Source organism: Malus domestica, chromosome 13 (genome assembly GCF_042453785.1).
Source record: "Malus domestica chromosome 13, GDT2T_hap1".
Taxonomy (NCBI): domain Eukaryota; kingdom Viridiplantae; phylum Streptophyta; class Magnoliopsida; order Rosales; family Rosaceae; genus Malus; species Malus domestica.
Window position 1 is genome coordinate 23,464,598 of NC_091673.1, and position 66,450 is coordinate 23,531,047.

The window sequence follows — 66,450 nt, forward strand, 5'->3', positions numbered from 1 at the left end:
TGTTTATTACATATATGAAAGATGAGATTGAAAGCTTGTGTGGCTCAATTTAGAAAGTGTTAAATCGAACAAGTTACATGATAGTGTTGAAAGAGAATGGATTCGAATGTGACTCATTCATACTCGATACAAAAAGAGATGTAATGATGAAAAAAGATAACAATCTCATTCCTACACATGATTGTATTATTCATGGTTTGTCATTCCTACACAACTTTGGGTTGTGTGATGATTGAATGTTATCTCGATAGAGGTGCGGTGAGATTCGAAATTGAATAATCATTCCTATACATATTAATGAGGTGTATGGTGGTTAAATTATGAAATATGTGGCAATTGGACCCTTGTGATTAATCGGAATTGACGAAGGGTGAGTGGTGAGTCACAACTCGAAGAGAATGATGAAATGATTTTGACAGTTGATCCAATATTTATAAGAAAGTCATGTGTGGACATAGCACTACTTTTACATTTAATCATTTGATGTTATTTATATTCACATATGTCTTATTATTATATTCACACGAGCTTTGCATCTTATTTGGGTTTTGCTTTGCCTGGTACTGAAGGATTATTTTGTGAAAACATGTTCATTTGAGCAACATCATAAAGCATGCAATTAACAATTAAAGGCGGAATCATGCTTGCATGCACTCAAAAACAAAACATTACCCATGAAATTCAAAGCCTAGTAGATTGGTGAACCAAGACTCAACTCAAATCAAAGTGAGTTGAGAAATATATACCTTTGTAGATTCCTCTTTGCATAAGCAAAGGCTAATCACCCAAAGAGAGGGCCTTCATTCCTTGCATCTAAGATCTATGGATTTTGGATGGAAGAATATGGTTCTCCAAGTTCCCAAAATTGAGAACCTTTAAGTATCCACACCAAGGTAAGATTGATGAAGAAAATGAGTGACCTTGGAGTAGTGGGATTGCTAGATACACCCTCCAAGGGGGCCGGCCTCTTTAGAGAGAAAGGAGAGCATTGTGTTCTCTCCAATTTCCTAAAAGAAAACCCTAAATGAATTTTGGCTATAAAGTCATATTTATACCTTTATTCATTGGAGTGGCAAACTTGTAATTAAAGCAAGTTCACTACCCTCCTCTAAATGGCCGGCCATAGGGTTTTGTTTGGGCTTTTTGGGCCTTTGTGAATTAAGTTGTCATACAACTTAAGTCAATGGGTTTGACGTTCAAAGCCCATTGGGCCTTAAGGTCCAAAACTATCCCGAGGTCTTTAACGAACTTATTCGTTTAATTAATTAACATATTAATTAATCCTTGCCATAAATAATTAAACCATTTAATTATTCTTACTCATCTCCATTGTTTCTTCAATCTCCACCTTACACGGTGTACGATCCATTAGGTTCCTTTTAGCGAGGCAGTGGGCGATTAAAACTCTTTAAAATCGATTGTGAATTGAAACTTACTTTCAATTCTCCCTTTAGTGTTTATACACGTTTAGGGCTTCCACAAACCAAGAGTGACACCTAGCAGCATATCATGGTTACCCAAGCTAATCAGAAGAGGTAGAGAACCTATTCAGTTTAGGATTACAAATGCAATACGGTCTTTCTCTAATACAATACTCTTGACCACATTGTTTGGTTTGATAGTTTATTCATGTCTAATATCCAATGTGATTCGTGTGCTTATATGATTACCTTGAATGTGATTTAGAACGACTTTTCTAAATCTCATTCATACTCTGGCCAAAGATTCTTAATCATATCATAGAGTATTCTCCCCCAAACAGTTTGAAGGTTAAAGATCCCTTGTTGCGCATTCACTTGCCTCCATAGCTAAGTGGCTTAACCCCAACTATGCCGTGGACACCCTCCTGATGGAGTGACTTTGACATAATCAAAGATCAAGTACTTAACCACAAGACAAACGTGATGCCTCAGGTCAAATGACTACTTTGCATTATCCCAACCATGAGTTCTCATGTGACATGAATATGAGAACTCTTCGTTGATCGTGTTCAGTGAACTCATTCTCTATTGAGCACCTACGTACTTGTCTTGATGTCACACACACCAATGACTCGAGACTAGTCACTCTCCCTGAGAGAAGACACAGCACGTACTGATCTTAACGGACTGTCAATGCCCAATTGGCAATCCTATGATCAGGAACGTTTAGGATGTGTCTATGAAAGAATGGTCTCATGAATCTAACTTCTTTAGATCGCATTCTCCCAATCACATATTCCTTGGACTTATCGTTTAAGCATATAACATTTATATGAGACGGCTCAAACAACAATATTTGCCCTTGATATTAAACTAGATTAGTTTAACATGTGAAATGTCCGTAAAGTATCATCATATGATTGGTTTTAGGGCACATTTCCAACAGGTACGCCATCCCCACGGTGTAGGATTGTTTTGCAGAGTAACGGGTAGCAGTTAGAGGAGAAAATTGCAGGCGATGTAGCTGATGTGGGCAACGCACTTAAGAGCAGCTATTGCCACCCTTTATTGAAAGTTATTTCCGCTGAAGCTCTGATTTATATTGTATGTATGAGTCTCAGTGACTCTATGTATTATATGTTGTACCGCTACTATCCTACCATCACATGCCAATTCCGAGTGTATCTGCATGACAGCTTACTTCTTGGAAAATAGACGTTTTTTTCTTCCATTGCCCATTATAAAGCTAGGGTTGAGTGGTTTACTTCTTCCTAGTGAACTGACTAAACCTACATAATGGCTGGCTACTTTTTCCACTTTTAGGGCTCATTTAGGATACCTTAACTAAAAATATATATCCAAAACAAGAAAAGAAAATTCATTCTTAGAGAACATCAAGCCTCCATATCCTCATTGGTTGGTTGTGCCAAAAAAAAAAGACACTGATTACAATAAAATCATGAAGATGTTTAAGAAAGTCCAAATAAATATCCCATGACTTGATGCTATCTAGCAAATTCCTTAATTTCACTCTTAGAATTCGAGAAAAAAGCACAGGTTAGTCACCAAACAGACCAAAAGAAAGGTAAAAAGTCAATTTCGTGCCTGTAATCATTCCTTTCTCTGGTAACAATCTAGTCTTCAGTCGATGGTAGTAAAGGAATGCTTTCTGTCTAATCAATGCAGACAAGCAAGTAGGAATCCTAATGCTTTCATCTCAGATTAAAAGCTATAGATTCTTATACGCTTGAATGGGAGGAGTTTTAGTTTCCTTTTTTTACTTTAGTATTCTCTTCATCTTGACTTAGGAACATGGATTTGAACTCCGACTTCTCTACTAGAATGGAATTTCAGAGTGCTTATCAATTGCATTTCTTCTCTATTGTATACCTGACTGACTTCTCGACCTTGTGTAAAAGAGATTAGTCTTCCTCGCCAATGAATGACTTGTTTTAAGCTAACCTTCCTTCTTCACCAATTAGTTACTTAATATTATATAAGTGGAGCACCTTATATTTACTTAAAATCTTGTCGGACTCGATCAATAACTATAGCACTAGCTAGTCTGCATCCTTAAATCATGACAATGGAGTGCCTGATGTGAGTCAAAGAAAGTGGTACAGTCACTACACGTTATTAGTTATCCCCATTGCATGCCAGCTTCTCTAACTAGAATTCATCCCAATCTTTTTGAAGGAAATGTCTGAGTGGTGAAGGCTGACAAATAAACTTTGAAAAGTACAATATTTCTCTGGTATCCCACCTTTATATGTCCCTAGTTGTTTGCAAGTGAATGAGAAACTGGTAACCCAAGTTGGAAGTCCTTAACAAGCAACGATCTTTACCTCATCACTAAATATAGATTCTATGGTGAGCGATATTCTTTACCAAAATCTAATTTGATGTTGACAGAATATTCCTCTTCTAGTGACAAAATATTTTGTCATTTGATAGAATATTCCATTGTCAAATACCACATCAGCCACTGGTGCAGCGGCGCATGTCGACCTCTAGCCAGCGCAGGGTTGCCCATACGGCAGCCCACGATGGCTGATATGGGTTTTCGGACCTTTATTTTGATAGTTTGAGCCTCATATTTCAATATTCTTTGTAATATTCGATTAACTTGCTAAGTTTGAGTTATTTTCACTTTAAGAACTTATTCCATGGATTACAAAGACCGCGCACGACAAGGCGGCTACGACCATACGGTGTGTGTGAGTGGGCTTTGCTTTCCAAATTAAATCATATGTATATGCTTTCAAAAATTGATTTTATGATATGCTTTTATTTCATGCTTTGCAAATATTTCATACTTTGTGAATCTTTCTTGGAAACTTTCACCATTGTGCTTTACTGTTAGTTTGGAAATACTTTAAGCGATACTGTGGTTTTGTAATACTTGTGATTTAAGAGGTTATCCATGGCATGTTTTGATGTTGTATATCTACTTATCATGTATGATTTCTTGGTGTTTCTTTATTTGTATTGTCTAGGCTAGGACCATCTTCATGTGTATGTTCACATGCACCATCATGTCCACTTTGGATCCATAATAGGTGTCAGCTTGTCCCTAGATTGCACTAGGCGACTAGGACTCTGTTTGGGCCCAGAATACTGGTTTGGGCCGAGGTTAAAATTATTCTCGGCCCATAAGCCTTACTCAAGGGTCATTATGAGCTATCCAGTTCATGGGCCGCATAGCCAGCCAAGGCTGGCCGAGTCCTATTAGGAAATAGAGTCCTCTAGTTAGATGGATGGGGTAGTTGAGTCCTGATACAATAAAGACCCTCAGCAGGATGAAGATGATAGAACTTGGAAATGAATATGGTTTGATAAGCGGTTGAGTTCAAAGTCCTGATGGAAGTAGGATTGGCTTAGATAAGTTTGGATCGGGGTAAGGAGTCATAATCCGAATATAATGTTAGCTTGATCGAAAAAAGGTGATGCTATAAATAGACGGGGGAGTGTACCACTCAAGCCCCTCCAATTCAACACACAAACTGCCCTGCGTAAACTCTCGCTCTACGCGAAACCTCTCAACAACCTTGAGATTTTTATTTTCTTTTTCGCCAACACATCTTCAGTTTGGATAAACAGCACTGTGAAGGCAACCGGCGAACATCTTCAGTTTGGATAAACAACACTATCGCCATAGAATCAGCCGACCGCGAAGCACCTTCAGTTTGGATAAACAGCACTGCGTCAAGGCCGACTGGTTATCTATCCAAGTCTCGGTCGAGAAGGGTATTCGAATCCTTATTGGCAGAGATCATCACACGAACCTTCTCGGTGAAATGAGGTGTTACGAATCACCAGACTCGGGGCGTTGAATGTCGAGTTATTTTATGATTGGATACTCACAAGTTGGATTTAGAGTTCGGCATTCTGGCGGCCAAACCACATTTACGATTAAAACATAGATCTGCTTTGAATACTTGTGTCTATATAGTCTAGTGTTCTTATACTCTTACAAATATAAACGCCATGACCGAATCCGACGCCGACGATTTATGAACTTCGTAGAACTAGCAGCCTTGTCTTCAGGCTCTAGAACCCGAAGGCCGAGAGTGTTCCTTCCTCGGCCACAATCTCAAGATCAAGAAGTCAGCAGCGCACCCAACGCAACATCCACATATTTTACTCCTCGACCGAGCTCGACCGACGAGTTGGCACTCTCTGCATCAACCGAATGATGTAGTTAGCTCACTAGTTACTCGGTCTGCGCGCCACGTAAGCTTGGTAGTTTTTAGGGTCAACATTTTGGCACGCCCAGTGGGACACAGTGCTAAGCTACGAAGTTCATGACAACCCAAAACCCGGATCATGATAGCTTGTCATAAGCATAAAACCCTCTTGTTGCCGCCACACTTGAAGCCACAAATGCGACACGCCAAGAAAAACAAGTCAGCCTCGGCGGACAGGCTTAGGATGCAGAGGTCATTACCAGAGCAGCAAAGGGAATCTTTGTTGAAGGAATAATGGAAGATTGTGATGAGGATGGTGGCGAGGGTTCTGATCCACCGACTAGATATTTTCTTCATAGAAAACTTAAGGAGCAATCTCTGAATTTCAATCGAGAAGTGAAAAGCATACTTGAGGTAATACGCAGTAATGGTGAGTCACACAACAAATTGCTTGAACTATTAGTTAGCAAAGTTTACGAAGGTAAACCCGTTGATCGTCCCCGACAACCTCCATTTAAGAGTAATCTGTTATTAGCGATACAGGCTGAGACAGGATCTACTCGGCTCAGAGCGAACGACTTGGAAAAAAAATGGGGATCAAGCAGTATATCAAATGGATCCGACCAAAGAGAAGAAACGACATCCGTCGATATAATCGAAGTACAAAGAATGATCGATTCGGCCTTAAAAAAGGATCAAAGTTCCCGAAATTCATCCATCCATACCTAGCTTATGTAGAAAAGTTCGAATATCCTAAAGGCTTTAAGATCCCAGATTTCAACCTTTTTGCTAGAGAATCGTCCCTGTCCTCGTTAGAACATATGGCCCGGTTTACTGCGCAATGCGGAGATGTCAATAGCGACTTCCATAAACTACGACTATTCAACTTTTCATTTATAGGCTCGGCATTCGCATGGTACATCAACCTTCCACCTAATTCTATCCAAAGTTGGGAGGAACTGGTCGAGAAATTCTACAAGCAATTCTATCGATCAGGGATGGAAATGTCAGTTTCTTCATTGGCTAGGATGGCTTAAGCGTCTGATGAGTCACCAATTGATTACCTTACAAGGTTTAAATCGGCCAAGAATTGGTGCCGAGTCCCTCTACCCGAAGTCAAATTTGTTAGGCTTCCTTTGAATGGGCTAGATGTGGAGTACAAAAAGAAATTCCTAGGGGCAAACTTCTGAGATACGTACGAACTGGCCCAACACGTCGAGCAATATGATCATTTGCTCCAAGAGGAAAAGATCTCGAAGTCCTCATCCCGGGGAACGATTTATAAAAATCCCACAGTAAGCTATGCATCAACCGAAGGCGAGGATCCTCAATATGTTAGTGTGGACGCGGTAGAGATAGTGTTAGATAAACTGTACGTTTGCAAGGCATGGGCTCATATTAACTCCAAGGGTGCTAAAACCTGCTCGGTTGCTGAAGAGACGGTTAAAACATCAAAAGTTTACACTTTCAATATCACCAAGGCCAATGCAATCTTCAACCAATTACTAATGGCAAAGATCATCAAACTTCAGCCAAAACACAACATTCCTAAGTCTGAAGAGTTGAAAGGAAAGACGTATTGCAAATACCATAACTCAAATAAGCATACAACAAACAACTGCATTGTGTTTCGTGATGCTATTCAAAGTTGGATTGATAAAGGTAAATTAAAATTTCCTGAGAAAAAGATGATTGTCAACGTTGTTCTTTTTCCTTCGACAACAGTTGGCATGGTAGATGCTCATTTACCTAAAAACAAAGGGAAAGGGAAGGCCGAGTTTGTTCCAATACAACACGTCCCAAAGCAGATTTCTCGGGCGCGACTCATGATTGATCTATTTTCAAACGAGCCACTTATAAAGTTTTTGAGACCCGCCATAGTCAAATCCATGTCAAACAGCAGTACAGAGGAAGCTGAGGGACCAATGGTTTTGTGTAGTTGTTGTAAAGCATACGTCGTCCTAACCAAGCCAAAGGAGAAACTACCTCAGGCTCTAACATCACCACAACCATCCAAAGCAGCGACAACATCTCCAAAGAAACTCGGCAAATGCCAAAGCCAAAAGGTGTTCAATAAGCTCAGCCCTTACACACAAGCGGATGGCCCGCCCTCAGCTAGACAGCGTCTTAATTTCGACGAGCCATTTTATAATGAGGATTATTACTCACGTAACTCCAGCAGCTCGAGTTCATCGATGAAGCAGAAAACCTTCAAGCCACCTGAGCCACGCAACCAACGTTGGTATAGTTACAATTCTCCTACTGGCATGTATACTGCTTTATCCTAATCTCAGAAACATCGACGCCAACGCATAAATTGCATGGCTCAACGACAGGCAGCACAAGCTACTTCTGCTATCAAATGGCAACCTAAAGAAGCAGCATGTAGCAGAAATGATCAACAAACCCCAACAATCATGGCCAAATTACTTCAACGGAAAAATGTAATTGATTACAACTTTGAAACCACCATTGAAGAATCTAAAAAGCACATCAAACTCCTCCTTCGGCCCGGGGAGATGAAAGCTCGTTTTGAGCATTTCAAACAAGAAGCTGAAAGCAAGATTTCCCCATTACCCCAGCAAGAGCCGTTAAAAAGAGTCTAACGAAATTTACATCCTCCATTCCTCGGAAAATCATTGGAGTACATGCGAGAATTTCACAAGACACATTCTGCCAATGACTTGTACGGCTTACCCAAGGCGTCACAAGAAGCCCTCAACCCGACACACACTTGCCCTGATGCTAAACAAATTATTCAAAAAACTATCGACCCAGCAATGAAGGCCAGGTTCCAGCACATACGAGAAGCTCAGGTCCTTGGCTTAGAGGTCGACCCGTATACAGACATAGACACCACCAAGCTCCCTTTCTCTTTCGAAGACTTTAAGTACTTACGACATCATTTTGAAGACTTCTCAATCATGTAACGTGTTTGGATGCCTACCTAGACATAAGGGACGCTCAAATCGCCTATGAAGAACGAGCTCGTAAAGCACTGCAAGGATAAAACCAAGCCTCAGCAACGATCGAGCTCAAAGATGATAACCAGAATGAACCAGGTTCAGTTGACAGACCACAAAAGTAGGTACTCGATGAGGCAAGAGATGACCAGGTCGAGGAAGCCTCAATGCATAATACCGTACTCGATAACCCAGTAGACGATGACCAAGGCCCGATAGGCCTTTCAGTCCTCGACAATATGGAAATTATCATGGTTCATGTCCTACCGGCTAAATTTCAACCGACTACATCCCAACCAAATTTCTTGGATGGGGACATGGTTTCCGAAGAAGCAACACAAGTCGATTTCATCGCCACCGAAGAAGATGGGCAAGCGAGTAAAGACAACAAACTTAAAGCAACCCTGGTTGAACTGTTTCCCCGCTCTTCTTCTGTTAGTCTCCAACATCTGAAGCCGTTGTATGTTATGGCCCATATTGAAGGATACCCAATTTCTAAGGTGTTTGTTAATTGTGGGGCCATAGTCAACATCATGCCTATATCCATCATGAAGGCATTACGCTGCTCCAATAACCAACTCATACCGTCAGGAGTAACCATGAGCAGCTTCGTCGGCGATAAGTCTCAAACCAAAGGGGTGCTCCCGTTGAAGGTGAGCGTTGCAGGTCACAATCACATGACCGTATTTTTTATAGTTGACTCAAAGATCGAATATAATTCCTTGCTTGGTCGTGACTGGATCCATCAAATAAGTTGCATTCCTTCGTCACTATACCAAGTTCTCATCTTTTAGGACGGCAAATCGGTTATGGTCCACCCAGCAGATAATCAACCGTTCAAAACCAACATGATTCAGGCCCGCTATTATGACGATCACGTCGGCTATATTACCCTGCAGGGTTTTAATGAGGATGAACGATCGACTCGGATCTCAGTCCAGAAAGCTATCGAGGTAGGTGTCGAGACTGTACACCAAGATTCGATGAGAATCGGCTTGGCTAACTTAATTACCAACACTGATGACTGACGCCAAACGAGAAAGTCGTCGGGCCACGATTTCATCCACCATGGAACATCTGCTGGCTCATTAGTATGCTATTTCCAAGCATCCGCATTCAGGCATAAACTTAATCGAATTTTTGGCCGAGGGAGATAATGGCCCAGTATTATCGTTAGGTAAAGTTCAGGCCGCACCAGATTTTTATCGCCGAAGTCGATGTTCATAAAATCTCTTTTCGTTGCCCGGGGGCACTCGACACGTACGAATGGGTCGTCATGCCATTCAGCCTCAAGAACACCGGTGCCACATACCAACGAGCTATGAATAACATATTCCATGATTTGATCGGTACGGTCATAGAAGTATATATCGACAATGTGGTAGTCAAATCGAAGAACCGCCGAACGCATCTGGATGATCTTCGGTAAGCGTTACTTCGTATGCGCCAGCATAATCTCAAAATGAACCCGGCCAAGTGCGCCTTCTGGGTATTATTGTACATCATCGTGGCATCGAGGTGGATGAAAATAAAGATCGTGCAATCATTAGCACTTCACCTCCGACGACCAAGAAGTAACTTCAATCTCTACTCGGGAAGATAAATTATCTCCGCAGTTTCATAGCCAATTCGGCAGGCAAAATGAAAGCGTTCTCTACGCTTTTGAAACTTAAGGACTCAAATAGGTTTAAATGGCGTAAAGAACATCAGGCGACTTTTACGCAACTCAAGGTCTCCCTTACAACGCCACCGGTCCTCTTACTGCCTCGGCGCGGTAGGCCTCTTAAGCTATACATTTCGACGGTCAACAAGTCCATCGGTTGCCTCCTCGCACAAGACAATGATGTTGGGCATGAACAAGCTATTTTTTATCTCAGCCGGAATCTGAATTCGCTTGAGATCAATTATTCACCAATCGAGAAACTTTGCTTGGCTTTGTTTTTCGCCGCGTCAAAACTTCGACATTACATGCTCCCATCAGTTATGTAGGTCATCGCCCAGACAGATGTTATTCATTACATGCTTACTCGGCCTATAGTAAAAGGCCAAATTGGGAAATGGACAATGGCATTATCCGAGTTCAGTTTGCAGTACGTACCCCAAAAAGCCGTCAAAGGACAAGCTCTAGCTGATTTTTTGGCCTAACACCCCTCCCCATATGGTTTCAGGGGCAACGAAGTCGATATCGACATGGTTGAGACACAAGACAACTACTGGACGATGCACTTTGATGGTTCTAGTATCTCGGCCTCGGTTGGTGTAAGCATCATCATTCAATCCCCCGACCACTACCGTTTTTATTTCTCACTCAAGCTAGACTTCAATTGTATGAATAATCAAGCCGAGTATGAAGCTATTATCATCGACCTTCACGTCCTTCACGACTTAAGAGTAGCCCGCATCCTCATCCTTGGTGATTCAGAACTTATGATTAACTAACTAAACGTCATTTTTCGTTGCATGAGTTGTACTTTGGCGCCCTATCACATGGTTGCTAACTATTTGGCCGAGTCGTTTGAAGGAATTACATTTGAGCACATTTTGTGTGTTGCGAGCTAGGCCGGGCAATACCTATAGGACGACGATCTTACCCAGCCTTGGTTAATTAGCAAGTTCTCCAGCGCAAACACGTGATACGTACACGAGTGATGTCCTTACCATCGTTGTTAGAACGAGGAGATCCTATAAAAATGTGTGTTATCGAGACATTGCCAGACAATTGGAGAAGGTCGATTATACGATATCTAGAAAACCCCAGCGATAAACAAGACCGGAGGACAAGAGTCCATGCCATAAACTACATGCCATACCAAAATGAGTTATATCGAAAAGGTGAGGATGGTTTATTGTTATTGTGCCTCGGCCCACATGAGGCTGCTCAAGCAATCACCAAAGTACACGAAGGGATTTGTGGAGCTCACTAATCAGGGCGTAAGATGCGTTGGCTGCTTCGTCGACACGGCTATTTCTGGTAAAGCATGTTAAAGGATTGCATCGAATACGTACGAGGATGCATACAGTGTCAGATTTATGGACCTATACAGAAAGTCTTAGTCGAATTACTCTACTTGGTTACCAAACCATGGTCGTTCAGATGATGGGCAATGAACGTAATCGGAAAAATCACGTCGTCTTCTGAAGCAACAAAGCACGCGTGGATACTAGTGGCAACCGATTACTTCACTAAGTGGGTCGAAGCGAAATCATACGCCGAATTAACATCTAAAGAAGTTTGTAATTTCATAGAAGAAAGTATTATGACCAGATCCGACATGCTAGAAACGATCATAACTGACAATGGCACAATCTTTACAACCGACAGGTTTAAGGAGTATACGGCGAATCTAAATATTTGACTGGAGCAGTTTACGTCATGTTACCCATAGGCGAATGGGCAGGCCGAAGCAAGTAATAAGGTTTTGATCAGTATTCTTGAAAAAATGGTGAGAGAAAGGCCTGGTATGCGGCATTTGAAGCTAAATGAAGCATTATGGGCCTATCGAACTTCACTCCGATCAGCCACTAGAACGACTCCATACGTGTTGACTTATGGACACAACAAAATGTTGCCAGTCGAGTTAAGTATAAACTCATTATGAGTAATTAAACAAAGTAGTTTGTTCAGTGCCGAGTACAGTCAGGTCATGAGATAAAAGTTACAAGATTTAGAAGAAGCTCGGCTCCATGCTTATAACTTACTAGTGGCACAGAAGAAGATTGTCGAGCGAGCTTATAATCAGCGAGTCAGACAAAAAATGTTCGACGAAGTAGAATACGTTTGGCAAACCATGCTACCTGTGGGAATTAAAAACCCTAGGTTCAAAAAATGGTTGCTGAATTGGGAGGGACCGTTCATCATTCATAAAATTCTCAGCAAGGGGGCATACCACCTTAAAGATCAAACTGGTTTAATTCATAAGCTGCCAATCAACTCGAAATTTCTAAAGAAATATTATCCAATCACATGAGAGATGCGGGAATAGAGGTTCATTTCATTAATTCAACAAAAAGAGTGTACAAAAAGAGCTAGGCAACCATCTTATAGCTAAAATAATCCTAAGGAGAATAAGGGAGGAAAGCTTCAAGGACGGCCTTCAATTCTAACCACCTTACTTCATCCATTGTAATCTCAGCTTGCCGAATCCTCTTGTCCATCTTCAACTGCTCAACCCACTTCGCACCAGCAGCGTATTCGGTCAAACAAGTTTTGCTCGACTCGAAACCCTTTGCAAGCTCAAAAGCAACTGCCGACCTTCAATTTTGGAGTTCAGCAATCTGTCAGTCACGATCAGTGAATTCTTTTTTCTTTACCCTTATCACCTTGACCTTTGGACGAAAATTTTCCTGAGCGGCCAGTGCTACCTTGAGGTCATCCTCTACCTAAAAGGCTTTCGCAACGATACTGAAATAATCCTGGGTGCATTCTAGGAAAGAAGATAAACGAACGACGTTCTCGTTGCTCAGGAAACCGCCAGATGCGAGTTCATTTAGACATTCTCCCACAGAATCAAGCCCGTTACATTCCAAGACCTTTAAGGTCAAGAAAGATATAAGTTCTTGTAGCTTGACAAAAGCACTGGATTCGCTCACAGAAGTTAAAGGCTCGCCCGGGGTGGTCGAAGGCCCAGCCATTCCTTTAGCGCTGAAAAGAATGATGTCGAGCTTGACCTCCCATGAAGGCTACACAGGAAGAAATGAGTCAGAACAGGCTAAGTTGTAAAGAAGTAAGGAAAAGGAAAAATTTAGACTTGCCGAGAAGAGACTTCGGCTATGTCTGCTAGCTCATTACTCGAGCCCAGGGAGCTTAATGGCCGAGCCCAGTGTTTGAGACTCTTTTTTAATTCACACGATCGATGAACGTTATCTATGTTCGATGGCCACTGAGGTGGCCAAGAGATATAGATAAAGCCCTTCTACGCATAGAATTTTTTATGAAAAGAGAAAGTGGGCACCTAACATTTAATATTTTCCCTGTTTAGGATTCAAACAGAAGATTGACCAAAGGAAAACAATAAAGGTACTTACGAAGGCCGAACTAACTTCTGGGAGGGATGCCAAGGTCTTGATCCTACGGGTGAATCGGTGTTTCCACCGTCGCCTCAGGTTCAACATAAGGCTTTTTTCCACGATCGGCTGCAGTAGGATCAACCTAGTCAACCGCCTCGACCACAAGATGAGGATTAGTGGAAGGAGATTTGGTTGGTCGAGGGCGACTCACCAGTGAAATCTCATCGCTCTCGTCATCCTGAAATAAAATACTGTTAATACTTTTGAATTTCATGTGAAGAGTTACCAACATCATAATCTTACCTCTTCCAAGATGATCGCTTTTTGTTTTGGTTTTTTGGGGAGATTTTCCTCGACCAAATGGGTCATCTCTTCCAAGACAGGTGCAACGGTCGGCCCCGGAGATGCAGGCTTTTCGATAAGCGGAGCAACAATCGGTTCGAGCATGACTTCAAGGACGGGTCAAATTTGAAGTGCTTTGCCAATTGGAGATGGTCGTTTCTCCGTCAAAGCTTAGATGACAGGAGCAGGATGAGAGACACTAGGAGCGATCGCTGCCGTGGTTTGGCTGAAGATAACATGAATCTCCCGTTCTCCTTTCTTCGCCAATTTCTTAAAGCGTCTTATGGGTCGAAGAGCTTCACCTGCCGTTTCGACTTCCTGGCTAGGTCGGTTGCTCAACTTGGCTTGCAGGGCGATTTTAGTTTTCTTAAAAGAGGGGACCGACTTTTACCTGGCCGCAGTCGCGGTAATCACATATACTTGTTTCAGCACTTGATCGCCTGAGAAAGCTAAATCAAGTCAGCAAAGTTAAGTGTTTGAAGAATTAAGGTAGATAGACATGTACCTTGGGTTGTCTCTTTGGATTGTGGGGCTAGAGTTTTTTTAGATCAGTCGCCAAAGATTTTGTTGACGACGTCTTCGACAGAAGTGCCAAAGAAATCCCGAGTGTATTCTTCCCACTAGCCGCCAAAGGTGTCAGTGCCGAGAGATTCAGGAACAGTTCGTCGAAGGCGAAATTTTTTGCACCTCTCCTGAAATTCTTTCTCGATATCTCAGAATTCCCTCTCCGAAGAACCAGTGAGGCATCCTCGGCTAAAGAGAGAGCGGGAAGTAAGTAGAGGCACCGAGGAACCTTGAAGATAGCCGAGTTATCGAGTAGTGAAGTGAGGGTGGTAGACTTCCCAGCTTGCGCAACGAGCATCGCAACCTAGGTGAAGGTCACATGTTAACACGAACGACCCCCAGTTTTGACGAAGAACAGCATCTTCAGCTTCACTCCATGCTGATGTGGGAAGCCTGATTGAGGAGGGGTACTCTTGATGATGACATATTAAAAATTCATCATCAGAAATGAAGTTTAACCCGAAGAAGTATTTGAAAACTTCTTCGGCCCGATGAGGAGACGCTGGTCAAAAGGCCAACTGAGGGCCGAGTGCTTCAGTGGACTGGAAGCTAAGGATCTTTGGCCGAAGTGTGGCAAAATAAACTTGCAGCCAGAGTTAGAAAACCCAGAAAAGTCTATTCTGGTATGGGTTGATTGTGTTGACGATCGATTCGATCAGGCAGCGCAGAAGGTTGGCAAAGACGGCTGAACTGAGCACCAGGTTATAACCGCTAGCTAAGGCTTCAGCTACTAGCATGTTTTCAACAAAGCATTTATTCGACTTGGTACAACAAATGAACTTGTTGTACCAGTAAAATAGGAAGGCTTCGTGCTCTCCCTTCCACAGGCTCGCTTCCCCTCGACTAGCAAAATGGAGGATGAGGGTGTTGTAGTTAAAGAAGTTTTTGTGCAACTTCTGAACTTCTTCTTTTGAAGGCTCTTGACCTTCTTTGCTCAACGATTCGACAGCCCGTTCGTCAAATAATGCCTTGAGGTCAAGGTTGGACGAACACCCAAAAAGGACGGCGACAATTGGGAGGCCAAAAAGGGAAGTCCCAAGGATAGCTGAGACGTCGAGGATGGTGGGGCCGATAGGGCTTTAGGGAAGGATCTTGGTGTTGGTGGCCGAACACTAGAAGCTCAAGGCTGCCATAAGGAGTTCTCTGTCCATGGCAATCTCCATGGTCGAGAGTCTAATGGCATCATAAATACCAAGAGCCTTTTATTCCTGGCCAAAGAATTTTTCCATCCATTCGACCCAGGCCCCCCAGGATGCAATGTTTGAAGGCCAAGCTCCCTAGGGCTTTGTCAGGGCCCATTTCAACCAATTAAATCCTTGCAGCAAGGGTGCCAAGCAATAGGCCTTGAAGAGAGTGGTGATGGACGATGGCACTGCGTCCTTGAAAAGTGGCCCTAAGATTTGATGAGTGGCGCTCAAATCATTCTCGAAGCACAGTGTCTTGATGGCGCTCCAATCGATAAAGTATGAATGGAAATGATTCAGGTATTTATAGGCATTTTGGAAGGAAGGTCAGGCGTTTGATTTTCAAAAATTTAGGGTACAATCGACCAGGAAATTTGCTAACCATTATGGATATTCAAGAGAACCCAGGTGAAAAGATCGAGGTTTTCACGGTTCGAGGACACACGATTGCGTGTTGCGGCAGATTTAATGCAGAGGAGACATATCAACTAGTGCACGTTTTCGAGTGTCATCATTAAGGGCTGCTAGGTTAACAGATGATCAACACGTGGCAAGACGTGTAGGAGAATCGAGATCGTGAGATCATTTCTCATAAATGAGCATGGTGGTAGTTCTTATGATGGTTCAATGTTTGCTCTAAAGTGTCAAAGGTCGATTTCGCTTCTTCAAGGCCAAGGCTCGACCAAGGATTGTAGGTCGACGACCTCAAAAGCGAGGGGGTAATGTTTGGGCCCAGAATACTGGTTTGGGCCAAGGTTAGAATTATTCTTGGCCCAGAAGCCTTGCTTAGAGGTCATTATGAGCTATCCAGTTCATGGGCCGCATGGCCAGCCAAGGTTGGCAGAGTCCTATTAGGAAATGGAGTCCTCCAGTCAGATGGATGGGGTAGTTAAATCTTGATACAATAAAGAGTCTCGACAGGATGAAGATGCTGAAACTTGGAAATGAACGCGGTTTGATAAGGGGTTGAGTTTAAAGTCCTGATGGAAGTAAGACTGGCTAAGATAAGATTGGATCGAGGTAAGGAGTCATAATCTGAATATAATGTTAGCTTGATTGAAAGAGTATGATGCTATAAATAGAGGGGGGAGTGCACCACTCAAGCCCCTCCAATTCAACACACAAACTGCCCTATGCAAACTCTCGCTCTACGCGAAACCTCTCAACAACCTTGAGATTTTTATTTTCTTTTTCGCCAACACATCTTCAGTTTAGATAAATAGCACTGTGAAGGCAACTGGCGAACATCTTCAGTTTGGATAAACAGCACTGTTGCCGTAGAATCAGCCGATCTCAAAGCACCTTCAGTTTGGATAAACAGCATTGCGTCAAGGCCAACTAGTTATCTATCCAAGTCTCGGTCGAGAAGCGTTTTTGAATCCTTACTGGCAGAGGTAATCTCACGAACCTTCTCAGCGAAATGAGGTGTTACGAAGCACCAGACTCGGTGCGTTGAACACCAAGTTATTTTATGATTGGATACTCACAAGTTGGATTTAGAGTTTAGCATTCTGACGGCCGAACCACATTTACGATTAAAACATACATATGCTTTGAATACTTATGTCCATATAGTCTGGTGTTGATTCGACGTGCTTATACTCTTACGAATATCATCACCGTAACCAAATCCGACGCTGACAATTTGTGAATTTCGTAGAACTAGCAGCCTTGTCTTCAAGCTCTAGAACCCGAAGGCCGAGAGTGTTCCTTCCTCGGCTACAATCGCAAGATCGAGAAGTCAACAGCGCACCCAACGCAACATCAACATATTTTACTCCTCAACCGAGCTCAACCGACGAATTGGCACACCCCGCATCAACCGAAGGACGTAGTTAGCTCACTAGTTACTCGACCTACGCACCACGTAGGCTTGGTAGTTTTTAGGGTCAACAGACTTATATGTGAGCGCTTAACGCCAGTTTCATGTACGTAGTACTATAACGTAAACTTCATGCACCTAGCATGTTTCATGTCAAAATATCTCCGCACAAGCTTACGTGTCTGAATTATCTCATAAGCATAGTATATCATTACCTATTTATCTGATGATTTATAATTTACCTACTTTCTAGTTATACCTGATTTTCACTGATGCTATGGTACTTTGTTAATTTTATTATTAACGGATTCACAATGAGACACTTTGGATTTGTGATTTCCGTCCATTGGATCTTTCTTTTTTATTTGATATTGAAAATTTAACAGTTTCAATCGACTTCCTAGAATTATTTTTTTTACCTTACTGTTCGGTTTTTCATATTGTATGTAGTATGGCCTTGACAATTATACGGTTTTTACAGCGAGGGGTTGGTATGTTTGAAAGAGAAATTATTTTTACAAATCTTTATTTTTGTCCACTAATCCCCTTAGTTTTGCACCATTCCAGGATTTAGTAGGCTTTGGAACTCTTGACATCTAGGTATGGTGGCAGAATCCTCCCTCATCAATGTAGGGATTAGTCTCAATATCTTGTAATTATCATCTTCAGATGTGTTATATTAATTTATTTCCAATTTAGTTAATTAAATGCTCTAATGTCAGTTTGGAATCTCTAGTGTTCAGTACATGCTTTTATTTATGATTCATCACACTCTCTACGCACTCTACTCTAACTTTATCTTAAACTCTTACTTCAATTTATTATTGTACACTTCACCTTTACAAGTAATTCATCACACTCTCTATGCACTGTGTCAGTTTGGAATCTCTAGTGTTCAGTACATACTTTTATTTATGATTCATCACACTCTCTGCGCACTCTACTCTGACTTTAACTTAAACTCTTACTTTAATTTATTCTTTTACACTTCACCTTCACAAGTGAAAGGACCCAAGGTTGGAAATCTTTCCCATACCGATAATACCGAAAATTTTGGGATCCATACCAAACCGATCCCGAACCTTTCTGTACGGAAATCGGGATTACATATTCAATGGTTTGGGAATCCCGAACCGAACCGAAAAAATAGATATTTATTTTGGTTGCATTCATGTGGAATGTTGAATTTAAGTAGTTTCAAAGTAGATTATATTAGAAATAGAAGTATGAAATTAAGTAGTTGGGAACTTTGGAACATCAATTTGACATGATATTAATGAATTGGTATTTTAATTGGTATGAAATTTCAAATTGGCATAAGGTAAAATGCCTAAATTTCAATCTATATGAAATTGGGGAACGAAATTTTAAGCCAAAAATCCAAATTTTAGCCCACAACCCAAAAATCTCAAATTTCAGCCCAAAAACCCAAAATCCAATCCCGATCTATCCCAAAATACCGAAAACATTTCGGGAATCCTGAAAATTGAGAATACCAAAAATTCGGTTCAAATTCTCGTCCCGAAAATTTTCGATTTGGGATCTCATACCTAACCACGTTTTGCTTCCAACTTTTCCCCCTAAAATTTCAGTCCGCCGTCCGACCTTGAAATTGGAAAACGTGGCTGCCAACTTGTAAAAATCCCTTGAAAAGCTCTCGACCAAACTCAATATTTGAATATGTGAAAGATAAAAACCTAAAATTTGGATTCTGGAATGGAAAGTTTTCTCGGGCAAACCCGTCATTGAATGTAGTCTTTTTCTCTCCCCCAAACTTGTGAGTTTTGTGAAGAGTCTGTAACCGGATTTATGTTAAAAGTAAATAATTTTCTTCTTGCAACATTACTTTCTACATTTTCTTGAGAAGCTTTTAATCGAGTTTTTGAAACTTAGTGGTCATGACGCATAAACTTATTACTCGTTTGGATGTACTTTTAAAATGACTGAAAGTGCTTTTAGAGAAAATGTTTTTGGATTCCAAAAGCACTTTAAGTGTTTTTCCAGGACTTACTTGCATTTTTACTAAGGATTGGTTCTAAAAATATTTTCACCAAAAATGCTTTCAGTCATTTTAAAAGAACATGCAAACGAGCTCTTAGTGGTCATGACCCAAGAACTAGTTTCATGGTTTGAGAGAAGGAATCAAAAAGTATTACAGACTTTTGTTTTAGCAGAAGGAGAGATAGTGAGGAGAGTGAAGAAAGTTAAAGTTCTACTATAAATATTCATTGGCAATGTGGGGATCAACTCATTAATTATAAGCACATGCAAGGTTCCACATTTTCTCGATGTGGGATTAATACTCTCAACACGCCCCCTCACTTTTGGGAAATTTACAAGCCTAACACATAAACAACACAAACAGAGTGATGTGGACAATGTGTGGTCATTCGGCTTCACACATGAGACAACATGCTCTGATACCATGAAGAAAGCTGAGGTTCCACCATAAAATCAATTGATAGTATGGAGAGTAGCCAATTATTTATAAGCATATGCAAAGTCTATTTTTTCTCCGATATGAGATTAATACCGTTAACAAAGAGAAGATGAAGAAAAAAGAGAATACATTACTTTTAATTTTCAGTTGTAGATTTTTGTTTCTTTCTCTCTCATAAAATTAGTGTTTCAATGGGTACTTTCACGACCCGCTAGTATGATGCACAAATATCAGTTTCATGGTCTGAGGGTGAGAAATGGTTTGAGATTTTTACAGACTTTGCATTCACGTAAGGATGGAGATAGGGCAGGAAGAAAGAAAATCTTATTTTTAATTGTTATTACTCCTCTTAACAATTGTTATGTAATAGTCCCACGTTCCAAACTGACATACGCCGACTCGAATGTCCAGGTGAACACTTTAATCGAAGCATTGCCAATACCTGAAGAATGACGAAGTCATCAAGTAAAAGTGATGTATAAAAAAACGAATAAATTAAAGTAAGTACAAAAATAAAACAAAACTAGAGTGTGCAGTGAGTGAGATGAACCTTTAAATAAATGCATGTAATGGAAATTAGAGTATCTAAATATCTACAACGGAACAATGAAACATATTCAAAGATGTTAATTACAAAATTACTAAGAGTAGTCACTACTCTGATGAGGGAATATTATTCCACCATGCCTCAACGTCAAGAGCTCTAAATCTTACTAAATCCTGAAGAACGCAGAACAAAAAGGTATGAATGGGCAAAAATAAAGATTTCTAAAAATCATTTTTATTTCCAAGATAATATTCCCTCACTGTAAAAACCAGTATACTAAACAAAATCATATTACACTGTAAGTATGAAAAACAAAGGATGACAATCATTTATTTCAGAAGATGGGTAAACCTTGTAAAATTCTCAATATAAATCAACGTGAATAAATTCAGCAGTAGAAATAAAATAACCGAGAATATGACTTTAGCCCTTGGAACTCAATTTTCTCCACATAAAATCCGATGTAAATTTTTTCCTCAAATAAAACCCATTGACTAGACTCCACATAAGCAAATTCATTAATTATGTTTGACTTTACCCATTTAAAAATTTTTGGATGCCTAAAACACCCTTACTGAATGTTTAATGTACACAATTAATTCTATGCAAATTGTAAGGGAGAATTAATGATTTTACAAAAATAATATTTTGCATATAAATGTAGGGATTTGTTGGTTAGTTTGGCTCTCAAATTCTAATTTACCATTACAACGTGTGTGACAGCCCGTCCCTAATTTTAAGAATTTTTAAAGTTTTAATAAAGGATTTTACAAAAATGCCCTTTGAGGCACGCACATCATTCGAGGTTAATCGTTGTGTCGGGCCATCTAAGATTTGTTTTCTTGACATATCCTCGTAGTACTCGTCGTTACGGACGCGTGGGCGCAGACGGTTCGTGATTTGGAGTTATATCGAAGAAGTTATTAACGTTTGAAATTTGGAATTTTAAGGAATTATAATTTTAGTAAAATATAGAAATTCTTTTATTAAAATTTGGATGGCCCAGATTAAAGGATTTTGAAATGGATGGCTGGGATGAGAAAAATGAAAGTTTTGTGTGGGTGTGTGCGTGGGAAGAACCAGAAAACAGAAAAGAGGAAGAGAGATTGGGCAAAAACTGCCCAATCGGAGAAGAAGGAGAGAGAGCGAATCAGAGGCAGAGAGGGGAAGAAACTGACCAATCGGAACAGGGAAAGGAGGAAGGGAGAGAGGGTGAGAAGCGGAGGAAAAGAGGAAATGGGTTGGGGAGAACCCGTGGGTCGTTTCGACCCGGCGGTGCCCACGCCCAAATTCGATGGATTTCGTCCAAATTTCCGACGAATTGAGTCAAGGTACCACTCCTAATCATCATCTAGGCCTTCCCTCTTTACGTTTCACCCCAAGAATCATTGAATTTCGTTGTGATTTCGCGAAGAACACCCCTACGGGTGCCGCGACCCTTTTGTTTAAATTCTCCAAATTTTGAAATGTTTTCTTTCAATTACTAACACCTTTAGCATTCCTTTAGGACCTAGAACAAAGCCCAAGAGGTAATTGAGGCGTTGGAACAAGTTTGAAGGTCGAATTGGAAACACCCAAATTCTAGGGTTCTTCACGGTTTTGGTGAAATTGAAGCACTTCCAGGCCAAATTGGCCTTGGTCTCAGGTATGAAAGTTGTTCTACTCATTGAGATCTTCAAATCTGCAAATTTTGGTAATTTTTGGAAATAGTTGAATTTTCCGGCGAGCCGGGGGCGGCCAACCGCCACCCGCGGCGGCCCGCGCGGCGGCGCGTGGCCAATGGCCCGCCAATGTCATTATTAGCTTGTGATTAAGGTTCTAGGTTCTGTTTTGATAATTGATGGACGTAAATTGAATAATTGAACCTAAGTTGGTTACGATTCGTGGTTAGATGAAAATGTGAATTGACGATCCGACCGTTGGATCGTCATCAAACTTTGATACGTTGTAATACGTAATATTTGAGGATTATAGGAACTTACGGATTGGGAATCCGATTTACGGATCTTCTGGAATTGAAGTTGTAAGTTCATAAAATAGAATGTTAACCGTCACTTAGTTTTGGAAATTGACGAAGATCCGACCGTTGGATGGTAATGAAATTTTAGGATGTTGTCCTAGAGGTATATTGTGGACCTCTGGAAGTTACGGATTTGAAATCTGAATTGCAGATCATCCGGATCGAACTACGTAGTGACGTGTCTTATATAAGTTATGTATTCTATCGGCAGAATTTCTGAGGTTGGATTTGATTGTTGTTCTAGGCGCTAATCGTCATGACGCCTTGATGTATGGTGCTAGGGAGTTGTGGGCGAACTCCAGGTGAGTGGGCAGTTTTGTTTTCGTATTACCTATATACTATTGTTTTTCCCAGAAAAAATGCTTTTATGCGAAATTATGTTTTGAAAATGCCATGCATAGAATTATTTGGAAAATGTGAATTTCATATGAGTTATATGATTGATATATGATGCATACATGTTGCATGGTGCTGTGGAGGCACAGGTAAGTCAGGTGAGTTCGTTTATTCATTGAATTGTTGTTGTTGAGATGTTTGAGCTCATAATCTGCACCCTAGGTGTTAGTGCTTATATTATTCACCACACCGCACGCTCGCCTTGGATCCAAGTAGGTGGATGTCGTACAGACCATGTGAGGGTTCCGACATGCCAGTCGTACAGACCATTAGAGGGGTTCCGACTGGTGGGTGACCTTAGATATGCGCGCTGATGATATGATGAGAGAAGCACTAGAGCGTATTTTACACCTTTCATCGTATAGACTACCTTACGTAGTTCCGAGTGATGTGCAGAGTAGGGCCGTATAGGTCACTGTGGTGACTCCGGCTTAGTGAGATATTGAGCTATTGAATTAATCGTATAGGACCAACTGCAGGGTCTCCGATTGATTCCTTATTTCACCTGATTTATATTTTGATTTATGGCATGACATGTTTTTCTTGAAAAATGTTAAAGATTTGGGATTCAAGCTTTGAGATTTCATATGGTTATATATCTATATATATATATATATATATATATATATATATATATATTTCTGAAAAGTGTTAAAAGGTTTGAGATTTGAGCTTTTTGCTTATATATATGTTATATATATGCTATTTTCTGGGAAAGTATACAGGTTTTACGGTGAGGGGTTATAAATGTTTTAAATGAAAAGTCTTCGAAAAACTTTGTTTTACTGACCCACTCAATTTTGTTTTGCGCCCCTCCAGGTTCAAGTTAGCAGAGCTTTGGTGGCCACGAGGAATCCAACGGTGTTCTGACAGAATTCACAAAAGTAGGACTCACCCTCGGGTGTGTTATCTTAGTAATTGGAATTTTTTTTAAAGCTTCCGAACTGTGTAAATGGTTACGTCACTCTCACGTGACGGCCAGCACGCCCTCCTTCGGGACGGGGTGTGTCAGTTGGTATCAGAGCCTAGGTTGCAATTCTGGACATCTTGATAATTTCCTAGTGTCTTCTGTCAGAACTATACCACCTCGTAGCGAGCCACGTAGTTCGGATGAGCCTAATTTCCCTGATATAGTAGTTTGGGGGGAAACTATTGCCATTGTGATTCAGTCTATTATCTAAAGGGACCTTTTGAGACTGGTTATAAGTTAAATTTGAATCCCTTAGGGATATGAAGGACCTAAGGGAGCAGATTGATGGCTTAATCAATTGGGAAAAGGCGTTTCAGATTATGCAAGGTTAAGGGAATTTTCCTCCCGATAGGTAGGTCGAGATGATTACCTAGTTTTTGAGTGATGAATCTGCATTTTGATGGAGATAGGAATGTTATCCGACAATATCGGAAGGACAACTGTTTGGAAGTTGTTTAAAGAATTGTTTAAGAAAAGTTCATTCCCCCGGCATATTGTGATGGTAGTAAACAAGAAATTGCAAATGTGAGACGAGGAAAATGACGACGGATGAATATTATAGAAAGCTTACAGACTTGCCTTATTTCCATTCTGATGATGTTGTTAATTCGGTCGAGGTGTTATGTCGTTTTTGGCTGGATGATAAGAAGAAGTTGCGTTCTTTGGCGATCACTATCCATTGTACTTTTTACCAAGAGTTTACGGGATGCTGTTGGGCTTTGAAGACTTTGAGAATATGATCAGCGAGAGTAAAGAGGAATAAGAAAGGAATGAGAATCAGAATAAGACGATAAAGTTAAAGATTCGTCATATCAAAGACCTCGGAGGACTCAGAGCTTCAAAGGAAGTGAAATTAGAGCTAATTTTCCCAGCTTAAGTTTTACTGCCACTGGTCAGAGGCGAAGTGATAGATTTACTAGTGATCCCAGATTTCTGAGACAAGATGACTCTGGTAGAGGAAATGTATAATTGTGTCAAGCTAGATTGCTATGGGGAATCAGTTAATTTTTGTTGACCTGGATGACCAGAGGTTACTTTTGGGGGTAAGTAAAGTGGAGTGAGTTATGCCATTATTCCTGTTGAGAGAGCAAAGAAGATTGTTATCAAAAGGCTGCCAAGATATTGAGTTCATATGGTGCTAAATGATGTTGATCCTAATAGTATGGAAGATGTAAAGATGGTTAGACATTTTCTTGGTGTATTCCCAGATGCCTTACCTAGATTGCCGCCAGGCAGAGATGTGGGTTTTATTATTGAATTGTTTTTAGGTACAAATCCTATGTTAGAGATTGGTTCAGGTTGAGTTAAAAGTTCCATTCAACTTATTATATCACATTGGAAAAGCTCCGGGTTATTTGTGAGGAAGAAAATGGACATTAAGGCTAGGCATTGATATTATGTAATTGAATCGGGTAACGATTGAGAGCTGTTATCCATTGTTGTGTATTGATGATTATTTGATCAGCTCTGAGGCGCCTGGGTACTTTCTGAGATTGACTTGAGGTCTGAATGATATTAGTTGAAGATTAACAGTGGGGATGTTCATAAGACTGAATCCAGGACTCGTTATGGTCATTTCAAGTTGGGAGGCCATACGGAGTGACGAATGCACCTGCTACTTTTATGAGTTTGCTGAAGGAAGTATTCCAGTGATATCTGGACCGGGTTGTTATTGTTTGCCATTGACGAGATTGATAAGATTAGAGCAGTGCATGCTAGATATTTAAAGTTGGTGTTGCAAAGATTGAGGGAACGTTGATGTATGCTAAGTTTAGCAAATGCTAATGTTGGATAAATTAATTATATCTACTTAAGGTATTCAAATGGATTCTTAAAAGAGTAGCAACGATTGAGAATTTGGAACAATTGCGAACTGTGACTGAGGTTCAGAGTTTTCTCGGATTAGCAGGATATTATCGATAGTTCGTCCAAGATTTTAATTATTGCTTCGCCCTTGGCGAGATTGATGAGAAAAGAGGTTAAGTTTGAGTGGGATAAAAAAAAAAATTGTGAGTAGAGCTTCAGCAAGTAAAGTATTCCCTCACTCATGCATCTGTTTTCACACTCCCAGACGATAGTGGTAATTATGTGGTCTATAATAATACTTCTTTGAATGTACTTGGATGCGTGTTGATGCAACATGGTAGGATGATTGCCTATGCTTCAGGGCCATTGGGATCTCATAAGATGAATTACCCTAATTATAATTTGGAATTAGCAGCTATCATCTTTGCTTTGAGAATTTGGAGACATTGTCTTTATGGGAAGAAAAGTGCATGATTGTTACAAATCAAAAGAGTACCCAATATCTGTTTATTCAGAGGTATCTTAATCTTAGGCAACAAAGGTGGAATGAGTTGCTTAGTGATTATGATTGTGTGACGAGGGTGGTCAAGCTAATGTTGTGGCTGATGCATTTAGTAGGAAGACCCCAGTGAGAATTAATGCTTGGTACGCTTGCTATGTTCATCTTCTTGTGGATTTGAAATCTACTGGAGTAAAGTTGAGTATCAAAAATCGAGAAGAAGCCTTACTTGCTAATTTCTAAGTTGGACCCATTTGGTAGATCGTACTCGATACTCGAGCGTTTGACGAAGAAATTCAAGAATTTATTTAAAGCAAGGAATAACGGGAAAAAGAAGGACCTTAGAGTTAGAGAATCAGATGGCAAGCCTATGCAAAAGAACAAAGTGTTTATGCCTAATGGTGTGGAATTAAAGAAAGCAATTTTGACGATGTACATTATTCCACTTCTACAATGCATCCCAAAAGTACTAAGATTTATCATACCATTCGTTCATGTACTATTGACGGGTATGAAAAGAGGAATGGCGAAGTATGTTAGTAGGCGTATCATCAGTCATCAGGTTAAAGCAGAAAGAAATAAGTCTTTTGGAATAATGTAGTCATTTCCCATTCCACGGTGGAAATGGGAGAATATTACTATGGATTTCGTGGACAAGCTTCCTCGTATACAAAATAGTTAGGTTGGAATTTGAATAATAATTGATCGGCTGGTGACGTCAACGTATGTTACTTCAGTATGAGAACACCAACCTTTCCAGACAAGCGCAACATTTATTTGTTTGTTTTATGGAAAAAGAGATTTGGGATCTGTTAAACTTCTTGGGTATGTTGGTCCCTTCAGTTTGTTCCCTAGAGTAACGCCATAAGGCCGTGTAAAGCTATGTCTTGTGTTTCGAAATTGTTAGAATTGGGGACGGATAGTATTCAAGGCCCTGAGTTAGTGGATGAGACTATTCGGAATATTCAAGTAATTAAGTCTAACCTGGAAGTGGGCCAGGATCGGCTGAAGAGCTTAGCAGACAAACATGCCACTGACCGGATGTATATGTAGGTGATCGAATGATTTTGAAATTATCACCTTGGAAAAGTATGATTCGTTTTAAAAAAGAAAAACAAGTAAGTCCTAGATACGTCAGACCATCTGTGATCATTGAACGAGTCAGTGAAGTTACGTACGGGCTGAGTTGCCTCCAGAGCCGATGAAAGGGCATGATATGTTTTATGTTTCGATACTTCGACATTAAACCTCATATCCTTCACGAGTGATACCTTCTCAACCTTTGGAAGTCAATATGGATTTGACGTATGATGAGGAGCCAGTGCCTATCTTGTATTAGAAAGATGATGTACTGAGAAATAAGACTATGAGTTTGGTGAAAGTTTATGGAGGAATCTTTCAGTGGAAGAAGCTACTTAGAAATCAAAGAATCGAATGAGAGAGATGTGTTTCGGGCTGTTTCATGGATATTGATGGATTGTAAAGATTGTGTAAATTTCGAGGACGAAATTTCTGTAAGGTGGGTAGATTGTGACAGCCCGTCCCTAATTTTAAGAATTTTTAAAGTTTTAATAAAGGATTTTACAAAAATGCCCTTTGAGGCACGCACATCATTCGAGGTTAATCGTTGTGTCGGGCCATCTAAGATTTGTTTTCTTGACATATCCTCGTAGTACTCGTCGTTACGGACGCGTGGGCGCAGACGGTTCGTGATTTGGAGTTATATCGAAGAAGTTATTAACGTTTGAAATTTGGAATTTTAAGGAATTATAATTTTAGTAAAATATAGAAATTCTTTTATTAAAATTTGGATGGCCCAGATTAAAGGATTTTGAAATGGATGGCTGGGATGAGAAAAATGAAAGTTTTGTGTGGGTGTGTGCGTGGGAAGAACCAGAAAACAGAAAAGAGGAAGAGAGATTGGGCAAAAACTGCCCAATCGGAGAAGAAGGAGAGAGAGCGAATCAGAGGCAGAGAGGGGAAGAAACTGACCAATCGGAACAGGGAAAGGAGGAAGGGAGAGAGGGTGAGAAGCGGAGGAAAAGAGGAAATGGGTTGGGGAGAACCCGTGGGTCGTTTCGACCCGGCGGTGCCCACGCCCAAATTCGATGGATTTCGTCCAAATTTCCGACGAATTGAGTCAAGGTACCACTCCTAATCATCATCTAGGCCTTCCCTCTTTACGTTTCACCCCAAGAATCATTGAATTTCGTTGTGATTTCGCGAAGAACACCCCTACGGGTGCCGCGACCCTTTTGTTTAAATTCTCCAAATTTTGAAATGTTTTCTTTCAATTACTAACACCTTTAGCATTCCTTTAGGACCTAGAACAAAGCCCAAGAGGTAATTGAGGCGTTGGAACAAGTTTGAAGGTCGAATTGGAAACACCCAAATTCTAGGGTTCTTCACGGTTTTGGTGAAATTGAAGCACTTCCAGGCCAAATTGGCCTTGGTCTCAGGTATGAAAGTTGTTCTACTCATTGAGATCTTCAAATCTGCAAATTTTGGTAATTTTTGGAAATAGTTGAATTTTCCGGCGAGCCGGGGGCGGCCAACCGCCACCCGCGGCGGCCCGCGCGGCGGCGCGTGGCCAATGGCCCGCCAATGTCATTATTAGCTTGTGATTAAGGTTCTAGGTTCTGTTTTGATAATTGATGGACGTAAATTGAATAATTGAACCTAAGTTGGTTACGATTCGTGGTTAGATGAAAATGTGAATTGACGATCCGACCGTTGGATCGTCATCAAACTTTGATACGTTGTAATACGTAATATTTGAGGATTATAGGAACTTACGGATTGGGAATCCGATTTACAGATCTTCTGGAATTGAAGTTGTAAGTTCATAAAATAGAATGTTAACCGTCACTTAGTTTTGGAAATTGACGAAGATCCGACCGTTGGATGGTAATGAAATTTTAGGATGTTGTCCTAGAGGTATATTGTGGACCTCTGGAAGTTACGGATTTGAAATCTGAATTGCAGATCATCCGGATCGAACTACGTAGTGACGTGTCTTATATAAGTTATGTATTCTATCGACAGAATTTCTGAGGTTGGATTTGATTGTTGTTCTAGGCGCTAATCGTCATGACGCCTTGATGTACGGTGCTAGGGAGTTGTGGGCGAACTCCAGGTGAGTGGGCAGTTTTGTTTTCGTATTACCTATATACTATTGTTTTTCCCAGAAAAAATGCTTTTATGCGAAATTATGTTTTGAAAATGCCATGCATAGAATTATTTGGAAAATGTGAATTTCATATGAGTTATATGATTGATATATGATGCATACATGTTGCATGGTGCTGTGGAGGCACAGGTAAGTCAGGTGAGTTCGTTTATTCATTGAATTGTTGTTGTTGAGATGTTTGAGCTCATAATCTGCACCCTAGGTGTTAGTGCTTATATTATTCACCACACCGCACGCTCGCCTTGGATCCAAGTAGGTGGATGTCGTACAGACCATGTGAGGGTTCCGACATGCCAGTCGTACAGACCATTAGAGGGGTTCCGACTGGTGGGTGACCTTAGATATGCGCGCTGATGATATGATGAGAGAAGCACTAGAGCGTATTTTACACCTTTCATCGTATAGACTACCTTACGTAGTTCCGAGTGATGTGCAGAGTAGGGCCGTATAGGTCACTGTGGTGACTCCGGCTTAGTGAGATATTGAGCTATTGAATTAATCGTATAGGACCAACTGCAGGGTCTCCGATTGATTCCTTATTTCACCTGATTTATATTTTGATTTATGGCATGACATGTTTTTCTTGAAAAATGTTAAAGATTTGGGATTCAAGCTTTGAGATTTCATATGGTTATATATCTATATATATATATATATATATATATATATATATATATATTTCTGAAAAGTGTTAAAGGTTTGAGATTTGAGCTTTTTGCTTATATATATGTTATATATATGCTATTTTCTGGGAAAGTATACAGGTTTTACGGTGAGGGGTTATAAATGTTTTAAATGAAAAGTCTTCGAAAAACTTTGTTTTACTGACCCACTCAATTTTGTTTTGCGCCCCTCCAGGTTCAAGTTAGCAGAGCTTTGGTGGCCACGAGGAATCCAACGGTGTTCTGACAGAATTCACAAAAGTAGGACTCACCCTCGGGTGTGTTATCTTAGTAATTGGAATTTTTTTTAAAGCTTCCGAACTGTGTAAATGGTTACGTCACTCTCACGTGACGGCCAGCACGCCCTCCTTCGGGACGGGGTGTGTCAACGTGTCCATATTATATATAGGTAAATTATTGTACTCTTAAATATATATAAAAAAAATTTGTTGTTAAAGTAAAAATATATAAATTAAAGGAGATAAAAATTGCAGGTAAATTAATTTTAGGACAAATAAAAAGAAAAGAACCAACTATAGGTAAATTATTTACATATACAGTCTAGATATTTGATTCACATAAAAAATGTAGGTAAATCACGTGTGCATAATTTACCTACTATTATTGAAATTTACATACTTGCATAATTTACCTACTATTATATTAATTTACCTACTTGCATTATTTAGGAAAAATGCCAACAAAACATGAGAATATTATTTGCATATATCATAGGTAAATTGCAGTAAATTAATTTTAGGACAAAGAAAAAGAAAAGAACCAACTATAGGTAAATTGTTTAAATATACAGTCTAGATATTTGATTCACATAAAAAATGGGTAAATCACATGTGCATAATTTACCTACTATTATTGAAATTTACCTACTTGCATAATTTGTAACATCCCACATCGCCTAGGGGAGTGTATCCTATAAGCCTTATATGTATATTCCTATGTCTACCTAGCACGAGGCCTTTTGGGAGCTCACTGGCATCGGGTTCCATCCGAACTCCGAAGTTAAGCGAGTTCGCAGCAAGAGCAATCCTAAGATGAGTGACCCACTGGAAAGTTCTCATGTGAGTTCCCAGAAACAAAACCGTGAGGGCGTGATCGGGACCCAAAGCGAACAATATCGTGTTACGGCGAAGTCGAGCCCGGGATGTGGTGGGGGACCCCGGGCCGAGATGTGACAATTTGGTATCAGAGCCAATCCCTGGCCAGAAGTGTGCCAATGAGGACGTCGGGCCCCTAAGGGGGGTGGATTGTAATATCCCACATCGCCCAGGGGAGTGGATCCTGTAAGCCTTATATGTATATTCCCATCTCTACCAAGCACTTGGCCTTTTGAGAGCTTACTGGCTTCGAGTTCCATCGGAACTCCGAAGTTAAGTGAGTTCACAACGAGAGCAATCCTAGGATGAGTGACCCACTGGGAAGTTCTCGTGTGAGTTCCCAGAAACAAAACCGTGAGGGCGTGATCAAAGCCCAAAGCAGACAATATCATGCTATGGCGGAGTCGAGCCCAGGATGTGGTGGGGGCCCGGGCCGGGATGTGACATAATTTACCAACTATTATATTAATTTACCTACTTGCATAATTTAGGAAAAATGCCAACAAAACATGAGAATATTATTTGCATATATCATAGGTAAATTGCCAAAAGAAATATGAGAATATTTTGTTTATATACTGTAGGTAAATTACAGACTATAGGGCGATATTATTTATATAGGTAAAGTAGGGACGTTTAACTATTATATATAAGGAGAATAATTACACCGAATAATAATTTAGTCATTATTTAAAGTAATGCACTAGATTGTTGTAGAAATTAAAAATAAATAAATAGAAAAAACGTCAGGATGATTAATTAGATTTTAAGGCCCTTTCAAGTGTGGGTTGTGGCAAAAATTGTAAATAATTTGTATTAGTAGGTTACTTATATTCTTATGTGACAACTTATTTGACTTTTTGGTTTTTGTTGGATGTTTAATTATATGTGGGTTTATGTTTAGAAATCATGATTTTTCAGGACCAATATCTAATGAACCCTATAAATAACAAATCAAGAATATCTTGTTGTAAACTGCAATGAATACGAAATACTATGGCATCAGTGAAAAGCTGATATCCAAGTAGATAAATCACAAATCATAAATAAAATAGATGTGGTACGCTCATTTGATAATACATCCACATGAGCTCATGGAAAGACATTTTGACATGAGCAGGATAGGTGTATAAATTTATGCTCTAGTCTACATACACGTAAAGTTGACGCTCATCGCATCACATACTAGTCCTAGATGCCTAATGCAAACTAGTACACGCTGGTACATACAATGGATCTAATGTGAACATAACGGTGCATGTGATGAAACACGTGAAACTGGTCCTGGCCCCGAACAGTAATAAAGACACCTTGTAAGCATATGTAATGAGTGGATACATTATATGAAAACATGTCATGGATAATCTCTTAAATCACAAGTGTCGCAAAACATAGTATCGTATAAAGCATTGAAATTCTCAAAAGTAATGCACGGTAGTAAAAAAAAATTCATAATCTAAGTAAAAGCAAAGCATGATATAAAAGTATCACATAAAATCAATTTCGAAAACATATATAAATATAATTTAAAAGTAAAATCCCACTCACAGTTACGCCGAATGGTCATAGCCGTATTATCCTGCTTGCTTTCTGTAATCCTTGGGATGCCACTGCTAAGGTCAAATAACCCATACTTAGTAATTAAATTAGTCGAAAACTAAAAAGATTACTAAACAACCAGGCTCGAACTGTCATTTTGGCGTCCAAAAACCCATGTCCACTGCCGTGCGCCTCCATGGGTCGCTGCACATGCTGCCGTACGGCTCCATGACCCGCCACGCGCCTCCACGCGATCATGTTTAATCATGTATTATTTTTGTTTGGTTTATTCAATCTAATGGTCAAAAATAAAAATAAAAAAACTGAGAATTTAAAAAATATGTGTGAAAAGCAGTTGTCTTCTTTTAATGAGTCATCCAAACAGCGTTGGTATCTGACTTGTCTCAACTCAATGGCTAAGAACATTTTCAAGGGAGGTAGTGATTCGGTAGCAAAGTTAGAATTGCAATGCCACGTAGACAAACGCTATCTCCAACAGAGGTTGCAACCCACTTCACAGATTGAAGAATTATTAACTGACCCTGTATATTTACAACAATTTGCTACTTCTTCGACTTAGCAAATTAGGTCCCACAATATATTTATTCAAAATTATTGTTTAGTAAGGTGTTTGAAAATAAAATTTGATCCCATAAGATAAGATAAAGTTAAAATATAAATATTTTATAATGAAAGATAAAATTTGAATAGTTAATTGAAGAGTGAGTTGGAGTGATCAATTTTTAAAATAACATAAAATTATCAAATGAGTTAGCAAAGTACCCTTTTAAAGAAAAATATTTGCTGACCCCTTTGAGAATGCTCTAGGGTTCGTTGTTTTTAATTAAGTGTGGCTTTTTATCTCATGATAGGTTTTTTAATTGTTTTATGTATATCACAAATTATGGTAATATGTAGTACTTAATGCCAAAAACATGCATGAAATCTTAGGGCACAACCAATAAATTTTTCCAAATGAACGTGGATATCACATGTATTGGTTTTCACTATTAGATTTTTTAAAACTACGGTTTAGTGATATTCTTCTTCACTTGTAAGTGAGAGATCTTAGATTTAATTCTGACTAAAGGCGAATTTGAACTATATTATTATGGCTAGCCCAGTGTGAGGCTTAGTTCACTCCCCCACCCCCTTAGTGTAGATACTATCATTTGTTTAAAAATAAAATAAATAAATGTACAGATTGAAATAACAAATTAATTGACCATGAACAAGTGGCTATGTACTTGATAAAAATCAGCAATTGTGGTGCCAAATTAGTTTTTGATACAAACGAACATTCGGGAGGATGAAATTGAAGACATGACTTCAGAAGTTCATATGTATGGGTCAACAACATTCTGAACCGATTAAACTATAAACTTCATGCATGCGGGGTGTCATTTTTATGTACCTAAAACTAATTATTAATTAGTTATTCATTGTTGTCATCTAAAACTAATTATTAGTTAGATATTCATTGTGTCATGTTATGACATTGATCCACCTGAAACTAACTGTTTGTTAGATGTTAAATTAATTGTTGGAATGTTAGGACATTGATGCACCCAAAACTAACATTTGTTAGGTATTGACTGCTGACATGCTATGACATTGATGCACCCAAAACTAACTTTCAGGATCCATTTGGTTGTCTACTGCTACCTTCGCTTTGCCCTTTTGGACAAGGGAAGGGGAAGGGACAAGTCACAAGACTGGTCAAAGAAATAAATAAATGATGAATTGCGATTTGTGTACACTACAATTTGGATGAATATTTCTTTAGTGTTTTTAACTGTTCGGTTCATATCTTTTAAATTTTGAAAAGAAAAGGAAAAAAAATCGTGAAGTAATACCACTTTGTCCTATTTTAGTGTCAAAGAATCGTGGTGTTTTCACATTTCACTGGATTGAATCATATTTTATTTATAAAGATATCATATGAAAAAAGCTAAGCTCTAAGTCTCCATCTACTCGTCCAAAATACAAAAGCTATAAAGTCTACGATGCTCAACTGTTTAAATATTATAATTTAATATTTATATTTTTAAACAAAAACCTAGCACAGTAAAATGCGTCAAATAAAGGACCAAGAAAGTGTTCTGGAAATGATCACTCTCCAACCCTTGCGTTAAGCAAATTTTAAGGGACAAAAGAAAATTCTGAACACCACGTAGCTGCTTTGGAAGTGACAAACTAACGTGAAAGGAAAGTTTGAAATACGAATACCCATGCACCGGACAGCAGCTTAATTTATTCTATTGTGTGTTTTTATTTGGTCGAATATTCTATTCTTTTTATTAGTACTAATAAGTCACTTTTTGGATTCGATTTAGATTAACAGTTAAAAGGATTCTCAGTTTCAAGAACAACTCTAGCATGCTCTAGTATACATCACAACTATGATAATAGTGTTATTTACCAACAAATAACATTTTCATAATGGCCTAAAATCATTTTCAACTTTTTCTTTTGCCACCCATTAGGAATGTATATATCTCATCTATGCGAATAACATCAAGTTATTGTATAATTTTATAATTAAAATTGCTCAATTTCTTGATCTTCAATCCCTATAAAAAAAAATTATTCAATTCAGAAATCGTGTAGTCGTCCAAATGTATGAAACAAATAGACGGTGAGAGTAGGGCTGGGCACAGGCCGGGCCGGACTGGGTCCAACAAATTCTAATACAGGAACCGAACCTAACCCGATCTATTTGAAAAAGGTCGGTTCGGGCCGGATCCATGGATCCTCTTTTCTTTTTCTTTGTTTCTCTTCACTTTTTCTTTATAGCTCTCTCGAATCACGATCGTTCCAGTAGATGTCGGAAAGAAGAGAGCAGTCATGTAGGGTTGTGATAGATTAACAAATCCAAATTATAACAATCGAATTGAACAGCAAATTTGAAAATTACAGGAGTTGTTTTTTAAAACTAAGAATATATATATATATATATATATATATATATATTCAGTACAACAATTCTTATATATATATACACACACACATACATATACATATACTCTCACACACAATCGATTCAAATTCAATTTAATTCAACAGAAGTTTCAAACTCAGTCGATTCAAATTCAGTTCAATAAAAGATGTGAAATTGGAACATAACAGAGGTCAAGGTTCAAGAACCCAACAAAATCCCTAAATCTAGAAAACCCTAATTTAATTTTCAATCCTAAATCCCTAAAACGTAATACCTTAAAACTGAAGAGGACAATGAGCAGAGTCGTGCGCTGCAAATATGGGTCTGAGTCAAACGGAGGAGATGATTGGGAGCGTTCTCGACCACCTCACGCTCTACCACCTCCGACGCGAGATTGGGGTATCGCTTGAAATCAACGGGACCCGATTCCAGCGTCGGACTCGGCCTCGCTCATGCTCCGCCACGATCAGGTCAATAAGGAGTCTTCAGAGGTGACGTACGTCAACATCGACAGCATGAAGGTCACCGGTGGGGTTGAATTCGAGGTGTACAAGAACAATGACATGGTTTTGTCTTCTATGTGGGTCTCTAGAGTGGAAGGAGGATGTTTGGCTCAATGGAAATGCGGGGGGATTGAAGAACGATTCAAGAACGGGGTGGAGTTAGGAGGAGAGATCAAGCTCTGAGACTGAGTGAAATGAGAGGAGTCGGGACTCGGGAGGAGAGATCGAGAAGACTAGGATACTCTGTGTGTGTGTGTGTGTGTGTGTGATTTGAGTGTGTGTTTACTGGATACGGTTCGGGCTGGGGGCCTGTGTATTTAGAAAACTGGATCTGCCCCGCCCCTATGTTTACTTGGACCTGCCCCGCCCCGCTCCATACCCACCCCGAGCCGCCAATACCCCTACTCGCGGGCCCAGGATCCGTTTGCCCACCCCTAGGTGGGAGTATTAAGTAACATATTCATAATAAAGTGTCTATTTATTTATTTGATATATATGGATGTTTAAACTATCTCTTATTAGAATGGTTTTTTGTATGAATAATCTCAAATGGAGTTTAAGATATTGAACTGTTATAATTATGAAATTTATACGGTGAATATACGTTATTCGCAAATGGTGAGATATGTATCCCATTTTTAATAAAAAATTGATTTTGTCCGAACACGTAGCTAGGTGGTATGGAAATGACAAAACACAACGAAAAAGGAAAGTTTGAAATACGCGTGCAATCAATGTATAGCTTAATTTATGCGATTTAAAGTTAGGAATCCACTTATGTAATAGAGTTAATCCCCTAAGATATTGTCACCTCATAATTTTTGTAAAGTATTTTATAATGTTGACACGGAAATTAACATTAAAATGTGAGGTGGTAGGGAGTCCATAAAAAATCTTACTTTGAAAAAGTCTCATTAGCATTTCTCTTAAGAAAATATATGCATCCCCCATTCAGAGAATACATTTATCTTACCTGTTGTGGATATCGTATCTTCACTAGATAAATTTTATAATCAAAACCGTTTAACTTTTATTTATTTAAATATCATTGCAAAAAAATTCTTTCAAATACAATATCATTTAATCATCCAAATGTATGGAACAAATGGACGGTTTGAGTACCAAGTAAATTATTCACGATGAGCTGTTCATTTATTTAATACATTTGGATGACTAAACGATTTGTAATTCAAATGTTTTTTTTGTATTTTTTTTATTTTTGTTGAGGAATAATCTTCAAATGAAAATTAAGAAATTAAATGGTTCTGAATATGGAATATGTACTGTCAAGATACATTATTCGCAAAACAGTAAGATATGTGCATTCATCCCATTAGAGTTGAAAGTATTATTCTATGTTTAATAAAAATTTCGACATACTTCTGATAGAAGTAATTCCAACTAAAGTGTTAGCAAGTACTTTTTACAAAAGCACTCTTAAACATGCCTTAACGTACACGGCGGCCCTTAAACATATGGGTGAAGTGTGATTAAGGAAGGTGTATCTAATTGATACAGTAAAGAATTTTGAGGGAAGTTTAAATTCATGGATTTTGAGACAGTTTGTGAGATTTTAACGGACTGTCATAAATTTTTTAATGGCCGATTTAATAGACATTTTCACTAATTCAAATTTTCAATATTCGAAATAGTGGTGGATCATCATGTGTGATGTTGGTGGGGGATGGAGGCTGCAATGGTGGTGGCATGGTGGTGGAAAGGATGGTGGTGTAAGTGATGGTGGTGATGATCATGACAAGGTGGTGTTGCAGTTATAATTGTGGCGGCGGTTATGGTATAGTGGAGAGGGCGTTGGTAGTAGTGGTGATGGTTGTAAAGGTAGTGGTAGCAGAGGCAATGTAATGGGGTATCATGTGAATATTAAAAGAAAAATTTACCAAAATCTTTGGGAGAGGTGAAATTTTGGGTTAAAATACATTATAAAATTCCTCTTTGAAATCCTTTAGGATAAAAGGTTTTTCCTAATACTACTATACTTTTATAAAAACACAAATTTACTCCTTATTCCCTAAATTGTTGTAATAATTTTGAATCCTCTCCCCTCCTCTTAATAATAATAAATTTTTTAATAAAAAAAAAACTAGCATTTGACGAGTTTACCTCCACCATGGCATCCCGGTCCAATAATGCATTGTTATGTGGGGAAATTTTTACACACAACAATGCATTATTGGAGAGGGATGTCACGTGGCAGTGTACTCGTTCCATGTGAGTCTAACTTATACACCTGAATGTTTGTGGACATTTATAAACTCGTTTAAATTCTACTTGTATACACCTAAATTTACTTACATTCTCTTAAAATCTTGAATGAATAACTAAATTTTACTCTTTTTTTTTAAATACTTCAAACTAAATACACCCAAAAGCATTATGAAGCCAGATGTAGTGCATGTACGTTTACTATCTTCTTCTCTGTGGATGGTTCAAGATTGAATTAATTTCGTATTATAACCAAGATTATGTGGGGATTTAATTAAGTATATTCCTGCCTAAGTTTTGTTTTGTTTTATAATAATGGAAAAGAATGGATCAAGATTATGTTAGGTTCAACTTTTTTTTATAGAAAGGTACGCTATTCATTAAGATGTCGATAAAATACGTACAAAAGAATAGAATATAAAAAGAAGTGAACTTCTGAAGAAAAACAAAAAACCTTGCTGTGACTTTCAAACCAAAAATTAAGGAAAAAAAGAGGCCACCATTGTGTAGCCTAAAATAATCCCAAAAATTCTAGAGGTGACACGTGGACTTTTATTCAAAGAAGACGAGATTGCCCTCAATAAATGGGCACACTTCTCAAATGCTCCTACGCGCAGCTCACGCCCCTAGAGGTTTCAGCAGCTGAACACAACTGCCACAACTCACCTACCCTTGGCAAGAAATTAAAGATAAGGATTAATTACCCAAATCCTATCTTTAATACATTTCTAATTAAAGATTGATTACAATCAAGTAAGTAATTCTAATTTAAATCAATTAAGGATTATTACCCTATTATCTCAAGATATTTCTCCTATTAAATATATATTGGGAATATTTAGAGAATATTTCTCCATTAAACACTATATGGTCGGCCCTAACCCAATAAATACCCCATATTCTACCAAATTTTGAGAGCTTTTGGCAACCTTAAAAAAGCCCTAAACACTTTATTCTCTCAGAAAAACTAACTTAGTCATCGGAGATCCGTTGACCTAACCCCCCCCCCCACCTCGTGGGCGCGTGAGGCTTAGGTTTTGATCAAATGTGTTGATTGTTTTGTAGGTGCATTTTCATCAAGACTGAAGATAGCGGAAATTTGCATCGATAACCATTACAGAACAAAAGAGAAAAAGAGCAACGTCCAATAGAACTATCCTCAATCAAGATGTCTCCAACCATGTACGATGGTTCCTCAAACCAAGTCACTTCATGTTGCTCTCCAAGTCTTGCTCTTGCAAGCCAATGTGCTAGCTGATTTGCTTCTCGTCTAACATGAGTAAGTTTGGATTGATTAAAAAAATAGTAGCGAAGTTGGTAAAAATAATGAAAAATTAAATATTAATTGTTAAATTGATCAAAATTAAAATATCAATAATATAATAAGACAACCTAACAATCAAATATCAAATGGAATACGAAAAACTGATCTTTTCAGCACATGAGATTTGAAAATGAATTATTTTGGGTAGTTCCATCAAATAGTAGGTGACTCTTGAGATTCAATTAAGGGGCATGTTTACCAAACCGGAATGAAAGTGTAGGAAACGGAATTGCACGAATTCCAAGTCATTCCAGCTTTTACCAAATCTTAAAAAGTCAACATTCACATGGGACCCACCCAAAATTCGGTATACAATTCCTTAAATTCTCGGAATTGGATTCTAGACTTGGAGGTGGGAATTGAGTTCCTGGAAATATATTCATCAGGGATCCAAGTTTTCTACCAATACTATCCTCATGCTTTTTTGGTAGGGATGTGATATCCACACACCTTTTCTTACTTCTTTCACACCCTTTTAATTTTCGGCCGTTGGATCGGATGAATTGAAGAAGATCAAATGATAGAAATTAATAAGAGGCGTAGGAGAAGTAAAAAGGGGTGTGTGGATAGCACACCCCTTTTGGTAAACCTAAATACCCCTCACAATTTCACCTCCCCAGTTCCATGACCAGTCTATAGACCCAAATCTCTTCTCCCCAATCCCAATCCCACCAATTCCTAACGGAGAAGCTATGACTCCGGTCAAATCCCGACCCCATTCTCTTTGCCCTGTCGCCGCAGACTAGCAAACTATCCAAAACCCATGCATGAACTCACAAAGAGAGGAGGAATTGTGTGGCGTGGCCGCATGGTCATCTAAGAACAGGGGGTGGGAGGGTTGTGATAAAGGTGGCGAGGAGCTGGGGTTGGGATGTATGGGGGAGAAGATGGCACCGGAGCATTTTTTTTTTTTGGGTTTTTTTTTTTTTTTGTTATTTTATATTTTTAATAAATTTGTTAATTATTTATTTTGCTAAATAGTTCTGTTTTCATGTAGCTAATTGGATTTTAGGAGCATATGTGGTTATCAAAATTAACCATTACCTAGCATATAAAAATAGGAAAATTAATGAAAAGGGCTTGAAAACTTTGGATTTTAACCAAAAACCATGTTACAACTTTATTTAATGGTTAGTACAAAGCCTAATACTAAAGCAATCCAACTACAATGGCCCAACCAAAATAATACCATTACTTGTCGATTTTGCCCCTAACGTTTTAGGTTAAGTCAGTTTCGTTTTATTCCGTCAGTTTACTTTTGCCCCTAACGTTTTAGCTTAAGTCAGTTTCGTTTTATTCCATCAGTTTACTTTTGCCCCTGTCAGAGAGCTGAAAAAGTCACGATTCTTTATATTCACCCCCAACAACTCATAAATCCCACGAGCTCCCTCTCGCGCTCCCCCACTCTCTCTCTCACTCTCTCTCTAACTTTCTATCTGCAACTCCACTTCGATTTTTCAAGTTGATGATGGGAAACTGATTTAGTGCGCAAATAAAGAGAGGAGAGAGAGAAGAACACACATAAATTATGGGTTTTATTCATCTGTCATTTGATTTTCTAATCCCGGATTGCTTCTCGTTTGCTTCCAAATTGTGAATCATTTCTTGAGGTCAACAGGGATGTTGAATTTGATTAGTTCGAGGTTGGTGAGTCATCACAGAAGAGGGTTTGTATTTCAATTTGGAGGGAGGGAGGTTGATTCGGTGGAACTGGATTTGTCAAAGTGGGTGATTGGGGGCTCCGCCGATGGATTCGCAATGGCAACAGAAACTGATTCGCTGGCAAGGTGAAATGGAGTTAAAGGGCACTCAATGCACTAAAACTGATGTGGGTTTACAATGTCAGCATGTAAAACTCTTAACAAATTATGCTAAAGTTGTTCTTGTGACTCTCTCAAACTCGCATCTCGGTGGGTTTACAAGGGGTGGGCTAGGTTCAATTTGGTCTAGGTTGTGGGCGACCAAAACTGATGTGGGTATTTTTGTATGCGTAAATGGAGAGAGAAGTTCAGTTTGTGTGGAAAAAAAATTAAAGGAAAGTCAAATAAATTGATTGAGAGAAATGTCAAATAACAAACACGAATATGATAGTTCTAGTTACAAAATAGTGATAGTATTAGTGTTCGGTTTTAAAAATAGTCAGTGTTTAATTTACGAACTAGTGATAGTACTAGTGTTTCGTTTGAGAAATAATCAGTGTTTAGTTTACGAAACAGTGATAGTACTAGTGTTCCGTTTAATAAATAGTCAGTGTTTAGTTTACGAAACAGTGATAGTACTAGTGTTTGTTTGATAAATAGTCAATGTTTAGTTTACGAAACAGTGATAGTACCAGTGTTCCATTTAATAAATAATCAGTGTTTAGTTTACGAAACAGTGATAGTACTAGTGTTCGTTTGATAAATAGTCAGTGTTTAGTTTATGAAATAATGATAGTACTAATGTTCGGTTTAAGATATAGTCAATGTTTAATTTGAGAAATAGTGTTCATTTTAAGAAGTAGTCAATGTTCAGTTAAGAAATAGTGATAGTACTAGTGTTCCGTTTGAGAAATAATAAGTGTTTAGTTTACAAAACAATGATAGTACTAGTGTTCCGTTTAATAAATAGTCAATGTTTAGTTTACGAAACAGTGATAGTACTAGTGTTCGTTTGATAAATAGTCAATGTTTAGTTTACGAAACAGTGATAGTACTAGTATTCCGTTTAAGAAATAGTCAGTGTTTAGTTTACGAAACAGTGATGTACTAGTGTTCGTTTGATAAATAATCAGTGTTTAGTTTACGAAATAGTGACAGTACTTGTGTTCAGTTTATGAAATTAGAGGCCAATACAAACCTTGTATAATCTATTTATGAAACTGAACACAGGTACTATTTATGAAACTGAACACGATTACTATTTATGAAACTGAACACGAAAACTATTATGAAACTAAACACGAAAACTATTTATGAAACTGAACACGAGTACTATTTATGAAACTAAACACGAAAACTATTTATGAAACTGAACACATATACTATTTATAAAACTAAACACGAGTACTATTTATGAAACTTCAAATATACCAAATACAACAATGTACCATTTTTTTCCTTGGTGAGAATAAAGTAGAAGCATACAACATGTTGAGTAAATCAAGAAAGCATATGCCACCACCAGACTTATATTAAAAATCGTAACTTTTAATTAGAACACATCACAATTTCCAACACGATAATCCAAAATTAACTAAACTAATCAGTCGAGTAGAAATCAGGAGTGTAGATCTTCTGCACCGAAAATTAAATGTGGCCTCTCATTGGCTTCCCTCAAAATTTACACTTGTCCCTCAATTGATTCAATATAACACTGTTAACTATCCAAATAAAAACTCTGGAAAAAAAAAAGAAAGGAAAATAGCAGCCCATTACCCAGTCTTCACCTACCAATGCTACTAGCGCACAATCCATCATCAACCCCACCGCGTCCAAAATTGCAAAACCAAAAAACAAGGGGATTTTTTTCGAGTGAGGAAGGTGAAAGGTCTGCGACTCTCTGTCCGAGAAAAAAAACAACAAGGGGCTTTGATTCCATCTGCATCAAAGTAATTTTTTTGTCCTCATGGGAGGAAAAGAAAAAAAAAAGAAGGATATGAAGTTTTATTTGATCGAGGGGATGGCTGAAAAGGGGAATCAGTTTCTGTTGCCATTGCGAATCCATCTGCGGAGCCCCCAATCACCCACTTTGACAAATCCAGTTCCACCGAATCAACCTCCCTCCCTCCAAATTGAAATACAAATCCTCTCCTGTGACAACGCACCAACCTCGGACTAATCAAATTCAACACCCCCATTGACCTCAAGAAATGATTCAGGATTGAAGTTTAATTCTAACAGATTGGCTGACAGAATGGGATTTCTGTTAGGGGCAAGGGTTGGAAAAAAAATTATTTTGTTTTGGGCTTTTAATTCATCCCATGTGGGTTTAATGGTTATGGGCCTGAAATAGGTTAGTTTTGTCCTTATAATTAAATATAAAGCTCTTTTGATTAAATAATAGTATAGGGTGGTTTTTGGTTAAATTAAACTTTGTCCAAGCCCTTTTCATTAAAGCTCCCTATAAAAATATTATTTATAACAATGGCAGTTTAGTAATCAAATAGGTTTCAATTGCGATTTATGTGAGTTTGTAAACAACTTTTATGTAATCAACATCGTTTTTACTCTGATTCCAGATAGTTTAGTAAACAGCTTCAACATGAATCGAATTCTAAATCTATCCCATTCCATCTTCTCCTCAATTCAATTTCTTATACTCTTATTACGGATTAATAAACGAACCATAAGATATTCCAAGGCCCACCTCAATAACAAAAGGTAAAACTAGATAGATACAAACAGGCTCTCATGTTGTCCATGTAGAAGCTTTCTTTTGAATTCCCAGTATCCTATATTCATATTTGCTAGTTCTAATCACGCTTCATTTCAAAAGTTTAATACGAGTGAGATAATTGAACAAATAATTGTAACTGACAGACAGTCATCAAATAACACGGGCACAATCACCGGTCTCGCATATCATAACCGCTGTGTCTTGGTTTAACTGACTTGCCAACTCAGGTTGGACCTTGCTGTACTCTTCCCTGACAAATGATGCAGCTTCTTTGGCATGATCAGTATCTACAAGTGCAACACAGCAACCTCTAAATCCAGCACCACTGAACCGTGCTCCATATACACCAGGAGCCCTTAGAAGGATCTCCCGCAATTGTATCAGCGGTTCAGAACCTTAAACAATTACAACAGCAAGTTAAAACCCCCTCGACCAAGTTACAAAATCCATTTCTTAAGTCCATGTTAGCTAGCATTTGAGGTCAAATTTCAACATAATCGAGAAAAATTCATGAATTTTGCAGAGCAAGTTGAAAATGAAGCAACCGGTGGTAAAATTTCAGATGAAAGAGATCGCAAAGCTAGCAAAGGAACGGCATTGTCAAAGCAGCATAGCCCATTTCTAATGGTGATTTATATGGAAAAAATACCGGATAATCAGTTAAATGTGCATGTTAGTACAGATACCATCAGAAGCAAAGCACCATGCATGTTAGTACAGATACCATCAGAAGCAAAGCACCATGATCCTCTGCTGTCATGGGCAGACAAGAGTTCAAGGACCAAAAGAAAATCAGTCAAATGATAAGGGTAATTAAATATAGTCCCGGTGCTGCCCAAACAGCAATATAAAACTAGGTTGTTTTAAGGCCATCATTGGGACTAGTGATTTGGCTCGACGAGGCTTCATTCCTTTAATGATTTCAATTGTATATCCCCCTATCATTTTCTGTGCACCGTGATTAAGGAATATTAAGGAGGATGCTTAAGAAAACAAACCAGTAGCTATGAACACAGGAGAGTAATTAATACCGCATTCATAGTTCTCGATAGAACTTAGGCCAGATTCTGAAATGAGCATTCCAAAATCTTTGAACCTGCCTGAAGCCCAAGCTTTGAGTCCTGGAAAAAATCACGGTATGTTAAGTAGTTATAAATCATAAAGCAAAGAATAACATAGAAATTAAAAAGACATCATACTTTTGAAATTTAGATTATTGACCATGTAGATATGGTAATACCTTTGCTAACCCGCATATTCTCTGAGAAATAATGCTCTGCTCTCTTTGCTAGAGTAGGTTCTAACATGTGCTGCAAGAGAGTTATAGATAAGTCATCATGCCCTTGTATTTACATGCCGACCATTGAAATGTTAACGTGTGCATACAAATATTATTTTCTATTTATTATTTGTTCAGTTTTCTTTCATTAAATAATATCTACTACTGTTAATGGCCAGCCAACCCTTTTCCTAATAACAGCATTTCAAAAGAATCAAAACAACATACAATGACAAATGGTCAGGTGTTGTAGACAAAGTTTCTTACCTTGTGAGTTTGATAAACTTCTGGGTCAACTGTTTGTAGGAGGAAAAAGGCAGTCAATCAATATCATTTTTCAAAAAATAGGAATGGATATTAAACTTGAGAAGGTGAGGTAAAGGTACTAGCCATTGGATAGGAGTGGCTCTGCTGCACCATCTCCGGATGCACTGGTTAAAGGAGAAAAAAGTATGTCAGCCAGGGATCAATAGTCTGAACAAGAGGAAGACAAAAATGGAGTTGGGTATAGCATTTAACAATAAGATGGAGTTGCATGAAAAATAAATGGATGATGGCATATGGATTCAACGCCAAACCACCGCCAACCAAAAATGACTAGAAGAAAAACATCACGGTGAAGATACTTGATTAAAATCAAGAAGGGTAAATTTGTTATCAGTTACAAGGGAAATGGATCTTACCTCAAAAGGACTGTTGCAGCTTCTCGACACTCTGCAACTCGGTGATTATATCCAGGATTTACGGTCAAATTATGCTTCAACCCTGAAAATGCCAATAATATTTTGTATGCTTCCTGCCACTCAGTATCGTGGTTCTCCCCCAGTTTTGGTGGGTGTATAAGATTATGTTCTTTAGTCTGCACATGCAATCTACATTGTGAGACACCGTGTTGCTAATACTCAAAATTAGAGCAGAATCTGATATATGTGGTTATAAAAGGAAATAGATCAAGAAAATGAATAAGACGTATCAGATTACACTTAAAAATAAAAGCACTCTACGGATAAAAACGGTACTATGCTTTGAGGTGCAAACAAATTCCCCTTTATAGTAATCTAAGTCTTAAGTGTTACTTTGTTTCAAAGTTCATATGGTTGAATTTATAATAATAAGCTTATAGCTTTCTTTGGTACAATCTTTAGTTTTAAAGGAATCAGACAGATTATATCACATTGTGAGTCCATCCATTTATAATCACAAATTAAACCTCTAACTCTGAAATCATATGCTTAGCCCTTTTATGTATAATATTAAAAATCGTTCAATCTATAAGAGTTAGTGTAATCTGATTCAGGCACAAGCAAATCTTTCTGGACGATCATTACAAAACAGCAGCCAGAATGTAACTTTTATAAGAAATCACCCATATATTCAAAATGCTAAAAGATTCAGTAATAGAAATCATGAAGATGACTGGATCATTCAAATTAATGTAATTTAACAAGTATACAAACTGCACTTGAAATGAATCCAGTAAATACAAATTTTTTTTATTAAAACATAAAACACAATTTTCATGCACTACCTTGCAGTTCATGCACAATAGACAACCATAGCTCGAAAGCAATATGGCTGATTGATCCAATATACCATTTCGCAGGCCCCAAAATTCATTTTCAATCAGCCTACAATAACCAAAGTTCATTAAAAGGTTTGATATAGCAAAAGAAATATAGAAAAAGGGTACTTGTAAAGTTCTCTATTACTTTAAGTTGAGGACTGGATATATAAATCAGTTGGAATCATAAACTAAATGTTAAAGAAAAAGGGAAGGTTTTTTAAATTTTTGTTAAAGAAACAAAACTTTTTCATAAAAAGAAGACAGTATAGATCGATTTCTGAATGCTGGCCGTTAAAGAAGGAGCACAAGCGAAATCAGTTGGAATCATAAACTAAATGTTAGAAGCAGAGTGGTAAACCAACAAATTGTTATGCAAAGAAGGTGATTCTTCTCATTGCAAGTGCCTGTAATGTAACCTCCCAATATATGTGAGTTTGATGTGCTGGACCCTCTAGTACTAGAGAGAGGACTTCCTGTAAAGGGGGGTTGTGTTTCAAAGTATAAACTAATTGTTGGTCCAAGTGTGGGACCCTCAAATGCTAAGGAAACGTACCGATCATACTCAATATTTTCTTCAGGAGACACTGTTAAATTGTTTGCAGTTTCCAAAGCCAGTAGGTAAGCTACACCGACCTGTCAAACATGTAAATGTAAGATTAACGGGTTAGATGTTACTGGAAGTGACTCTCCAAAATAAAGAAATGAAGCCCCACAAGATGAATACTACAAAAACGGTCTTTTAATCAAGATAATTCTTCTGATAAAAATAATGGATGCGTGGCATATTAGTTCGTTTTACTTCAAAGTTCACTTCAATTCAAATTGTAAACTGATTCCAAACACCAACATTAAATCTCAACTGATGCAATCGTTGAATATAGCATGCCTTCATCTACATATTTCTTAACTATAACCTAGCTCCAGTGTCCAAAAATAATGGTAGCTACTATTGGGATGGAATGTCTACTAAATAGTTATCCTTTGATGTGAAAACTCATCCTTTTGGACAAACACGTCTAAAGTTCTGCTTCATAGTTTCTTACATTCATATAACTTTAGAAGTGTGCAATTGTACGAATGCAAAACTGGTTAACGTGTGGGTTTTTGGTTTGTGTTTGAATTTCTTTGCATGAAAGATATAATCAGTCAACTACGTTTGACCTCTTATATATAGGACTTATTCCCTACTTTTGTCACCCATAAAGCAATATGAAATACATAATTCTTCTTTTTACACCAGCAAATATTTGAAAGAGAAAGGTGCAAACCTAGTCCAAGGAAGGTATACAACACAAAATCCTTGGAAACAATCAATCAAAATCTTTAGGTTTTACAAAGAGTAATAACACACAGCACTTCCTGACAGAACTCATATTTTTATGGCGTCTTAGGGCGTAATGGGAATATTTTGTATACAATCATCTTTCATTGTCATCATTTAACAACAAAGGCAATCAACAAGGAAGACAACTTACAGCGGCAGAAGAGCTAAGGCCTGAACTGTCCATACCATCAGGACCACTTATATATCCGATGATACCCTACAACATGTGAAACAAATGATAACTAATTAATGAAAGATTGTATGAATCATCGGACAAAGTATCATATGCAAAGAAAAATGCCACTCAAATAGTTTGTAGCCAGGTTTTGCACAGGAATCTTCAAGATGGATGGTTGTTAACTAACAAGCCTAACACCAAGTTTGCAATAAATTGAAGTCATGGATGGAAAAATGGAAGAAAAGTCTGTGGATGGTGGACCTGAATATTTCTTCGAGCCAATTCATAATTATGCTTAAGGCAACATGGACAGTGCAACATCAAGTACCAATCAAGATGCTTATTTGTACAGGATGTGGTGCTGCCTAAGATACCGTAAATTTAGTTGTAATTCTTTAAGGTAGACCATCCCAAAATTGTACACCTTGTAAAGCCCAGATGGAGATAAAAGCTACATGTTGAGGGCCCTTTGTCCAAGTTTGCTTATTGTTTACGTCCAACCAAGACATTTTAACGGGCAATGGTAGAACGGCAAATCAAAAAAAATGGTATGTCTCAAAGAAAGGAATAGCAAAAGCTAGCTTAGGCAACCCCAAGTAGCATAAGAGTTAGGTGCCAGAAAGAGCTGGCATCCTCTAGAGATCTGTTACATACTTGCTATACATTTATAATCATGTTTTTCAATTGTATGCAATCTCCACAGCTAACTAATCCAAGATATATAAAAGATATGATCATAAATCATACATCTGGAGCAAATCAAATGAATGTAACTGGAAGCAACCTTCCATTTATGAGGTTCCCAGTGCCTTGATACCAAATGGCTTACTTGAGTATCACTCAATTCATATCACTGAACGCAAGCTACGAAATTGGCCATAGTTCTAAACTGTGCGCAAAAGTGCTCAGAAATGCCTGCATGTCCAAGTAATATTAATCTTGTGACTTTGTCATCGAGCCCAGAAGGAGATAAAAGTGACCATATACTGAGGACCCTTTGTCAAATTCTGCTACCCAACTGGCATATTTTTAACGTGCAAGGGTAGAAAGGTAAATCAAACAGTAGCTTAAGAAGTTAAAGAAAGGAACACCAACAGTAGCTTAAGGAGAGAGTTAGGCAACCCGAAGTAGCATGACAGTTAGGTGTTTGAATGAGCTGGCTTCACATACTTGCTTCAGAAAAGATAGGGCCATAAATCATAAATCTGGAGCAAATCAAAATAATGTAACCGGAAAGAATCTTCTATGCATGGTCTGCCCAGTGCCTTGATACTCAAATGACCTACTTGATATTCAATTTAAGATAACTGAAAGCAAACTATGGAGTTCTGCCATAGTTATTCTTTTACCATAAGAAACCAAAACAGAGGTGAAAAAAATTGTACCATGGGCCAATTAAGAAGTGCAAAGAAATAATATGTTCAGCAAATCAAAATAGTAATAAATAATTCAACTAATCTGAAGAGAAAAAAAAGAGAGGTTGTTAAAGAATTATCTCTAACCTGGGCAAGGGAGATTTGTCTACTCTGTAATGCATATAAGGCTCCTCTTGCATAACTTCCCCATTTGCTTTCCTCATCTGTTTTGGAAGCAACAGTTGCACTCTTCCAAGGGAATTGAACTTCATCAACTCTATAAAAGCAATAGGAAATAATCAAGTTCACCAAATGCCACATGATTACAGATTGTAATCCAAGTAAACTAATGACTTACTATTTGAAGAAAGTTCATACAGAAATAGGAATACAAAAATCGTCTGCCTGTTCTTTCAGTGTTCACTTCCACAGAACAGTGAATAATGTCATCCTTTTCTTATCTATTTTGCATCTTGAATTCTTTCCTTCAATTAATTCCCTGAAACCCAAACTTGAAAAATTCTAACACCAAACGCTGCCCAGAATTCTCAGTTCTTTACCTAATCATTTATCATTTAACCCTAATTTTTAACTTCTACACCCAAGGACCACTGCAGGATCTTTAGAATTAAAATTACAGATCGATTTCTTGATGGTAAATTTGACTTGAGATTTGAGGCAAGGGATTTAGGAATGGTAATTTTGCAAATTGGAGCTTGAGGGCCTCTGTAATACGGAATTAAGAATTAATTTTTCTGCAATTTACCATTTCATACGTACCACTTTAGGTTGATGTATCTGGAAACTTGAACCAACTGCTCTTGTTTCCTTTTGGGAAAAAACCCTGAACTTTGAAAATATAGTACCGGAGTAAATACATAAACGATCAGGCAAGAAAACAGGGTATCAGCACTGCTTTCCTCATCCATGACTCAACTCATTAGTGTCATAGGGGTCAACCTTTTCAAACAACCAAAGCCTACTTAAGGGTCCAAGCTTCTCCACATTTGTAAAACTACAGGCTCCTCAACTCAATTCCTTGCTAAGTGTTTGACAAGGCCTTGATGCCAACAGTTACAACATGTTCATCATGCACATAAACTTTTACACGACCAAACCTTTTCAAGGCAACACTAATTCAATATCTTTATTACATATAACCCAGTCATATGACCCCCAGTATCGTCAGTGAGGTATATTACTACATGATATATACATTCAGTCTTCCACACATGTGATGATTCAATCACTAGTATTTTTAAGGTGCAGCCATATTGTGTATAGTTTTGTTTCTGACAGAAACCTTTCAATTGACATTTGGCATTAGGAGAAGCAAACAGTCAATTGACCATATTATTCTGTCCTTGATATGTACAAATCCTACGCACTGTAAGTTTATGGTTTTATATATTATTGAATAGAAATTTCTAAACTGATTTTTAGGAATAACAGTTTTTGCTCAAAATTCTGAAGATCGCCAAAATTGAGAACATAGGACGCCCCAAACTGAAGGCCTATACACCCAACCGAAGGCCTATGCACCAAAATGAAGGCCGTAACACGTAATATTTGGCTATTCTTTAGTACATTTAAAAACTGTTATTTTCTAAAGGTGTAGATGATTGCAAATTTTGATAAAACTTTAGAACTCGGTAAGCATGTATTTGAAATAAATAAATGAAAGAATGCATAAAATTTAGAAATACCATGAGAAAAGACCCACACCTGAACCTACATTCACCTTTAAACTGTCCTGAACGCAGTATAACCTACAGCAAGAGTTCAATGGCTCAGCAGGCAGATGACAGTGGAAATAACAATCAAGAACAATTATAAGGAAACTAACTTAAATGTTTAACTTTCACGGTTTAGTTTATAAGTTTCTGTAGTATAAGTTTTTGATCAAAGCCTCATATATCCAAAGCATTCGCAGAATTTTGAGATTTCATTCTTCATGACAAACAATGATTCAGCTTTGGGTCTGAGCAAACAAATTCATGCATCTGATGATGAGGTACTCTATGAATCATTCATAGTCCCAAAGGATTCTAAAAGCTTTAGGAATGTATGCACAAATAGAACCTTTTACAAATCTGCAATCGCAAATGGAACTTTTTCACTCAAGGAGCAGTAAACAGGAAATAAAACACGTTTTATGACCCCTTAGTGCTCCTTTATAGTCTGTTAGTGTCCCTTTATGATAAAGTTCTATCTTTTTATTGAAAATTTGTAAAAGGTTCTATTTGACCATATTTCCTAAAATTTTAAGATTATGTTTTCTGATGTGACTGCATCTTAATTAAGTTACATTCCTAGAAATTACATGTTTTCTTAGAAGTTTCTTTATTCTTGGTTTTTCTTTAGCAGTGAAAAGAAAAACCATTGAAAGGGGCTCTTTGCTTTGAAAGAAAATGATTAGTTGAACTCGCACTATTACTTGTTACTTGGATTCATGTTCTATAGTAAACACAATGTAAAGTAAAAACAACTAACACCACAACTGGATTTCTAGTCTCGTAAGGTTAAAAATAGTATATTCTGTATTTACCTGAGTGTCACCAGAAGGAACAAAACCTAGAAGTATCCCCTTGTTAATTGCCATAGCTGATACAGTCCCGCCCTGCAACCATTTAAAATAAATGGATATACTTTTTTCGTGTTACCCAAAAGTAAATTTAATGAACACAATAAAGTATGGTATCTCATAGACAGCTTGATAAATTAAGCAATCAACTATAACAAGCGCAATTGTTACATATGATTCTATGAACAGAGACTTGGTAATCACAAGGTAATGAATAACAAAGCCTATGGACAAAAATTATTCTTTTATATGAAAAAAAGTCAATTTTGAAATCCTACTGAAAACGAGAGCATCAAAGGTCGACAAGCACATAATGAGAAAAGAGCTACCTAACACTAACCTGATGATCAATATGAGCTCCCAATGGACAAATCCGATAAGGAGAAACAACGACCCGAACTTCTTTCGTACCTGTCCCAGCCATTTCTGAAACTATCTGTCTAAGTCCATTTAACTGTAGCATACAAAAGAACATCTACATTAATATCATTACCATACAAAATAACATTAACGATCACGGAAACATTGCAAAATGATAATACAGAGGCCAAAGATGTAATCCAAAGAATTCCACCCACAGTGAAGAACAATTCCAAGGCAAAGTCTAATAAGCATTCAAAAAATTGGTCCATGCTTTTAAATGACCAATGCCAACCCAATTCTTGCTTCGAAAAGCTAGAATATTTCAGCTAACCAGTCGGTTATGTATCAGATTGGAAACAATTAAACAAGTGACTTCAATTCAATAAAACAAATGCTCCAATTTTATGAGTTAAGTAAAGCAGTCAGCTAAGCAATATTACTACTATAAGCCATACTAAGGGGAAGAGCCGGGGGGGGGGGGGGGGGGGGGGGGGGGGGTTTGAACCCGAAACAGGGTTGAAGAGGAACACCAATCCACCACTCCGCCAAAGCGGTCGGCTTTAAGTTTTTACAGTTGCCATTGTGTTTTTTCCGTAAAAAATGACAACAATGCTGGCTGCTTCCTCCCAAAAAACTAGAATGTGGATAAAAAATGCATGAACCCTAATGAAATCATAGAGGATCAAAGAGTACCTGAGTTTCACAAGGCCAAGACGATCCAGCCATCTTCACAAATGATCTCCCAGAACTGAGCAATCCAATCCAATCGACCCTTAAAATGCAAACGCAGGATCGGTTTATGGTGCAGATTTAGCATAAGTGATTTTTGGATCTCAGGGTGGGGCAGAGACAAGAGTTGATGTGAAATTCAAGGAAAATCATTGTTGGACAGTCCGTAGTGTGTAAATCCGCGGTTTAAACGTCATATCATCTGTTTTCCGGTTGGGTAATGCTGACATCAAATTTTTAAACTAAATGTAAATCAAAAATGTGTTATCAAATATTAATATATCCGCTAATCAACATTTAAGTAATAACTCAATCATCAACAATCATTTTTTTTTTTTGTTTACAAATATGATTTAAAAAACCTGATCTCTCTAGCATTATTCTGATTTAAAAGTGCTTGTAATCTTGTCAGAAAACAGTTTTAGAGTTGATTTTAGAGTGTGCTTATTTAAAAAAAAACAATTTTGTACTCTATTTAAAAGTGCGTAAGTTAGCAATACTTTTAAAAAGAAAAGTTGAAAGGGTACCCTCAAGGTCAAATAATAAAGTCGGTGGAGATCTATAAGGTATCATTATAATGCCTTGAATGATTGTCTTGAACCTCCAAGGTGTAAAGCACTTTGTCAAGATGGCACCACTCTTTATGTTCAACTTTAAAGTATACTACCTTTTGAGGGTGTAGAGCTTCTCGAAAAGAAGAGTAGCGCCACCAAACTTTAGTGCATCGACAATAATGAGTTACGATTCTATCACGAATAACAAAATCACCAACAGCTTCATTATTAATAATAAACCCGTTGAAATTGATCTTCAAGTTTTGGTGTAGGTGGAATCCAATTGATAGGTCTATGTTTGGACGAGGAAATTCAAGGTTTTTTAAGAATTATAAAATGATGGAAATTTATTTTTTATGATTTGTCAATTTTCTTGTTAGGCTAACCTAAAAGAAATAAGGAAATTTAAAACGGAATTTAACGTGCATCTAGAGTCATTGATATATATATATGTGTGTGTGTGTGTGTGTGTGTGTGTGAGAGAGAGAGATAATAGATAGAAAATGTACTAGTGGAAGCGGTGGTGCTGGTAATGGAGATGGTGATAACATTGGTGGGTGGTGGTGGCGGCAATGTTGGTGATGATAATAGATGGTGATGGTGGCGGCAACAATGATGATGGTTGGTGGAGGTGGCGGAAACAATAATGATGGTAGGTGGCGATGTCGGTAGTGTGGCAGTGACAGTGTTGATGGTGGTTGGAGGTGGTAGGGCGACAGTGTTGATGGTGGTTGGAGGTGGCGGGGGCAACAGTTTTGATAGTGTTAATAGGTGGTGGTGGCAGGGATGGTGGTGATGGTTGGTGATGGTGGCAATGAAGGTTGCGCTACGGATGGTGGGTGTTGGCAGCTATAGTGATGGCGGCAATAATTAAGGTGGGTTGGCAACGGTGATGGGAGCAAAAATGATGGCAACTCATGGTTGAGATTTTTTATTTATTATTATTTTTTAAACTCTTACTCAAGTCAGAAACAAAAACTATTTACATAGAATTTAAACTTGGGATTTGAGTTAAGCTACACAATATCACATGTGTCTGCTACCCACACAACAAGCGAATCATCACTCTTCAATTGAAGGCGTGTGAAAACCAATACTTTGGTTCCAGCTCTGGATTCATATCTTGATTTGCCAATGTTGAACTTTTGTTCTACCTAGCCCTGGGTGGTGGATGAAGTGTAAGATTTGCCTTTTCTTCTCTATTGATAGGTTAATTGCTGGTAATTTTGAGTTTTGTAGCTAGTTTGAGTGAGCAATTTCTATTTGCGGTATTTAGTTGTAAATACTACAATTGCTCATGTTATATTTGCATGAGTGGCGTCTTATTTGTATAAAAAAAAAATAATGGCTCATTGTAAGTAAGCATCCTTGTCCATTTAGACTTTGTCATATGAAATAACCAGCCATTACAAAAAATGAAATTTGTTTCATAAACAACTAACCAAATCACAGCCCATTGGGCTTAGAAATTTCCTCGCATGCTCCAGAACAACACGTGTCATAAAAAACAATCAAAAGTAAAAGCAATTAAAAGAAAATTAAATATTTAGCTGTTGGAATTTAAAATCCAAAGCTATTAAATATTTAGCTATTAATCAAATCGATAAAGATAATCGAAAAGGGCAAATCAGTCAATTTCCAAAGAGAAAAAAACACAATCATTCCAATTCATAGACTCCATTTCCACTTAAAACCCAATTGAATTAATTTCCACTTCCTCTCTCTCCCAAATCCATCCAAGCCTTCCTCTATCCCCCTTTCTCCTCTCTCATATGCTCTGCAACAATGGCAACCGCCATGAAGAAGGTCGAGAAGATCCGCCAAATAGTGCGCCTCAAGCATCTCGTGATGCGCTGGAAGTTCATGAACCTCCCTCGCTATGTCCTCTCCTACGACAACTCCAACGCCATCCCTCCTCTAGGCTTGAATCGACGCACTCCCTCCGATTTCTTGGCTGTCTACATTGGGCCGGAGAGAATCCGGTTTGTGATCCTTGCTCGATTCGTGAACCTCCCAGTCTTCGTCGGATTGCTGAAGAAGGTCGATGAGGAGTTCGGATTCCAGAGCAATGAAGGCTTGGTCTTGCCTTGCGAGGTTGTGTTTTCAAGGAGATCTTGCGGTTTATGGAGAAAGATGAGAGCATGTTTGGACGGTTGGGATTGGATGAGTTATTGAATATGGTATTTGAAGTGGGTTTTGTTGATTCGTGCAAGGACTCGGCGACGAATGCTGGTGCGAAGAATTCGGGTTGCCATGCCTTCACTCCTCTCCTGCAAAGATTGTAAAGTTTTTTCCTAGATCTCATTAAAACTAAATCTAAATATCTCTAATGCCTTTGGTTTTTTTGGGAAAAAGGTTTTTAGTGATTAGGAGAATTGTAAATGGAGATTGGTAGGGATGCCAATGCAATGTGTTTTGATTGTTTCTTTTTGTTAATTTTTTTTGTTAGGGATTTTCGTTTCAATGACATCCTTGAAAACCCTGGTTTAATGGGATTTCAATGAGATGTAGTTGTTGAACTCCTCTGTTTTTTTAGGATTTCTTTCATTTTTCAGGCATCAAGTTATTTCAATGATGTTGTTAGTTGATGAGGCATCAAGTTGTTTCAGTGATGTTGTTAGTTGATGATGATGATGATGATGAAATCTTAGGAGTTATGTTTAGGATTTGAAATTTCTTGGCAATTAATGGAATTTTTAACATATCTTGTATGCTTTTATTGGAATGTTTACTTTTTAGTCCGAGCAATATTCTAATCTAAACGTAAAAGTTACAATGATTTGGTATTCGACTATGAGTGCAGACAATTCTAGCCAACTTGACGCTCCTTATACCTCACACCCCTATCTCAATTCAATTGCTTTCAATCCAGTTTCAAGTTAGTAAATTAAAGAGTGTAGTTTATCATGTTTGGAGTTAACTTCTCTTCCTAAATTAAATTCATTAAATTTGGATGTTTAACTTCTCTTCCTAAATTTAATGAAAAATTCATTAAATTTGGATGTTTAACTTCTCTTCCTAAATTAAATTCATTAAAATTGGATGTAGATTGAGTTTGCTAAGGAAGTAGGCGGGGTAGGTCTCAAAATTCCAACCATAACCCATGTAAAGTTCATAGCAACTTGTTGTGGAAAGATTCTGAAAAATATTATATAGTCTAAATCCAAGCAAACATATATATAATAATCAATAATCCCATTGCGTTTAGCTAAAGTATATAATCTCATCGCCTTTAGCTGCGTCCAGTTGCTATGATTTTTGGAGGTGCCGATAAAGGTACAGTCATGGTTTTGGAAGTTGTTGACGTACAAGTAGGTTACGAATTCCCTTTGGCACATTGATAATGACAGGAGTTCTGTTTAAGCAATGGTTACTGTTACTCTAAAAAAATTATTATGCACTTGTTTTAGTTAAAAAAAAATTAAAAGAGTGGAAATTTTTTTTAGTGTGGTAATAACAGTTCCTTGTGTTTATAATTATATTTCATTTTAATGAAAGACTTGTGTTTTTGAAAAGAATTTTAAAAGAAATAGAAAATCAAGCAGCATGACAATGAATTCTATGTGTTTTCAAAACTTTGATCTCCATTTTTTTAAGGGTGCGTGGTATTAGATGGCATGAGAAATGAACGACTCATGAAAGTAAAATATTTAAAGAATTGTGAAAGCTAAATTTAACAACTAACACACTTGTGGCACTCGATATAAATGATTGATTAGTTTTTTAATATTGAATATCAACATTATTTTTCCACACTGCACTTGAATATTTTTTCTGTTAAGTTCTGTGCATATTGTATTTAATGAAGTCGTTTTTACAGGTCAAAAGTCTGGAAGTCCTGTGACATGTCGTCCATTAATTATAGTTGACTGTCAATGGATGTGTTTGGTTGTGCTACTTCATGCTTGATTGTTGATATATACCTACACAAAACATTTCGACCAAGAAAAAAACAATCTGCATGGAACATTCTTCTCCTGAGGTAGGACCAAAAATACAAAGAAGTTAGATACATTATTGCATTATTTGTCGAATATATTGGTAAAATTTACTGGGAAAAGTTGTGAGGTACTATTAATGAAAAAGAATTAAACTCGAAAAATAAGTAAATAGAACTATCTCTCTTGTAAAAATAATAATTATTTCTCATAAGAAGAATCTCCAGTTGGATATAAAGATAAATAATTATTGAGGTCTCTTATCACAAGAATCTCTAATTGAATAGGGATAAGGTTTAATCAAATTGGTCATGAGGACCTGGCGCAAAATTTGGTGATTCACCATAATATTCTCTTGTAAGAAAAAACCCTCAACATAATTAAATTGTGCATGAAATGCGAAATTTAGTTAAACATAACTTCTATCGCACATGACCCTAAAACAAGGGCAGATATAAAAGTAAAACATAAGAGTGCAAAATTCGTCATTGTGTTAGAAATTTAACTAGAATATAGTTAAAATAAATTTCTTTGGAACATAATCATAAAACAAGGGTATATACAAAAGTAAAACAGAAGAGTGAAACAACTGTCATTGTATTAGAAATTTAAGTAAATCAGAGTTTTACCAGAAAATTAGAAGTCGAGATTAAATTCTAAAGATAGTTTTTTGACTTGATATATAATGCATGAATACTTTTACATAAATTTAATACATGCAACATACACTAGTGTTGTAGGACTACCTAATATAAAAATGTACTTTTGAAATAATTAGGATTAAAGAGGAGAGGGGCAAAATGGTGATTAGAAAGATGAATTTGTTCGTTTTTAATTGTGAAAAAGTTGCAGATGGAGACAGATAGACAGGGGATGATGATACGATTTGATTACTAGAAACTCCACGTGAACTAGTAGTGGTTGCAGAAACGTGCTACGGACAGTTTTCGAAAAAGCAAAATTTCAAACCATATTCCAACGATTTTATATTATCCTGCCCACTTCACTACACATAATGAAATTACTTGTTATGACGTAACTAAGTTGTTTAGAATAATGATAATATTAGAGAGATCAAAGAAAGTATGAAGAACAATTTACTTTTCTATTTAAGCCAAGTTCGAACTAGAGGAAGTATGAGGAACGGTTGACAAAAAGATGTTCTCTTCAGACTGTTTGGTAGCCATTTTGAAAACTGAAAACAAAAAACATGAAATTGAAAGCCAAATTTTGGGGTAGTTTTCACCTTTTAATCTTCAATTTAAAAAATAAAAAATAAAAAACCGAAATAGTTATTAAATAGCACTTTAGTAGTTTAGATGAAAAGTTACACTGCAACTACAAATCACATGATACAAGTTGGCCTAGTAAACAATCTCATTTTCTTAATTATTGTTATCAGTAGTTATTTTTGAAATTTGAAGTCATAACTTTCTTTGAAAAAAACTAAGGGCTTGTTTGAAAAGTACTTTTAAATTACTAAACAGACAGTTGACTTCTCGCTTGGTTAAGGACAAATGGAATAACCTGTCATTGTTGTTGTACCATTCTTCAACCATTTTGACCTATATACAGATTAAGCGTAGGTTTGAAAAATGTACTAGGAAATCACTGAAAATATAAGCGATACTGAATTTAGACTTACCACTTTATATGCATTGTCATTGTGGATGTTTTTTTTTTTTTTTTTTTTTTTTTTTTTTTTTTTTTTGAAATAGAACCAAGGCCGAAGCCAAAACAGCAGGAGAGCCAATGAGTGGCGAACACCAAACAAGCACAAAGATAAAAGACGATGAAAGGGGATACAAACAAGCAGACACTACAACCAGGTTGAGTGTCTCCCCAACCACCGCAACCACAACTCAAGGCGGACAAGGAAGACCATCCTTATTCAGAACGTGCACCAACGAAGATGGGGGTCTGTCAACCCAAACCCGATCACACATCTCCGGGCAGCCAACCGACGCAAGAAAGTCCGCCGAAGAATTGGCTGATCTTGGAACCCAAGACCAACGACAGAACTGGAAAGCTTCACTCAACTGCTTGACCCGAGCCAAGATAGGAAAAGCCTCCCAACTGCCAGAATCCAAATCGCCAGAAAGACAAGAAATGGATTCACGAGAATCCGACTCCAAAATGACTGAGCAACAACCCAATTCGGAACCCAATTCACAGCCACGCAATAACGCACAAGCTTCAGCCGCAGCTACATTGGGGGACAAGATAGCATACCTCGCAGCCGCCACAAAACTCCCCCCCTCCGCACGCAGGACCACCCAACAAAACCCGATTTAGACACCTTAGACCAGCTAGCATCTACATTGATTTTAATGAAAGGAGATGTTGGAGGGATCCACCGAGGAACCAAAATCTGCCTAGCTGGAACCACCAGTCTCCCAATCTGCAAAAAACCCCTGCCTCCCAGTAAGACCCGACAGCAAAGGCAACTTCCCGCAAGACGGACATAGGATTAATGGGGACTTGATTGAAAACAAAGTTGCATCGAGCTTTCCAAATACTCCAGCAAGTGAAAGCAACATATGATTGAACCCATTTCACTTCAGCCGAAGACCCCAGAGAAAGAGTGAACACAGCCTGCAACCAACTCGCCCACGAAGTAATACCCTCCCTAGCCACCCGATAGTTAAGAGCACCGCCAAACCAAATAGCTGCTACCCACGGACACAGGAGAAATAAATGCTCCATAGATTCATCCTGGCAAAGACAAATGGGACACACTGGGGAAGGGGATGATCGCCGACGGAAGAGCACCGCTCTAGTGGGCAGGGCCTGATGCAAGGATAACCAAAAGAAATGACAGAGTTTATGTGGCCCTCTCAAATTCCATACCATGCGCCATAACTGCCTCGGAACCAAGCGAGCACCAAGCTGGCGTTGATCCCGGAACCCAACAGACCTAAACTGCAGCCAGTGGTAGCCCGATCGAACTGAGTACAGCCCATTCTTACTCACATCCCAAACTAGACGATCTTTCCGACAAAGATCACCAAGGGGGGGTAATACTGATAGCATGTTGCTCCACATCCGATAGAAACTCCTGCAAAAAACTAATATCCCACGAATGAGTCTCCGGCCGAATAAGAGACTGAACCCGCAAGCTAGGAGTAACCGCAACCTCCCCAAGCGGTACCGGATGCCCCACAGGTAAAGATGGGAGCCAGCGGTCCACCCAAACACGCACATCCGCACCACTCATGATTTGCCAATGAGAACCATTCCGTAAAACCTCTCTACCAACCAGAATACTACTCCAAGCCCAGGAAGCCCTCCCACCTTTTTTGGCATCCCAAAATGAACAGTACGGAAAATAACGAGCCTTAAGAACTCGGGCCCAGAGGGAATTCGGTTCAGTGATCAACCTCCAACACTGCTTAGCCAACAAAGCGTCATTAAATTCACCGAAATTCCGAAAACCCAAACCTCCCATCATCTTCGGAAGACCAAGAACAGCCTTAGAAACCCAATGTGTCTTCCTCCTGTCCCCAAGACTGCCCCACCAGAAACCAGCCACCAAAGCATCCAACTCCTGACAGACTATTGCGGGAAATTTAAAAATGTGCATCGGGTAGATAGGGATAGCTTGAACCACAGCCTTGATCAAGACTTCTTTCCCAGCTCGGGATAAAGTACACTGTTTCCAACCTTGCAACTTACCCAGAATTTTGCCTTTAATATAGGCAAGACCACGTTTTTTGGACCGCCCCCAAATGGCTGGAACGCCTAAATAAGTGCCAGGATTAGCAACCACAGGAATGCCAAGAACAGTAACCAACTCATTGGAGACTAGCATGGGAATATTCGCCCCAAAGTAGACACTCGATTTTTGCAAATTAACTTGCTGACCAGAAGCCTCACAGTACCTCCCAAGAATATCCACCAGGTTCCGACAATTTTTAGCATCGGCCTTTAGAAAAAGAAGAGAGTATCATCCGCGAAAAACATATGAGAAATGACGGGCCCCGATGCTCCAATCTTCACTCCGTCCAACATTTGCGAATCCACCGCCTCTTGTAGTAGAGAAGAAAGGACCTCTCCAACCATCAGGAACAGATATGGGGAAAGAGGATCCCCCTGCCGGAGACCCCTAGAAGGAGTAAATTGCTTGCCTGGTTGTCCATTAAGGAGGACAGCAAACTGCACCGAAGACACACACCTCATAATTAGATGCCTCCAGTCACTGCAAAATCCCATCCTAGCCATAATAGCATCAAGGAAGTCCCATTCCACGCGATCATAGGCTTTCTGCATATCCAGTTTAATACCCATCTCAAACTTATTTCTAGCTTTTCGCCCTTTTAAGAATTGAAAAAGCTCATGAGCTATGCCAACATTATCATGAATCATCCGACCAGCCACAAATGCATTCTGTGAGGGAGAAATAATATGCGACAGAACACCCTTTAACCTATTCGCTAGAACTTTAGACAGAACCTTGTAAGAGTAATTGCAAAGACTGATGGGTCTAAATTGCGAAACCGTTTCCGAATGCGAAACCTTAGGAATTAGAACCACATGGGTAGCATTAAGCGTACTCGGGTTGGCAGTTCCATGCATCAAAGATTTGATCAGGCTGTTAACATCATCCTTCAACTGTTCCCAAAAGGATTGATAAAAAATCCCTTGGAAACCATCCGGCCCAGGAGCTTTGAGACTTCCCATATGTAACGCAACCTCCTGAACCTCCTGCTCGGACACCGGCGCAATTAGCTCCTGATTCATTGCCTCAGAAACATTCTGATGAAGGCAATCCAATATAGAACCCCAATTCCTTGGACCCCCCGACTGAAACAAGGAAATAAAATGATCCTCAACTAACTCCCGGACCCTGCGGGGATGCTCAACCCACTGCCCATCACCATCCTTCAAAGTGAAGATCGTGTTCCGCCTGCGACGTTGTAGAGTTGATTGATGGAAGAATTTAGTATTTGCATCACCCTCACGTAACCACTGAACACGAGAGCGTTGATGCCAATAACTTTCCTCTTGAGCGCGGAGATCATCAATCAGTCTAGACTTTTCTTGAATTGCAGTAAAGTTTGGGCCCCAATTCTCCTGAAGCACCCCGAGTTGCAGAGTAAGATCCTCAATTAGCTGGCTGCGCTTTTTGAATTTATTGCGACTCCATCGAATAAGGCGAGATCTACAATCGTTAAGTTTAGACACCCATGTAACCAGAGCCCCTACCTCCCCCCGCCGAGCCCAGCAATCACTAACCAACGATTTACATTCATCCTCCTTGGCCCAAAAAGCCTTAAAACGAAACAACTCCCGCCGTTTAGGCCCATCTAACTCAGACTTAATAAGCAGGGGGCAGTGATCAGATCCCTGAACCGGCCCATGTAAGGCCATCGACTTGGGCCAAACCTCCTGCCACAGCCCATTAATGAGACCCCTGTCCAAGCGTTCTTCCACCCACTCCCCACGCCTAAAACCCCTCCACGTAAAGGCAGGGCCTTTGAACTCCAGATCAAACAACTCCGTAGCATTCATAAAATCCGCCAAAAACCGAGGCCGATTGTAATTAACCGCCACTCCTCCGGACTTCTCATAATCCCAAATGAATTCATTGAAATCACCTCCGCAGAGCCAAGGAACATCAGATGGAGAAAAATGAGATTGCATCCAAGCCCAAAATTCAGCTTTTTCACTAGAGTAAGCAGTACCATAGACACCGGTAACCCGCACCCACTGAGGGACACCATCAAATCTGACAATAGAATCAATCACATGCCTGGACGAAAAAAACTATTTGTACCTCCATAGAATCTTCCCACCACAAGCTCAAGCCCCCAGCCTTTCCGATTGGATCCACATTAAAACCATTCGAAAATCGCATACGTCTCCGCAAGCCATCAAGCCTATGACTCTTCATTTTAGTCTCAGATAAGAAAATCAGAGAGGGTCTGTTGTTTCGTATAAGCCCATGAAGAGCTCGAACTGTCGTGTCCGACCCCAGACCACGGCAGTTCCAAAATAAATAATTCATGGCAGCCTTGCGGTTGTTGAGGGCCAGCCGCCACCACCCCGAGCTACATTGCCCGCTTCCTGCGTCACACTCGGATGCTGCTCATCCACCAACTCAGCTTCGACATGGGCCAGCACACGAGTGCTCATACTAGAGCCCTCCGGAGGCTCAACCTCAGTGTAGACCGCACGCTGTATCATCAAGCAGCGTTCCTGGACATTCAGCCCTTGCCAATTTCCCCCCAGAAGCCCAGAACTGCCACCTGGATCACGTATTCCCCTGACCTTCTTAAAAGGATGTTGAACCAAATCCCAGCTTTGACACCCACCTCCCTTTTTCATGCCACTAGCCTCCGCAAGAACAGATCGTGGATTCAACCAAGTGCCTTGAACCTCCCCTGCGATAGTGAATAGCAAGCCCGATGAGCTTGGACTAGACACAGAGTGCTGATGTGTCCCCGCATTGATAACCACCGACTCCTGCTCCCCATGGGGAGAAAGGTCGTGTATAGCCTGTGGAGAAATATTACGACCCAAAGTGTTCCATCGCGTGGAACTGCGATCGTCGGTCTCGTTCAAAAAAGCCATACTACTAACATCCTGAGTTTTCGACTTCCGTCTCCACTTCCGTGTAGCGCTACTTTGCGATTGAGGGGCCTCCCCAGACCCTGCCATCATCGAAAGAACCTCCCGTTGCTGATGCTGCCTAGAATCATTACCCCTGGACTGGTCTATTCCAATGGCGGCACCCCTAACGGCTCCAGCTATCCTTCTTGCTCCAACCCCCGATACTGAAGGTCTCGAAATAAAAACTTCATCCCTAATTGGAGGCGCTTTTAGCCATTCTCCATATCCTGCCTCCCCTCCAGGGTTAATGGCAAAAGGACATTCAGTATTGAGGTGGTCCACACGCCCATATTTATAACAGAAGTCTTGTAATCTTTCGTATCGCAAAAAGCCTCGTGCCTTAGCCGGGTCCTCCAACTCTAGAACTTGTCCAGCAGTCTGAGTTAGACGCTTAACATTCGCCAGTGAACTGAGCCCCAATGGCACACCACGAATCTGCACCCAAAAAGGAACTAATTCAAGCTGCACTTCTTCCACCGCTAGGTCTGGAAGCCATTTCTTTACAGAGAAGTTTTTCTTCATAACAGCCCACGGTACCTGATCCAGAATTCGCTTTGCCATCCGCTCATCCTAGACCGATATTATAAAGGTATTCTCCCGTACCCACTTAATATCGACCTCCCCAAATTCTTTCCAAACCGAGTTAAGAATGTTTCGCACTCCCCATCTGTTTAAAGTCTTGGTTGCTAAGACCTTGCCAACGAGTTTCACACCATGGTCCAAGGCAGCTAAATCCAAGGAATCTTCCAGCTGAACAACAAGGTCCGCTACCCCTGGAGTAGCCATGAGTTTCCTCCAATCAAGCAAATGATACCAGTGAGATCCAATAATCACTAAGAGAGGCACCGAAAATAGCCACAAGCACAAAGTACTTCCCCACAATTTACCCCTCAATCTCTGGTATAGCAGATGCAAAAGGGACTGAGCAACCCTGACCCAAACATCCACAAGAGAAGAAATTGGAGCATTAAAACCCTCAAACCCACTTACACCAGAGTAATTAAAGCGCGTTCTGTAGATAGAACTACCAACAGGGAAAAACCCTAAATTCGCGCTGCTCAAAATAAACATTCCTGACTCCCAACCACCCAAATGGAGCCCAAAAGCACTGGGGATCGAATTAATGGCCAAAATCCCCAACTCAGCAAGCAATATAGCTACCTCACCCATCGAGAAAAGACAGAAGAGAAGTCACATCGATATCAATGCTGCAGAAGCATCATACATCCACCAACCTGACAACAAAATAAACTCACCCAGAATTAAAAGCACCAGAGACCCACCAAAGCTACAAGGGGACCCAACGCTCAAAGATCCCAAAGGTCCGAATAACCACGACACCAAATCGCACCGAGACCAGGAGGACCCCAGCACCCAAACTGATCTGGAACTACAATCCCCTAGTCGCACCGAAACCAGCAAGACGACAGCAACCCACCGGACCAAAAAACAACAAAAAACGACCGCCCCAAGGACGAAACGCACCACAGCGGAACTCACGAAGGAGGAAGAGCTCTCACGCAACCCGGAGAGAATCGTAACGTCTATTGTCATTGTGGATGTTTGTTTCACCTTCTTCAAGGTTTTTTCTATTAGAGTTGTAAATATTGAAACACATCTCCTTTGTATTGAACACAAGCAATGTGTAGCGTTCGTGATTTAGAAGAGATATAAAGATTTTTTGTGCAACTCTCATTTGCTTGTTTAATTTGGTCATATTGGACTTACTCATTTGGAATTTTGGTGCCAAAGATACTCTGACTATCAACCAATGTGTCAAAGTGATCTTCATTTTCATTTTGTTCTCTACCCTCTTCCTCCTGATAGTATTCAAAATCAAGAATTAGTATGAATTATTACTTATACAAAGATATAGTATGCAACATCAGTTATGAATTATAATGACAAAACTTCAGTTTTATGGCATA

The 66,450-nt window shown here is 38.9% G+C and overlaps 2 protein-coding genes and 2 long non-coding RNA genes across 5 annotated transcripts; 3 read left to right on the forward strand and 1 right to left on the reverse strand.

The window, feature by feature from the left end:
* Positions 1 to 21,573: 21,573 nt before the first annotated feature.
* Positions 21,574 to 23,777, forward strand: LOC139190498 (uncharacterized). Of its 2 annotated transcripts, XR_011574742.1 has the most exons (4): positions 21,574 to 21,808; positions 21,985 to 22,122; positions 22,742 to 22,799; positions 23,713 to 23,777. It is a non-coding gene; the product is annotated as an uncharacterized lncRNA (long non-coding RNA). The 2 variants fall into 2 exon arrangements; XR_011574743.1 differs by lacking the exon at positions 22,742 to 22,799.
* Positions 23,778 to 28,011: 4,234 nt separating this feature from the next.
* Positions 28,012 to 30,435, forward strand: LOC114824128 (uncharacterized). The gene is made up of 4 exons (XR_011574741.1): positions 28,012 to 28,313; positions 28,490 to 28,627; positions 29,247 to 29,304; positions 30,217 to 30,435. It is a non-coding gene; the product is annotated as an uncharacterized lncRNA (long non-coding RNA).
* A 13,505-nt stretch (positions 30,436 to 43,940) lies between these two features.
* Positions 43,941 to 53,638, reverse strand: LOC103424161 (galacturonokinase-like). Its single transcript, XM_029091343.2, has 14 exons — positions 53,383 to 53,638; positions 52,667 to 52,780; positions 52,291 to 52,362; positions 51,468 to 51,511; positions 49,890 to 50,019; positions 48,361 to 48,426; positions 47,439 to 47,518; positions 46,850 to 46,949; positions 46,005 to 46,180; positions 45,712 to 45,752; positions 45,589 to 45,617; positions 45,283 to 45,352; positions 45,074 to 45,163; positions 43,941 to 44,437 (listed from the first exon to the last, which is right to left on the reverse strand). Exons 1-14 carry the CDS (start codon positions 53,413 to 53,415, stop codon positions 44,193 to 44,195), a joined length of 1,290 nt encoding a protein of 429 aa, XP_028947176.2. The 5' UTR covers positions 53,416 to 53,638; the 3' UTR covers positions 43,941 to 44,192.
* Positions 53,639 to 55,757: 2,119 nt separating this feature from the next.
* Positions 55,758 to 56,476, forward strand: LOC139190880 (protein SMALL AUXIN UP-REGULATED RNA 51-like). Its single transcript, XM_070811371.1, has 3 exons — positions 55,758 to 56,066; positions 56,186 to 56,253; positions 56,422 to 56,476. The coding sequence occupies exons 1-3, from the start codon at positions 55,758 to 55,760 to the stop codon at positions 56,474 to 56,476; spliced, it is 432 nt and encodes a 143-aa protein (XP_070667472.1).
* The last annotated feature ends 9,974 nt before the right edge of the window (positions 56,477 to 66,450 follow it).

Bases quoted from the DNA above. Each gene is read 5' to 3' on its own strand.
- LOC139190880 (XM_070811371.1), top strand. From the start codon at position 55,758: ATGGCAACCGCCATGAAGAAGGTCGAGAAGATCCGCCAAATAGTGCGC. The intron at 56,067-56,185 runs GTTGTGTTTTCA...GATTCGTGCAAG, and splicing joins GCTTGGTCTTGCCTTGCGAG to GACTCGGCGACGAATGCTGG. The intron at 56,254-56,421 runs GTAAAGTTTTTT...TTTTTTTGTTAG, and splicing joins ACTCCTCTCCTGCAAAGATT to GGATTTTCGTTTCAATGACA.
- LOC103424161 (XM_029091343.2), bottom strand. From the start codon at position 53,415: ATGGCTGGATCGTCTTGGCCTTGTGAAACTCAG. The intron at 52,781-53,382 runs GTACTCTTTGAT...TGTATGCTACAG, and splicing joins CTTGGCCTTGTGAAACTCAG to TTAAATGGACTTAGACAGAT. The intron at 47,519-48,360 runs GTAAGTTGTCTT...CATGTTTGACAG, and splicing joins GCCTTAGCTCTTCTGCCGCT to GTCGGTGTAGCTTACCTACT.